Source organism: Mesoplodon bidens, assembly GCF_964165515.1.
Source record: "Mesoplodon bidens genome assembly, chromosome: 16".
In the NCBI taxonomy this organism is placed as follows: domain Eukaryota; kingdom Metazoa; phylum Chordata; class Mammalia; order Artiodactyla; family Ziphiidae; genus Mesoplodon; species Mesoplodon bidens.
This window is the reverse complement of record NC_138173.1, coordinates 17,918,963-17,986,882: the sequence shown is the minus strand read 5'-3', so window position 1 is coordinate 17,986,882 and position 67,920 is coordinate 17,918,963. Positions and strand designations below refer to the sequence as shown.

At 40.1% G+C, this 67,920-nt stretch overlaps 2 protein-coding genes across 3 annotated transcripts; one reads left to right on the top strand and one right to left on the bottom strand.

Annotated features, from left to right (window-relative positions):
• The first annotated feature begins 7,857 nt into the window (after positions 1–7,857).
• LOC308630074 (uncharacterized protein C8orf89) lies at positions 7,858–49,466 on the top strand. 2 transcript variants are annotated; one of them, XM_081258469.1, is made up of 5 exons: positions 7,858–8,020; positions 9,608–9,761; positions 13,221–13,275; positions 28,781–28,969; positions 48,999–49,466. In XM_081258469.1, exons 1-4 carry the CDS (start codon positions 7,894–7,896, stop codon positions 28,895–28,897), a joined length of 453 nt encoding a protein of 150 aa, XP_081114595.1. In that variant the 5' UTR covers positions 7,858–7,893; the 3' UTR covers positions 28,898–28,969; positions 48,999–49,466. The 2 variants fall into 2 exon arrangements, with proteins under 2 accessions (XP_081114595.1, XP_081114594.1); XM_081258468.1 differs by lacking the exons at positions 13,221–13,275; positions 28,781–28,969; positions 48,999–49,466 and adding an exon at positions 11,794–12,165.
• Positions 25,526–26,490, bottom strand: LOC308630073 (ras-related protein Rap-1b-like). The gene has a single exon (XM_081258467.1). It carries the CDS (start codon positions 26,348–26,350, stop codon positions 25,796–25,798), a length of 555 nt encoding a protein of 184 aa, XP_081114593.1. The 5' UTR covers positions 26,351–26,490; the 3' UTR covers positions 25,526–25,795.
• Positions 49,467–67,920: the final 18,454 nt, after the last annotated feature.

Genomic DNA, 67,920 nt, shown 5'->3' with positions numbered 1-67,920 from the left:
CTTGATTCTTCTCTTATATGACCCGGGTTTCAAATCAAGTTGATTCTTTAGTACCCTCCGAAGATGATGAGTGAGGTATTGTTTTTTTAAAGTATCATTATAAATATTTAATATATTTGTATACCTTCCAAGTATATTTCATATAACATACATATTTAATATATTTCAATTCATTACAGTTAATATCTTATTAATATTTATACTCTTAGCTTTGGTTAGTTGGATTCTCTTCAAGTTGGTGACTACTGTGATTGTAGTCATCTTAGATTCCTAGATTTCTGGAGTGAAAAGATGTACTAGGTTCATCTTGTACATTTCCTGTCACAGACCTGGAATTAAGTATTTCTTCAAGGGGCCCTAGCTGTTTTTAGTTTTGGATTTTTTTTTTAAAGTCAGGAATGGGCCCACAATCTAGTTATTAGGTTCAGTGGACAGAGCTAAGAAACACTTTTTTTTTTCCTTTTAAGATTAAAGTCTTACACTGATACTTCCAATTCATATTTAGGACTTTGGGGTTTTTAACTTATCATATTGATGTTAGATCTGTATCTTTTTGTTCCACATGATAATACTTGTTCCCATCAGCACTGATATGAATGTTTATTTATTCAAACAGCCATCTTGAACTCTGAAGGTAGGTACTGTATGTTCAGGGTGGTGGAACCATAAGATAAAAGGAGCCTGGGTCCCTGATACCTTGGCACCATCCCTGTGGGGGGAGAGGGGAGGGTCTGTCTAGGCTTTTATTTAAGGGAAAATCTTGTTTAGGCCACTTGTTTTGGATTTCCTGTCATTTGAAGCTAAATAATACAGGAGCTATAGAGGGGTGGGGTAGGGAGGGTGGGAGGGAGACGCAAGAGGGAGGGGATATGGGGATGTATGTATATGTAGAGCTGACTCACTTTGTTATACAGCAGAAAACACAACATGGTAAAGCAATTATACTCCAATAAAGATGTTAAAAAAATAAAATAAAATTGTGGTGATGGTTGTACACACCTGTGAATATACTAAAAACCATTGGATTGTACACTTTAAATGGGTGAATTGTATGGTATGTGATTTATATCTCAATGAAGCTGTTAAGAAAAATAATAATAATACAGGAGCTACCATGGATTTCCAATTTTTAAAGGATTCATGTATAGTAAATGCATTTAACACTAAAATATTACTGAACTTAGCCTTCTCATTGATAAAGACCTCTAAGAATCTTTCCTTCACTTTGCTATGAATATCAATAGTCATTATTGTACTGTAGAATTGTGAAGGTCCCAACTATAGCTATATTATCCTTCTTTTTTTTTCTTTAGAAATTGGTTTGGTAGGAGTGAATACATTCTTATTATGTCTTCTTGTTTCTTGTTTTTTTTTTTTGGCTGTGCCACATGGCTTGCAGGATCTTAGTTCCCCAGCCAGGGATTGAACTCGTGCCCTGACAGTGAAAGTGCTGCATCCTAACCACTGGACCACCAGGGAATTCCCTATGTCTGCTTGTTTAAGTAGCGTTTTTTTCTTAATTGTCTCCAACACATATTTTATATTGGCTGTGATGTGTTATGTGTTAAATTGTGCCCCTCTGTCCCCGCCCCCCAAATTCATATGTTGAAGCCCTAACCCCAGCCTTGGAATGTAACCTTATTTGGAGATAGGGTCTTTACAGAGGTAATCAAATTAATATGAGGTCATTAGAGTGGGCCCTAATATAGTATGACCAGTGTCCTTATAAATAGGGGAAATTTGGACACAGAAATACGTACAGAGAGAAGACAGTGTGAAGACACAGGGGGAAGGGAGTCATCTGCAAATGAAGGAGAGAGGCCTGGAACAGATCCTTCACTCACAGCCCTTAGAAGGAACCAACCCTGTCGATGCCTTGATTTTGAACTTCTAGCCTCCGGAAACATAAGACAATAAACTTCTGGTTTTTTAAGCCACCCTGTGGTACTTTGTTATTGTAGCCCTAACAAAGTAATATATATTTATTGTTTTCTTGGTTCTGTTTCCTTATTCTGTCTGCTATTGTTTAATGATGATATTTTATTTTTTATCTTGGATTTTAAAAAGCAGATGTTCTTGATCCTTACTCTTCCATCTCCCCCAGGAAAATGCTTAATCAATTATTTTCAACTTCTGTGTTTTCAGTGTCTCTCTTTTAATTGTCTTCACCCTCAAAATACTATACCCATGCTCAAGAGTCTCTCATGTTTAAATATAGCTCTTTAGACATTGTCATTCTCTAATGAAATTGTTCACTGCTTCCTTTTTCTTAAAACTCTCTTTGCCTTTGATTTTTATCGGCACCCCATCTTGGGTCTTCTGTCTCTTTAACCATTCCTTTTCCGTCTTCTTTGTGGTCAACCTATTCTTTGCCTGTCCCTAAAATGTTGGTGCCCTTGGACTTGCTCTTATTCTTAACTTTTCACTTATACCCTCCACTAGCCCTGGACAGCCTTATCTGTTCTCAGAACTTTAACTATGCTGATGACTACTAAATCTGTATCTCTTGGCTAAACCCACTCCCACCTCTGGACCACATGTACCTTGAGCTCATTTTATCCACAGCTGAATTTCTCTTCTCATTCAAGCTGGTTCCTCATCCCTAACTCTTAACATCGTGAATGGTGCCAGTCATATACAGTTCCCAGGTCCTCTAGATGCTACCACATTAAACTCTATCCAGCTTGTGTCTCAGTCTGCTTTTTCCTTGGTTTGGGCCCTCACTACCATTCACCTAAACAATTGTAATAGTTTCCTAATTGGCCTTCTCATTCCCATCTGTCTTCTAATATTGCCAAAGTTAAAGCAATATTTTAAAATCTTAGGTCTAGTCCTTCAACAGCTCCCACTGTTTATAGCTGTGGCCTCTAAAATAGGGTTCATGAACCTCAAGGTATGATCCATTGAAAAAGAAAGTAGAATTCCTGTAACATACATATTTTAAATTTCAGAAATTTCACCCAGCATAACACCTAGTAAGTACTCAGTAGATGCTTGTTGAATGAATTAGAGCCAGGGCTGGCAAACTTTAGTAAAATATGTACAGTATGTATTTTAGACTTTGTGGGCCATAGAGTCTCAGTTGCAACTATTCAACTCTGCTCTTGTAGGCCAAAGGAAGCTACAGAAAATATGTACAAATGGACATTTGTTTCTGTGTTCCAATGCAAATTTACTTACTAAAACAGGTAGCAGGCTGGATTTGGCCCAGGGACAGTTTGCTGACCCCTGAATTAGAGTATGGGAGAGGGGGAACTGTCTAGTGACAAGATTGCAAAGGTAGGTCGGGAACAGATCCTAGGGGATTCTGTTTGCAAAACCAAAGAGCTGGCAAAAGAGAGTTTGGAGTTTTATTCAAATACCAGTGTCAGAGGCAGACAATAAATAATGACATATAAATACATTATTATAAACTATGATAAGTGCTGTGAAGAGAATGACAGGATGCTATTAACATGTAGCCGAAAAGCCCAGAAGGCTGCTTGCCCACTCTATAGTGATGCTAACTGAGGCAAGAGCTGGCTGGAAGGTTTTAGCTCTTCTGTTCCCCCTTCTGTTCTCCAGGCGAATAGAGATACGTGAAGAGGTAAGAATCGTCTTTTTAAAAAGCAGCCTTCTGGGCTTTTCACCTACATGTTTATAGCATATTGCCCATATAAGTGTGGGCTCATTTCTGGCCTCTCTGTTCTGGTCCGTTGAGCTATATGTCTGTTTTTGTGCCAGTACCATACTGCTTTGATTACTGTAGCTTTGTAGTATAATCTGAAGTCAGAAAGCATGATACCTCCAGCTTTGTTCTTCTTTCTCAAGATTGTTTTGGCTATTTTGGACCTTCTGTGCTTCCATATACATTTTAGAATTATTGGTGGGCCAGGCTGGGGCCCACAGGATCCTGGGGCTGGTGCCTATACCCACTGGTGGGTGAGTCTGGGTCCTAGGCCTAGTCCTGCCCCACTGGTGGGCAGAACTGGGTCCTGGGGCCTCTGGCTATAGGGCTTTGTGTGTCCCAGGGTTGGTGTGTTGGCCCGCTGGTGGGTTGGACCAGGGCCCTGGGGTCCTGGGGCTGTTGCCTGCCCACTGGTGGGGGAGGCTGGTCCCAGGGCTAATGCTGGTATGCTGGTGTGTGTAGCTGGGTCCTGGGGCATCTGTGGGTTCAGGGGTTCTTAAGGCAGCCAGCCTGCTGATGGGTGAGGTTGTCTCCCTGCCTGGCCAGTTGCTTGGCCTGAGGCGTCCCAGTAGTGATGTCAAAAGGCTGATGGGCAGGGCTGGTTCCCAGTGCTAATGAACTAGAGGAAGGACTCCAAAAGGGCACTTGCCAACACCAGTGTCCTTGTGGTAGAACGAGCGTCCCTGAATGGCTCCCATCAGTTGTGTCCCCAGGGTGAGCTCCAGGGGACTCCTGCCTCTCTAGAAGGTTCTCCAAGATAAGCAGGTGTGTCTGACCCAGGCTCCTTTCAAACTACTGCTTCTGCCCTGGGTCCTGGATGTGTGAGATTTTGTGTAGATTTTTAAGAGTGGAGTCTCTATTTTTCACAGCCCTCTGGTTCTCCTGAACTTAAGCCCTACTGGCCTTCAAAGCCAAACATTCTGGGAGCTCATCTTCCTGGTGTAGGACCTCTACACTGGGGAGCCCAATGTGGGGCTCAGATTCCTCACTCCCTGGGGAGAACCTCTGCAAACTGTAATTATCCTCCTATTTGTGGATCACCCACCTGGGGTTATGGGGTCTCAACTGTACCACATCTCTGCCCCTCCTACCCGCCTTATGGTTCCTTCTTTATATCTTCAGTTGTAGATCTTTTTCTGCTAATCTGGTCTCTCTCATCAATAGTTGCTCTGTAAATAGTTGTGATTTTGGTGTGTCAGTGGGAGGGGCTGAGCTCAGGATCTTCTTACTCCACCATCTTGGCCACACCTTCTTTAATCCCCGTGTTTTCTTTTAGGAGTTTTACACTTTCAGGTCTTAGGTTTATGTCTTTAATTCATTTTGAGTTGATTTTTGTGTATGGTGTAAGATAAGGGTTCAACTTCATTCTTTTGCATGTGGATATCCAGTTTTTCCAACACCATTTGTTAAAGAGACTATCCTTCCCCTATTGTGTATTCTTGGCACTCTCATCAAAAATCTGTTTACTGTATATGTATGGATTTATTTCTGGAGTCTATTCTGTTCCATTGACCTATATGTCTGTCTTTATGCCAGTATTATATTGTTTTAATTACTTTAGCTTTGTGACATATTTTGAAATCAAAAAGTTTGATGCCTCCAACTTTCATCTTTTTTAAGATTATTTTGGTTATCTGGGGTCCTTTGGGATCCATATTAATTTTTATTTATTTATTTATTTAAATTGAGGTATAGTTGATTTACAATACTGCATTAGTTTCAGGTGTACAGCAGAGTGACTCAGTTATACATGTAAATATATATATCTGTATTATTTTTTTTCAATTCATTTCCATTATAGTTTATTACAAGATATTGAACATAGTTCCCTGTGCTATACAGTAAATCCTTGTTCTTTATCTATTTTATATATGGTAGTGGGCATCTGTTAATTCCATACTCCCAATTTATCCCTCCCCCCTCTTCCCCTTTGGTAACCATATGTTTGTTTTTTATGTCTGTGAGTCTGCTTCTGTTTTGTAAATAAGTTCATCTGTACTTTTTTTTAGATTCCACATATGTGATATGGTATAATATTTGTCTTTGTCTGACTTACTTCACTTAGTATGATAATCTCTAGGTCCATACATGTTGCTGCAAATGGCATAATTTCATTCTTTTTTATGGCTGAGTAATATTCCCTTGTATATATATTTACCACATTTTCTTTATCCATTCATCTGTTGATGGACATTTAGGTTGCTTCCATGTCTTGGCTATTGTATATAGTGCTGCTGTGAACATTGCAGTGCCTGTATCTTTTCTAATTAGAGTTTTCTCTGGATATATGCCCAGGAGTGGGATTGCTGGATCACATAGTACCTCTATTTTTAGGTTTTTAAGGAGCCTCCATACTGTTTTCCATAGTGACCGCACCAATTTACATTCCCACCAACAGTGTAGGAGTGTTCCCTTTTCTCCGTACCCTCTCCAGCATTTATTATTTGTAAACTTTTTTTACAATGGCCATTCTGACTGGTGTGAAGTGATACCTCATTGTAGTTTTGATTTGCATTTCTCTAATAATTAGGGATGTTGAGCATCTTTTCATGTGCCTGTTGGCCATCTGTATGTCTTCTTTGGATAAATGTCTATTTAGGTCTTCTGCCCAGTTTTTAATCAGATTGCTTGTTTTTTTGATGTTGAGCTGTATGAGCTGTTTGTGTATTTTGGAAATTAAGCCTTGTCGGTTGCATCATTTGCAAATATTTTCACCCAATCTGTAGGTTGTCTTTTTGTTTTGTTTATGGTTTCCCTTGCTGTGCAAAAGTTTATAAGTTTGATTAGGTCCCATTTGTTTACTTTTGCTTTTATTTCTATTGCCTTGGGAGACTGATCTAAGAAAACACTCCTACAATTTATGTCAAAGAATGTTTTGCCAATGTTCTCTTCTAGGAGTTTTATTGTGTCATGTCTTATATTGAAGTCTTTAAGCCATTTTGAGTTTATTTTTGTGTGTGGTGTGAGGGAATGTTCTAAATTCATTGATTTATATTCCATACGAATTTTAAAATGGTTTTTACTAAAACTTTTAATTCTTTTTTTTTTAACTTTTAATTCTTTTACATTGGCATTTTGATAAGGATTGCATTGAATCTCTAGATCATTTTGGGTAATGTGGATATTTTGCCAATATTAAGTTTTCCAATCCATGAGCATGGGATGTCTTTCCGTTTGTATGTGTCTTCTTTAATTTCTTTTATCAGTGTTTTATAGTTTTTCAGCATACAAATCTTTTACTCCCTTAGTTAAGCTTATTCCTAAGTAGTTTACTCTTTTTGATGCTATTATAAATTGGATTGTTTTCCTAATATCCTTTTCAGATAGTTTGTTGTTAGTATAGAAATGCAAGTGACATTTGTTTGTTAATTTTGTATCCCTCAGCTTTCCTGAATTCCTTTATTAGTTCTAACATTTTTTTGTGGAGTCTAGAGTTTTCAATATATATAAGATTATGCCATTTGAAAACAGAGACAGTTTTACTTTTTTCTTTCCAATCTAGATGCCTTTTCTTTCTAATTGCTCTGGCTAGGACTGCCAATACTATGTTGAATGGAAGTTGTGAGAGTGGGCATCCTTGCCTTGCTCCTGATCTTAGAGGAATGCTTTCAATTTTTACCTTTGATTATGTTAGCTATGGGCTTTTCATATATAGCCTTTTTTATGTTGAGATAATTTCTCTCAGTTTCTAGTTTGTTGAAAGTTTTTATTATGAAAGTATGTTGAATTTTATCAAAAGCTTTTTCTGCATCTATTGAGATGAGCATGTGATTTTTTAATCTTTCATCTGTAATGTGGTATATCATATTAACTAATTTTTGTATGTTGAACCATCCTTGCATCCCAGGGATAAATCTCACTTGGTCATGGTGCATAATGGTAATATTTTTGAGAGAATCCTAAGCATTACATTGTCATGTACATGATAATTTGCTGTGGAACTTTAGATTTTTTTATATTGCCAAATATCAAATTTGAAAGAATTCATTAAAACATAAAATATTTAAAAGGAAAAAGTCTTACAACTTATTTTAGCTATGTTCTTAAAGGCCTCTTGCTTTAAAATCCCAAGAATATGTATTTACATGTTATAAGTAAACTTTTCATTTAAATCTATATTAGTATTTAATTTGTATGATGGAAAACAATTTGTTTTTCTGTATTTTGTTTCCTGAATCTGGTGCAGCATCTTACTTTTATCAGCACTGTTGAAAAAAGAAGAAAAAATGCCAATGCTGCCTCCCGAACTCAAATTTGAACCTTCTAATGTCACCAGAAATTCCCTTGACAGTTGTTTTCTTTTTGAGAGAAGTTGGAGGAAAGCAGTTTTAGAAACACAAAAGATGAGGAAAGGTAACTTCATTTTATTCTTATTTTACTTACAAAAATATAGAAATAGTACCTTCAATTTACATATACTTTTTTAATCAGTCAAGAGACATTAAATAATTTTTGTAACATTAAGGTAAGAAAGATAATACCGTAGGCTTATGGAAAAGAAAAATGGAAGCAGATTAGGAATAATTTACTTAAGGTAATTCTATAACTCATGATAAAAAACAAATTATGAAGAACTACTCTTGATATCAGTGTAGTGCTACCTCTGTTGGATCATACTTCTTTTTGTAAGTCATGTTTGTTTTTAAATACCTCAAGTTGGTATTTATATTTTAAGAAACCCAAATCTTTAACAGCACCTTTTTGTATTAATAATTCTAACCCAAACTTTATTTTTTGAGTGAGCTATGTGGAAAGTATCATATCTTATAGTTGCTCAATAAAGACTAATTTCAGAACTTTTGACTTGTATACGAGTGTAATAACTTTCCCCCTTAATTTCAAATTATAATTGTATTTCTTGTTTATACTGAATTTTGCCTTTGGCTTTATTAATGGAGGTAGAATTCTTGAAAACAGCAAAATTCAAACTCCCCAGCCATTTCATCACTCCTGGTTTTGAGTGTGTTACTGTATTTTTTCGACGTTTTTACTAGATTCCTATTAAAGATACACCAGTTTATCTGTTCTCCTACCTCCAAATCTAATTACTGAAAAGAAACTCTACATGATTTTGATCAAAGAAACTATTTTTTCCAAAAAAGAATAATCAAAGGTTGAAAAATAGCATTTTGAGCATTTAATATTACTCTAGTCCCATTAAATACTATTTCTATTGCTATGCTAGATTTACTTAGTAGAGAAAGCTTAGAAAACAGTTCTCTATGTTTAAAAATCATCCAAACCTTTAATCTCTTAATCTTCTTTTTCCATTTACTGTCTTCATTTTGAAGTTTTTTTTTAAAAAAAGAATAATTTGAACAATGTCTTATACCAGTGATACCTGAGGTCAGTAGAAGAAGCCCTCCTGATGCTTTAGATGTTGCTGTTTATAGATTTGATGTGGGATTTTACAGAGTGAAAGTTAAAATCAATGCCTGAAATGGAATTCTTTTCTCTCTCACTGCTAGCTCCGATAATCATGTGTTTGTACCTCTTGATATCTACACAAAAGCAGGAAGGTGAAAGGATTTAAAGTAGCAGATATTACAAGATTCTTGAAAGTGCTTTCTTTGTTGGTTTTTGGGTTTTTTTTGAAAGTGCTTTTAATCTGTCTTTCAATGTGAATGTATCTAATGTTCTGGAAATTCTGATTAAATAAAATAATGAAGGACAGTGATGACTATGGGAGATCTGTGAAGCTGCTCTTCTTCCTTCTTCTAATAGTTCTTAGCCCCTTAATCAGCTCTTGCCTACAGTCCCTATCCTCGGAATTGAAAGGTATTCTCTTGGGAAAGATGCTAGCTCAATTACAGTAGCTTAATTTTATTTTCTTAATGACTGATTTGGTATATTTATTATACATTTTAGTATATAGTAAAAAAAATTATATACATTTAATTAAGAAGTAATACAGATGGTTATTATACTATTTTTAATTAGAATACACCACAGCATTTGGTCTAGAAGAATTCAAAGAATGTGTCAAAATGCCATATTTACCAGGATTGCAAAATTGCCAAAAAAGTGTAAGTTCCACTCCACTAGAGGTTCATAAAAGACTCCTGCATGCTGATACCGAGATGCCTCCTGTCAGGTAGGTCATTTCTTTTCGATTCTCTTTTGTTGAATATTTATTTATAGTAACACTGCTGAATGTAGAGGTTTTTCTGGCTAGTGAATCTAATTCTTTCTTGCCTACTATTTTTTGCATAAAGGATTTAATTTTTAAAAATCTCAATTAGCGATTTTATTCAGTTTGACCAGTAGGTACTTTTTTCTGTTTTCAAGTGACATTGCCAGAAGGAATTTAAGGACTTACTTAAAAAAATCTTTATTGCTTTAGTGTAGATTGCTCATGAGAATATTGGAATTTTTAGCAATATAAATAACTGAACTCTTTGCAATATTAACAGGTTTCTGTATCGTGAATAGAGAACCTTGTGTTTCATTTCTAGTTTGACTGAAGTGGTGTGAGGGGAGATCCTGAATGAGATGTCAGCCTAATGAAGACCTTGCATTGCTATCAGATGAAATGAGTTTGTCAGCCAGAAAAGTCCCACTGACTTTGAATACTGCCATTTAAACACATGATAAACACCTTTCCTACTATAAATCAGGTTGCCTGACATAGCATTAAAAGAAAACTTCTTTCTCCAAAGGGACCTGTAAGTTAGTAAGACAGTCTCATATCCTATTTGGTTTCTGCTTTGATTTATTTATTTATTCATCAAGTATTTATTGAATGGCTAGTACTAATTCATTTTGCCAGCCTAAAAAAAGATGAAGCATTTATAGCAGTCTGAGTTGTAACTCTCTTTAGGGGAGGATGTATATTTTCATATTATCTCCTGCCATAGTGTGCTTTGAAGTCATCTAGTTATACATAGCACACACATATTGGAATTTCAGAATATATTTCTTGAGTTTTCCACTAGTATTATTGGTCTTGTTAATTACTCTGGAAACAAATTTTGGTAATATAAATAAAGAATTAGAATATACTGAAAATGAAAAGTTGTGGATAGTTTATATCTAAATTACGAAAATAAATAAGAACTTTGTAGAAAATTTGGGGAAAAAATAAAAATAATTATTTGATAATTTATCCATCCTAACATGTTGGAGGTTCTCTTCTACCCTCCTTCATTTTGGGTTTTTATTGGAGTTGTGATTTTAGTGTACTTACAATTTTTTATTCTGTCCTTTTTTACTTACTATTACACGTATGCATTTTTTTCATGTTACGACATAATCTTCAAACAGTCTTTACTGGCCACATTATATTTCATTGTAGAGCCATAGTTTATTTAATTTTATTTAAGTTCCCTATTGTTGGACTTTCAAGTTGCTTTGACATTTTTTTGGTTTTGCAAATAACACCTTAATGAGCAATAACATACATAAAGCTTTTCCCATCATTTTTAATATCATTCGAGGACAGATTGTCAAGCTATAAAAATATAAAAAGCAAAATTACTCTTTCTGAAGTGAGGTTATGGTGAAATAAGGCAGAATCAGAGATGGTAGAAGAGAGATTGTGAGTTGCTAGTGGAGTAGATGGTAGCAGTTAAAGAGGAGGGATGACAGGAATGTAGAAAGAAGAGACACCATTGGAAACATGAATATGAAACCTACTTAAGGACAGTGAGTTTCCATTGTTACCGAGACACCTGTATCCCTGACCCTCAGCTCACTCTTGACCTCCAGGCAAACATACGTAGGGCTGCCTATGGCCATGGACTTGTCTCAGTACAGACCAGTCTTGCTACCCTTCTTTCAATGCATCTGATCATCTTAAAGAAACTGGAAACCCGGAAAGCACCAACAATTAACCCATTGGGCCTCTAGATTTTAAGTCTTCAATTTGCTTCCTTTTTCATCCGATTTCAGTTCATTATTTTTTTCATTTGCAATTTGGCTGTTTGTGAAATGATCCCTTAATATTTTATGTTGGCTTGAGTGTGAATTTACTTAATTTAATGAAGAATAATTTGACTATATTATATTTGTGTTATGACAAGGGTTCTTCAGACACAAAGTGGAAGAGTGGTGGCTGAGTGTCACACTGCTTATGAACTGCTTGGCGAATGTAAATGTTGGTTCTTTTCCCTGTGTCTTTATTTTAGCCATTCTACTGAGAACATGTCGGGTTGCCTACAAGTATTTTATTCTCCTCTGCATATTGAACAACGCCTTGTGAAAGAACAGTCTTGGCAAAGCAGGGAAGTACTAATTTTTGTCTGTCTTGTATATAACCCCATATCCTTTTTAAAAAAAAAACCCATATGTGGATATTTGATTTAAAAACTCTGATAAAAGTTTAATGTGTTTTTAAATTTCTTAAATGATAAAATTTTTCAGTGAATCTCAAGGCATACTTTGGTAATATAACTGAAAATAGTCTTAGTGGTGAAGTGCATTTAAAAATTACAGCTGACTATCCTGCGGTATGACAAACTGCCTCTAGCTGGCAGGCTAGCAGACCTGAAACGATGATTTGTGAGTTTAATTCCCTTAAATTAATATTATGAAACTGAAGCAATATGACCTCTCAGCTCACCAGTGTTATCTTTAAAAGTTCCATGCAGCCAATACACAAAGATATTTGTTCTGATATTGGACACTGTTTTAAAAAAATGGATGTTCTATGTTTTTTGAAGGACGTAAAGCCCTTCACGCTAAGGAGATGAATCATAGAATTTCAGCTATCAGTCAGTAGGTGGAAGAGAATCTGAGGAGTGTCCCTAGGGACCACTAAAACCTTATCACATAACAATCAGTAAGGCTGGTCTTGAGTCCCAAACCTCAGTGTGAGTACTAGGTCGGCTCATCTTGACTGTACCCATATTTGACAACTAGGAAGTGTGATGTTGCCATGGTAATAAGTTGCTATGATACCTCCAAGCAGCCGTGTAAGCTGACTTCATTAAACTGTATCACATGGATTAAGAACTAATATATGTTTTGATTGAATAGAGAACAGAAAAAAAAAAGTTATAGCTGACTTCTAAAGTTTAATGAAGTTACAAGAAATTTGGAATTCTTATGGGTTATCTCGCCCACAGCAGATTCAATCGTGACATATTTCCTCTAGTAACTACTCATTATCTAGATCTATTCCAATAGGAACAAAAGTTAATTATGACAAAATTCAGATTGTGGTAATTAATAGGTAAAAAGAGCACAAATAACTGATAATTGGTATCTGGCATATCTAGATACCCTGTTCATCTAATCTTGAGTCCCTTCCTCTAGCATTTCCTGAATCATGATTAGTGATAAGATAAAGGTGGGAAAAGTCAGACCTAACACTCATCCACTGGTAAAATTTATTAACAAAAATCGAGATACTGAGTTGGTTCATATCTGCTTCTGATTGGATTATTTGTGATAGAAGGAGTTTCCTTCCTTTAACGTTTATTTAATTTTCATATGATGTCCTTCAACAAGTGAATTTCACTGAAAGCAAGCTACTTATCTCTTACTGTATTTAAAAAAATTAATGTACCCTGGATTTATGTAAGAGTGAATTTATGATAATACATAATTTTAGGTTAAAGAAGGCTAAGCCAACATGTACTGTGGCACCACTTCAGGGAAATCAAAAGGTAGCCTGGCTCATCTTTTTCTCCTACCACATGTCTTATTAACTATTCCATACTTATCTTTTTTTAAACTTCCTTTCTTTCCATTGACTTAATTGTCTTTGTTTTGTTAATGTTTCTTTTAAGCTTTGTTTATAAACTTAGTGGATGTTGTGTTCAATATGTACATACCATTATTATCTCATGTTGGAGGATGGAGGGAACAAAAAGTGCCTACCGAACTGAGAAGGCATCTTGAGACCAAAAACCGAGGCAGGCAGTTCCATATAATCAATGGATCAGCTTATTATATTGATAACTTACTCACAGGATGGGATTGAGTGGACAACGATCTGGAAACATGTGTAGTCACACTCCACACTGCCAAGGGGCCATTGGGACAACTTTATAGTTAACCTAGGGCATGGGGAGTATGTGCTTGAAAACAGGAAGTGTATTCCTAAGTCAAGATTTATGAATGGGTAACTATTCTCATGGATGCCAGGAATATGTCAGGGAAGGTCTTCATCATTGTTTGGAGGCTAACAGAGCATAGAGGTCACCTGGTCCTAATGATTATTAAGCAATATCTATTAACTACAAAGCCCTTAACAACAGAGAAGTGATTCACTGCACAGTACAGTCCCGGGTAAGGTCAGTGGGAGGACAGGAGAAACTGTGTGGACCCAAGATGGCATCAGTTATGCTAACAGGCATACCTCTCAGGACCCTGGGATAGGCCCTCATCATCTCTCATGTGGACCGTTGCGTAACCTGCAAAATGATCTTGCTTTAGAGTTTCTGACCTTGGAAGTCCTTTAACACTACAACAAAAGTCTAAAACTTGGCCTCTAATCACATCACTCCCTTCTTCAAAAACAACTTGTTACCTACAGACTAAAGTATGAACTCCTTAGCTTGGCCTTGAACTCTTTACCGTCTTCCCCTAACTTTCCTTTCTAGCCTTATCTTCTAATTAATTTTGTCATGAACCTGTGTACCTATAACATCCAACCTCAAAAACCTATCTATATGCCAACAGTTTGGGTTCCATAAAACTACTCCATGGTGACTAAGAGACTTTACAGTACCAAGGAGCATTTCCACTATTTGGAGTATGAGTTTTTCCTTTGAAGCTTTAAAATCAGACATTCTCACTTCCACCTTTCTGATACATTTAATCAGAATTTTGTTTTTCAAAAACAGACACTGTTGAGTCAGTTAGTTACACTTTTAATGATGCCTACAAGATTTTGGAGAATTTCCTGGCAGCTCTGATATCTACACTTACTGCCTTATTCCTTGCTTCACGTGTTACAGATTCATGGGGCAACATACTAAAGGAACCATTTATGGCATATGACATAGTGCATATGTCTAGCATTTATGTTCTCCAATAAATTCTTAGCCATTTCCTGAAGTAATTTTACCCAGGGTCAATGGTGAAGATTCTTGAGCTGTACAATCAAACATTTTTCATTTTGTCATTATATTTTCTTGCCTTCTATTGATTTTTATCTAAATAGGATTTTTCAACAGTGACAGTATTAACATTTTGGACTGAATAATTCTTCTGTCGGGGTCTGTCCTGTGCATTGTAGGACGTTTAACAGCATCCATGACCTTTACTCACTAGATGCCACTAGCACCTCCCAAGGTGTGGTAACCAAAAATGTCTCCAGATGTTGCCCAATGTCTCTGGGGTGGCAAAATCACCCTCAATTGAGAACCACTGTTTTAAGCATTACATCTTTAACATTATATGTTATCTGTTACTTGTCCTTCAGACTATCAAGTGTTTCATCCTTTACCTGTGCACAACAGTTATTTCCTTACCAGCATAACATGTTTTAAACCTTACTTATTTTTCATTTTTGTCATAATCATAGTTGTCTTCTTATAGTGCATTCATCACTTCCATGATTTTGCACTTATGGAGTAATGGAGTTAATAGAGCACCTCCAAACAAACAACAAAAATGAAAATTACTAAGTAAGACTTATATTGAGATTGTCAGTGGCAGTCAGATTGATTTGTTAGCAGCTTTGTAAGTTTAGTCTGTGGAAGTTCATAAAGTCAAATGTTCATGAACTTCTTGGATATTTCCTTTATCTGAATTTCCATAAGCTATAAACAACTTCTGTAATCAACAGGTAACATGAAATAAAAATATAAATGTTAATTAGAACAAAAGACATTTGTTTTGCATCTTGGCCCAAATGAATATTTGCCTGCCTATTTTCCAGTAGGCCAACTTTATGGTTCTTTTGGGCTGGGTACTATGTCTTATTCACCTTTGTATCTCTGTAGTGCCTGTACCAATCCTACAACATATGGAGTCTTCAGTAAATATCAATACTTGTTGCTTTTCCTTCAGAGTCATATAAGAAGGCAGTTCATTCATTCATTCACCAAACATGAATTTAGCATCTACTCTGTGCCATTCATTGTTCTAGTTCTTAGGCTTAGAGTACATCTCTCAACAAAACAAAGATCCCTGCCCTTGTGGAGCTTACATTCTAGTGAGAGAATACAGCCAACAAACATTAAATATAATAAACAAATCCATCACACAGTATATTAAAATACATACTATTTTTTTAAACTTATTTTTAAATTTTTTATTTTATTTTATTTTTATTATTTCTGGTTGTGTTGGGTCTTCGTTGCTGTGCGCAGTCTTTCTCCACTTGCGATGAGTGGGGGCTACTCTTCGTTGCGGTGCGCGGGCTTCTCACTGCAGTGGCTTCTCTTGTTGCAGAGCACGGGCTCTAGGTGCATGGGCTTCAGTAGTTGCAGCATGCAGGCTCAGTAGTTGTGGCTCACGGACTCTAGAGCGCAGGCTCAGTAATTGTGGCACATGGGCTTAGTTGCTCCACGGCATGTGGGATCTTCCCGGACCAGGGATTGAACCTATGTCCCCTGCATTGGCAGGCGGATCCTTAAACACTGTGCCACCAGGGAAGGCCCAATACATAGTATTTTAAAAGGTGGAAGTGCAGTAGAAACAACAACAAAAAATAGAACAGGATAAGGTAGATCAGAAGATCTGGGGAGAGAAGGACGATTTACAATTTTAAATGGGTGGTTGGCAGTAATATTTGAGCAAAGATTTGAAAGAGGTGAAGGAGTTAAACTCTGGGAAAAAGTTATTCTTTTGGGACCAGCAAAGGTCCCAAGGTGGGATGGTACCTGACCTGTTGGAAAAGACATCAGGAGTCAAGTATGGCTAATCTCAGAAGGTGGAAGATGAGGTAAGAGAGGTAATGGAGTATCTGACCTTGTGGGGCCCTGAAAGGGACTTTTTATTTAACTTTGATTGAAATGAGGAGCCATTACATGATTTTAACAAAAGAATGATTTTAAATTTTGATTTCTGATTTAAATTTTGAAAGGATCATGTGGTCACACCTTCCAAAAAAATGGCCCAGAGAACTTCCATCTCTGATTATGATGGAATAACTTATATCAGACCAACTTTACTACCAAGAATTTGCATAAGAGCTAATCATAAAAAATAATTGAGAGCTTCCCTGGTGGCACAGTGGTTGAGAGTCCACCTGCTGATTCAGGGGACGCGGGTTCATGCCCTGGTCCGGGAGGATCCCACATGCCGCGGAGCGGCTGGGCCCGTGAGTCATGGCCGCTGAGCCTGCGCGTCCGGAGCCTGTGCTCCGCAATGGGAGAGGCCACAACAGTGAGAGGCCCGCGTACCGCAAATAAATAAATAAATAAATATATATATATATAAAAGTAATATATTACATATATATTAATATACAGTAAAAACATTTTTAAAAAAATATAAAATAATAAAAGTATTTAAAAAACAATGTTTTAAGGTGTCAAGAGCACTCATTTCCGACTCAAAAGGCTGAGATTCTGAAGGAATAACTGCAGAGAACTGAGCCCAAATATCTGTGAGCAAATTCCCCAACAGGTGTTTGCCTGTTTCTAAGTGACATGTATGCTGGGTAATATTTTAGGACATGAAGCAGAAAATAGCTTCTTGGAGGCTAAAGGACTGAGCAGAGATTTCAGTAACTTAGCATTTGCCGGGGAGACAGAGGTGGGAGTTGAGGGGAGTTTAAGGCTTGCCAAGATGGAAAGCCCTTGGCAAACACAAGCTTTCAGTTGAAACTGTTGAAGAGCTACACACTGTAATAACGGCATACAATAGACTAGCTTTTTAAAAAGCCTAAAACCCAATTTTTTTTGACATTTGGCATGCTATTTATTTCATCTTTAGCTCATCCTTTTACATTTTCTATTTATTGTGTTAAAACCCAGTTTTGACTGGATTAAAGTGATATGCCTACCAGAAGAAAATTAAATTTTCTTTGGAAAACTATAAGATAAACCAGAGCCTTACAGGTTTGTGTACACAGTCTCAAGCATTCAATCAAAACTTACCAGACATTAAAAAAAATACACCTTGGACTTCCCTGGTGGCGCAGTGGTTAAGAATCCATCTGCCAATGTGGGAGACACAGGTTCGAGCCCTGGTCTGGGAAGATCCCACATGCCGCAAAGCCACTAAGCCTGTGTACCACAAATATTGAGCCTGCATGCCACAATTACTGAAGCCTGCGCACCTAGAGCCTGTGCTCCACAACAAGAGAAGCCTACACACCGCAACGAAGAGTAGCCACCACTCGCCACAACTACAGAAAGCCCACATGCATCAATGAAGACCCAATGCAGCCATAAATAAGTAAATAAATAAGTAAATAAATAAATTTTTTTAAATGCAACTTATCAGGCATAAAAGAATGACAAACCAAGAGAAGAAACAGACAACATCAGCAGACCTACAAAAGATCCAAATAGGCATTATTTGACAGGGATTTAAAAAACTATATTTAATATATTCGAGATAATAGAGGAAATGATGAAAAATTATATCAGAATTAGAATCTATAAAAAATAAATAGAAATTATTGAGCTGAAAAATACAATAATAGATTAGATTTAACAGATGATAGGGCATAGGCAACAAAAGCAAAATAAACAAGTAGGATATATCAAACCTAAAGGCTTTTGCACAGCAAAAGGAAACAATTAACAAAATGAAAAGGCAGCATATGGAATTGGAGAAAATATTTGCAAACCCTATATTTTATAAGGGTTTAATATCCAAAATATATAAGGAACTCCTACAACTCAATAGCAAAAAACCAAATAACCCAATTTAAAAGTGGGCAAAGGACCTAAGTAGACATTTTTCCAAAGAAGACATACAAATGGTAGTAGATACAGGAAAAGATGCATAGCATCACTTGTCATCAGGGAAATGCAAATTAAAACCACAATGAGATATCACCTCACACCTGGTTGGATGGCTGTTATCCAAAAGACAAGAGATAACAAGTGTTGGTGAGGGTATGAAGGAAAGGGAACCCTTTTTGGTGGAAATGTAAGTTGGTGCAGCCATTATGGAAAACAGTATGAAGGTTCCTCAAAAAATTAAAAATAAAACTACCATATAATCCAGCAATCCCAGTATTGGAGATATATCCAAAAGAAATGAAATCCAGGGGCTTCCCATGTGGCACAGTGGTTAAGAACCTGCCTGTCAATGCAGGGGACACAGGTTTGATCCCTGGTCTGGGAAGATCCCATGTGCCACGGAGCAGTTAAACCTGTGCACAATTACTGAGCCTATGCCCTAGAGCCTGTGAGCCACAACTACTGAAGCCCGTGCACCTAGTGCCCATGCTACACAACAAGAGAAGTCGCTGCAATGAGAAGCCCGCACACCACAACGAAGAGTAGCCCCTGCTTGCTGCAACTAGAGAAAGCCTGCATGCAGCAACAAAGAGACAACACAGCCAAAAATAAACAAATTAATTTAAAAAAAATGAAATCCAAATCTCAAAGAGATATCTGAATTCCCATGTTCACTGCAGCATTATTCACAACAACCAAGATATGGAAGCAATCTAAGTGTCCATTGACAGATAAATGGATAAAGAAAATGTGATAGATATATATACCCAATGGAATATTATTTAGCCATAAAAAAGAAAATCCTGCCGTTTGTGACAACATGGATGAACCCAGAGGGCATTATGCTAAGTGAAGTAAGTTAGACAGAGAAACAATTACTGCATGGTATTGCTTATACATAGAATCTAAAAAAAATTCAAACAGAAACAGAGTAGAATGGTGGTTACTAGAACGTGGGGGCTGAGGCAAATGGGGGGGTGTTCTGGAGACATAATGTACAGCATGGTGACTAAAGTTAAAACTATACGCTTGGGACTTCCCTGGTGATCTAGTGGTTAAGACTCTGTGCTTCCACTGCAGGGGGCATGGGTTCGATCCCTGGTTGGGGAACTAAGATCCTGCGTCCCACATGCTGCACGGCACAGCCAAGATAATAGTAATAATAATACCTTATGGTATACTGAACTTTGCTGAGTAGATTTTAAGTGTTCTTCTCTCCCCTCCCCACAAAAGATAACTATGTGAGATCATTGATTTGTTAATTAACTGTGGTAATCATTTTACAATGTATATGTATATCAAGTCATCGGTGGTATACCTTAAACGTATACAATTTTTATTTGTCATATATGCCTCAATAAAGTTGGGGAAAAATGGAAAACAATAGATGATAGGATTAGTAAAATGAAAGATAAGTCATTAGAAAAATACCCAATTAAAGTGAAGAGAGAAAAAAGACAGGTAATACAGACAGAATGTGCAAAGACCATATGTGACAAGATAAAACTACTTCACACATGTGTAATTCTAATTTCAGAATAAGAGGAGCAAGAGAAGAGTGGGACACACAGTACTTACATACTGGCTGAGAATTTCCCAAACAGATTAAAAAATACCAAGCAATGAATACAAAAAGTTCGATGAAACTTCAGCAGGAGAGTGACAAAGAAAACCACAGCTAGGCACATCATAGTAAAAAGACTAAATATTAAAAAAACAGAAAAAAGGTATGTTCCCTTCAAGGGAGCAGTGGTAAGACATACAACAGACTTTCCAATTTAGACAATGGAAGCAAGAAGACAGTGGAATGGCATTTTCTAGTGCCGAAGGAAAGTAACTGGCAAACTCGATTTTTATGCTCAATGAAAATATCCTTAAAAGTAAAGGTGAAATAAAGACCTTATTCAAATGGAAGTTGAGAGAATTAATTGTCAGTAGAGGTGCACTAAAAGAAATATTAAAGAAATAATGATACAAGATGAAAACACAACTTGTAAAGGAAAGAGAAGCAGTAGCAGTAGTATTGTCTTATGAAGTTTAAAATATATGTAGAAATAAAATACAATAATACCACAGAGGTAAGATGGGGCATACATATAGTTAAAATGCTGTAAGATCCTTGCATTATCTGAAAAACAGTAAGATAACTAATTTAAAGTAGATTATAATATGTCAAAGAAACGTGATAATCTGTATGGTAATCACCAAAAGGAAAGAATACAAGTAACAAGCTTATAGGGGAAATAGTATAATAAAAAAAAAAAGAAAGCAAGAAAGGGGGACTTCCCTGGTGGCGCAGTGGTTAAGAATCCACCTGCCAGTGCAGAGGACATGGGTTCAATCCCTGGTCCGGGAAAATCCCACATGTGGAGCAACTAAGCCCGTGCACCACAACTACTGAGCCTGCACTCTAGAGCCTGCAAGCCACAACTACTGAAGCCCTCAAGCCTAGAGCCCGTGCTCTACAACAAGAGAAGCCACTGCAATGAGAAGCCCGTGCTCTGCAACAAGAGAAGCCACTGCAATGAGAAACCCGTGCACCGCAACAAAGAGTAGCGCCTGCTTGCTGCAAGTAGAGAAAGCCTGTGCGCAGCAACAGAGACCCAATGCAGCCAAAATTAAATAAATTAATTAATTAAAAAAAAACACAAAACAGGACAAATAGAAAACAACTTGCAATATTAAAGATTTAAAATTAAACATAATAAATACATTAGATATAAGTGGACTAAATATTGCAACTAAAAAACAAAGCCCATCAGAGTAATAAAAATAACTATTTGCTGCTTACAAGAAGCACACCTTAAAAATAAGGGCAAGAAGATCAAAAGTATGAGGATGGAAAAATATAAATCATCCAAACAGTAATCAAAAGAAAGCTTGTTGTAGCTACACTAACATCAAACAAAATAGACTTCAAAGCAGGAAGTGTTATGATCAATAGAGTGATTATTTCATAGTGACAAAGGGTTAATACAACAGAAAGATTTAACCATCCTAAATTTTTATGCTATATTAACATAAACTTAAAATACATAAAGATAAGTGTAATGGAATGAAAAGGGAAATAGGCAAATGCATAATCATGAGATATTTTTAAACAAATATCAAATAAGTGAAATCATACAGCACATATTTTCTGCAGTGGAATTAAACTAGAAATCAGTAATTAAAGATAATTATAAAATGCCACAGAGGTTTGGATATTAAGAAATGCACTTTTAAATAACTCACGAGTCAAAGAAGACATACAGTGGAAATTACATATTATTTTGAACTGAATGATGATGAAAATATGATATGTTGGGCTTCCCTGGTGGCGCAGTGGTTGACAGTCTGCCTGCCGATGCAGGGGACACGGGTTCGTGCCCTGGTCCGGGAAGATCCCACATGCCATGGAGCGGCTGAGCCCGTGAGCCATGGCCGCTGAGTCTGCACACCGGAGCCTGTGTTCTGCAACGGGAGAGGCCACAACAGTGAGAGGCCTGCGTACCACAAAAAAAAAAAAAAAAAAAAAAAAAAGATATGTCAAAATTTGTGGGATGCAGTAAAAACATAGCTTTTAGGGAAACTTACAGCATGAAGTACCTGTATTAGAAAAGATGAAAGGCTTAACATCAATGATTTGAAAATTCATCTCAAGAAGTTAACAAAAGAACAGCATACTAAATTCAAAGAAAATAAAAGGAAGAAATGATAAGGAGCAGAAATCAATGAAGTAGAAAACAAATAATCAGTAGAGAAAATCAACAGAGCCAAAAGTTAGTTTTTTGAAAATGTGAATAAAATGGATAAATGTGTAGCAAGGCTGATGAGAGAGAGAGAGAAAGAGAGAGACACAGAGAGAGAGGAATTACTGATATTATATTAAAAAAAGAGAAAACACAACTTAGAATTGACACAGAACTGACACTGGTGAATTCTTCCAACATTTAAAAAAAAAAAAAGCTATGTTACGTAAATTATTCCAGAAAATAGGAAAAGAGGGAACACTTAAAGACCCATTTTATGAGGTCTCTAACCTTGATTCTAAAACCTAGCTTTGACGTTATAAGAAAGTAAATTTATAGACCAATTTTTCCTATAAAATGGAAGTAAAAATTCTAAACAAGACATTACCAATTCAAATTCAGCAATATATAAGGATAACGCAACACAATCATATCAGATTTACCTAAAGCATGCGAGATTGATTTAACGTTAGAAAAACAATCGGTGTCATTCATCTTATTAATAGAATAAAGGAGAAATCTCATATGTTCACTTTAATAATTGCAAAAGATATTTTAATGAAATTCAATATTCATGATTAAAAATATTTTTAGCAAACTATGAGAAGGGAACTTTCCTAATTTGATACAGATTATCTTTTTAAAAAATCCTACAGTAAACAGTATACTCTTAAACAATTAATGGGTCAAAGAAGAAATCACAAGGGAATTTAGAAAATATCTGGGGACAAATGAAAACAGAAATGCAACATACCTATAGATTGAGCAAAAGCAGTGCTAAGGAGAGAAATTTATGGTAAACATAAAAAAAAGGAAAAAGATCTTGAATGAACAACATAAACTTATACCTCAAGGAGCCAGAAAAAGAAGAATAAACTAAGCCCAAACTTACAAGAAGGCAGGAAATAATAAGATTAGAGAAGAGATAAATGAAATAGAGAATGGAAAACAAATCAACAGAATGAAGATTTAGTTTTTAGAAAAGATCAGCAAAGTCGGCAAATCCTTGGTTAGACTAAGAAAAAAAGCAGAGAAGACTCAAATAGCTAAAATTGGGAATGAAAGAGGAGACATTATAACTGATCACAGAAATAAAAAGGATTATAAGAGGCTACTGTGAACAATTATATGTCAACAAATTGGGTAACCTAGAAAAAATGGATAAATGTATAGAAATATACAACCTACCAAGATTAAATCATGAACAAATAAAAAACTGAACAGACCTGTAACTAGTGAGGAGACTGAAGCAGTTATCAAAAACTTCCCAACAAAAACAAAAAAGCCCAGAAATCTATGGTAAGAGAATTATAATTTAAAGATGACCAGAAAGTTGCACATTTGCTCATATCTTATTGGTTCATACTTATTAACAAAGCTCTATTTAGCTCTGAAGCAAGCTGAGAAATGTAATCTCTACCTGGATGACCTTGTGCTCAGTAAAATTCTGTTTTGGAAGAAGGAGTAAAAAGTTTTGAAAAGATCATTAGTAGTCTGCCATAATTCTTTTATAATTAAAATTTCTAACATCTATTACAGATATTTGGAAATATAGTTAATTTTTGCAATTTGATCCACATTGCTAAAGTCCCTTATTATTTCTTGATATATATTATACATTTTATACTGTGTATACATACATATTATATATGATATATATAAATTTTTGAGTTCTCTATGTAGATTATCATAATCATATGTGAATAATGTCAGTGTTATTCTTTCTTTCCAAATCCTATGCCTTTATTTTTCTGATTTTTCTAAGCTGGCTAGAACCACCAATACAATAGTGAAGAGAAATGAAAAGTCGGCAACTTTGACTTGTTTCTGATTTTAAAGGAAATGCTTTTAATGTCTTCTCATAAAGAATGATGCTTGATGTATGTTTTGGGTAGATATCTTTTATCAAGGTAAAGAAGTTCCCTTTAACTTTAATTTGCTGAGAGTTTTTGTTTTTTTTTAAATATAAATGAAAGTTTAATTTTATCAAACATTTTTCTGAATGTGATTTTTTTTTAAGTTAAACCCATATTTATTTACTAGCACTGTTAAACGTTACACAAAACACATTCAAGTGGCAAGTAATTATAATGCAAGCCCTTGCATGGCAATCCAAATTTATTGAGCTACTGATGCTAAGTTATACAAAATTGCACCACTTTAATTAAGGCTTTTAGTTTACATTTGGCCACCTCAAAAGTAGTTGTAACATTAGGTTGGTCAATTTAAATACCGTGGCTCCCTGTTGGGTAGACACACAATCTTTACACCCAAACGTTAATGCATGCAAAGCAACAAGGCATTGTTAAATAAAACAGCAATAGTTACTGCAACTTAGGCCTTGTGACCAATTACACATGATTAAAATTACTTCCCACATTCACATCCACAGTACTCGTCCACCATTTAACATCTCAACCAAAACGTTACACATGTGAAACAATCACTAACAGGCAAAAATACTAAACCTGTATATTTGGTATTGCAAATACACTTATGCATGAGCAAGCAGGGGATTCACAGTGAGAATCTACAGCTGCAGAAGCCTGAAAATGATTTACAAAAATTGTTAAATCATTAAAAAATTGTTTGAAAATACACACTTCTTGTTGTAGACCCCCACTGTACACACAACTATAAACATTGTTCCCTATGTAAACAAAAAAGGAAACATATAATAAAAGATTTGAAAAGTCTGGACATTTCCTTCCCAACAGATATTAAAGGCAACGTCTTTAATCTAAGACATTATACTGAAAGGACTGTCATATTTTAAAGACAAGATCACTGTCTCCACAGGTTTTTAAAAATTAAAAAAACTATATAGCTGTGTTAATCAAAGCGCTTATTTGTACAATACAATGATAATGACCTTGAATTTCTTTAAAAAAATTACAATAAGCTACAAGTATCAAAGAAGCGAAGTTATCTGGAGTAGTCTATATAGGAGCTCTTTGGACTTTCTTTTATTATGCTAAAATAGTGGTGCTTTTAGGATTTACATTATTGTACTCTCCAATACAAAGTATAGGGCGTGTTAAAGTATACAGTACACCATTTTCATACATGTACAACATTGGTGGATGAAAAATGTCTCTTAGCGGGCTTCCCTGGTGGCGCAGTGGTTGAGAGTCCGCCTGCCGATGCAGGGGACGCGGGTTCGTGCCCCGGTCCGGGAAGATCCCACATGCCGCGGAGCGGCTGGGCCCATGAGCCATGGCTGCTGAGCCTGCGCATCCGGAGCCTGTGCTCCGCACCAGGAGAGGCCACAACAGTGAGAGGCCTGCGTACCACAAAAAAAAAAAAAAAAAAAATGTCTCTTAGCAGTAATACTGGATTGTAGCCTCTGGTTTTACCAGCTGCATACTCTAGGACTATTATATAAGTAAAAATCTCTCTTGTGATACTGGAAAGTGATTAGAATGTGCAAACTGATGTAGTAGCTTTCATCCGCCTCTTAAAGGGCACCACCACAGAAAGTCCATTTAAGATGTTGGTAGGTTTAACAAAGTTGGAATGCTGGCACTGTTGAATTGGGCAACAGTTCTTCAGACCTGGCTCAGAGCTACAATGCATTTAGTATATTAAAGCAGCTGACATGATGACTTTTTGCGGGCCTTCCCAGGCACTGGAGTTTGTCTGTTAATTTGCCGCACTAGGTCATAAAAGATCTCATTAACATTTATTTTTGATTTTGCAGAGGATTCTAAGAATGCACAGTTGTTCCATTGTCTTGCTAAATTTTGACCTTGTTCCTTTCCTACAACTCTTTCATCTTCCAAGTCACACTTATTACCAACCAGAATCATTGGAACATCATCAGTGTCTTTAACTCGAAGAATCTGTTCTCTCAGATCTTGTAAATCATTAAATGTGGACTGTGCTGTGATGGAATAAACTAATGCAAAGCCTTGTCCGTTTTTCATGTACAAATCCCTCATTGCTGTAAATTGTTCCGTTCCTGCAGTATCCAAAATTTCAAGCATACACTGTTGTGCATCTACTTCAACTTGCTTTCTATAAGAATCTTCTATCGTAGGATCATATTTTTCAACAAAAATTCCTTGAACAAATTGTACAGTCAGAGCAGATTTTCCAACTCCTCCGGAGCCAAGAACGACTAGCTTATACTCACGCATGGTGCAAACTTGTAAAATCTAGTACCTCTCACGCTGTCACCGGGTCCCCGCAGCCAGCGTCGCCTCGCACTCCCTCCGGGTCGCTGCTACCGGCGCCACGGCGGTCCTGCTGCTACCGCCGCCGCCGCCGCCGCTCCAGCTGGCTTCTGAATGTGATTTTCTGTTTAATTTTTTAAAATAAGTTTCTCATTTTAAAAAATATTTATTTATTTGGCTGTGCGGGGTCTTAGTTGCAGCATGCGGGATCTTCTGAGTTGCAGCATGCGAACTCTTAGCTGCAGCATGTGGGCGCTAGTTCCCTGACCAGGGATCGAATCCAGTCCCCCTGCATTGGGAGCATGGAGTCTTAGCCACTGGACCACCAGGAAAGTCCCCTGTTTAATTTTCTAATGTGAAAAATAACATTTGTAGATTTTGTAGTGTTAAGCCACTCTTACATTCCTTGGATACCCCCATTGAAGGCATGATGTATTATCTTTCTTGTGTACTGCCATATTTAATATGCTAATATTTTATTGGGTTTTAAAAGCTATGTTGATGAGTGAGCTTACTACTAATTTTCCTTTCTGTCCTCTCCTTGTCTGGATTCAGTGTCAAGACTGTAATGGCCTCATGGAATGAACTGGGGAGTATTCTGCTTTTTCTATTCTCTGAAGGATATGACCTAAAATTGGAATGATCTCTCCCTTGAAAGTCTGATAGAGTTAATTTGTAAAATCATTTGGATCACTTGTTTTCTTTGGAGGAATCTTTTAATATTAGTTCAGTTATTTTAATTTTAGGACTCTTAAGGCATTCTAATTCTCCTTCCATCAATTTTGGTAAGTTATATCTTCTAGAATGTTTTGCATTGTGTCTAAGTTTTCAAATTTATTGGCATAAAGTTTAGTCTTTGCTCTACCTATACTTCTCCTCATATTATTTATTTGGGCCTTCTGTCTTTTTTTAGTTAATCTAACTGGAAGTTTTCCTTTATTATTAGTCTTTTCGGTGAAGAACTCTTGTCTTCTTAAAAATCTTTCTAATTGTAAGTTTGTTTTCTACTTCATTGATTTCTCCTCTTTCCTGTATTGTCTTCCATGTTCTTTGGGTTATTCTTTTCCTAATGTATATCTTATACCTAGCTTACTAATTTTCAGTCTTCTTTTCTAACACAGGAATTTTAGGGTATAAACCCCACTATGTACAACTTTTGTTGCATCACACAAGTTTTGTAATATTTTCTTTATCATTTCATTTAGTTACAAGTATTTTTAATGTTTATTACAATTTCTTTTTTTGATGGATGAATAATTTAGAATGTGTGTATACATTTCTAAATATTTGAGGATTTTAACACTTATTATTAACAACTTCCAACTTAATTGTATTGGTCTGTATGATACCAGTTCTTTAAAGTTTTTTGAGGTTTGCTTAATGCTTAGAATCTAGTTATTTTGTAGCCAGAGAGTCTAAGTGTCAAGTCCATCTTACTGCTAAGAACTGGAATCCTGATCGATTCTTCCCTTCTACTCTCTGTCTGAAATTCCCACTCTCATTACACACCCAAATAAAACAAAACAAACAAAAATACCAACCACGTTGGAGAATTGAGGTCAATTTTTATTTTTGGCACGTGAAACTGAAGTTAAACAATAGTATTTTAAAGCAATATGGATCAGTGTATTATTTTCAAAGCCTTGTATGCTTCTAAATAGAAGTATTTATACATATTACATATTTAGGGCAATATTTGTGATTACATGGGAACTCCGAATTGATGCATCTGGGTTTAAATCCTGCCTCTATCAATGTCTAAACTCTTTTTTAAATCTGTAATCCAAGATAGTACTAGTTACCTACTTCATATTATTGGTGTATGGATGATATAGATGAAAAATACTTGAAATAGATCATTCAATAATTGTTATCTGTTATTATTGTTATTACTGTCCTTCAAAATAGAAGCTTGATTAATGCTGTTTCAGTTAGTGAGTGACTTATTTTACTTTATAATTTTACTCTTTTACCTCAACGTTTATGAGAAATTGTTTTGTTTGGAGACAGTAACTTGATAAGCGTGTAAGGTATGAAATGAGTTATTTATGGAGATCATGCCTTTTATTTTGGAATAAATTCCACAGCCATCCCTTGTTTTAAGAAGCACATGACAGACTCAGATTTAGTTTTATATCATTAAATATAAACATTAAGCATTTTTTAGTTAAATATTTTTTGAGATGAATTGCCATCCCAATCACTTTAGAAAGTTAAGTAGCTTTCATTTTTACTTCAAAGAATGTGTTATATGAAGAACTATATAACATATATAACTATATGGTGTTTAATGGTGATTTGAGGAACAGATATTTGGTGTATACTCTTTTAGAGAATATCATTCATGTGTGCTTAATTTAATTGTAATAACAGTTTTGGGGTTTTTTCTTTACAGGTTCTGGCTTCAGCGATCCTCTCACTGGAGCACCATCTCAGTACTTACAGAGACTTTCTAAAATGGCCATTTTGGAGTATGATACCATTCGTCAAGAAACAACCAGAAAATTTTAAAAGAGCAAGAAACAAGAGCCTTGAGACTGCTGATTATCCTTTGGTGTGATGCTTTCTTCACTGACTTCTAAGGTTTGTCTTTTTCCTTTTTTCTTTTCTTTTTTGATATATGATATGATCAATGATTTACATACAATAGAAATGTAAATAGGAAACATTTTCTGTTATATACAGCATATGTTGTATTTTGTTAATCTTACAGACATTTAAGTTATTATTTATACAGTTTATATATGGGGACATAAGCATAAGAAAAATTATATTCTATGAATTTTATGCATATTGGTTATATTTTTTATTCAATTTGATAAATGTTTTTTGAGTATCTGTACAATGACGTTTGCTAGGAGCTGCAGAAGATTCAAGAATGAGTCCTCATTGTTAGGGTTAGAAGGCTCCCAATGAGAACCCCTTCTTTTCCCTGCTTGAGCTTGAAAGCAGTTGTGAGATAGGTATTCAAGCAGATGAAAATGAAAATATTAGTTTTGTTTGCTGATAAAACCTGGAAGGGAAATCCTGGCTTAGATGTGTGGCAACAGTGGGTTTCCTAACACTGAACTTCAGAATTGGACAAATGTACACACTCAGGCATTGCTCATCTCAGGCTCACCTGCTGAATCGGGCCTTTACTACCAAGCAGGACAAGGCATCTCTACTGCGTAGACAGGCGGATCCCTGAGGGGAAAGTGGGTGGGAAGAGAGACTTGCTCAATCTCTAGGGGAGGAGGAGGAAGGTTTAGGTCAAGAGGAAAAACCCCTCCTCAAGAAAGCCTGAGGTGTTTGTCAATGCAAGTCCCTGAAAAACGGAGAAATCAAGGATACCAGTGGCCGATCCAGCAGAGAATGAGAAACGGGCCATAAGAGAACAACAGAGTGTTAACAGAGGAACGAAAATGAGGCAGTAATGTCCAACAGGGAGGTAGAGAAAGCCTCATGGAAGACGCAGTGTTAGAAATGGGCCTTAAAGACATGAAAGATGGAGGGAGAGGGCATTTCTAGAAAGACGGAAGAACATAGCAAGGACATACTATGCATTTGGGAACAATGTACTTGGCTGGAGCACTAGGTGGTATAGGGCAAACTTCATCAATTCACGTGCCTACAGACACCAAGCCAGTAGCACATTGAATGATACCAATCAGATGAAGGCTGTGGTGACCTGGGTCATGTTTCTCCATTCATAAACAGGCACTCACTGCCTAGTTTCAGCCCTCTTGTCGTGTGGGAATGTGGACCCAAAGTTGCCAGATACTCTAACTTTTCATGAGAAGCCAGAATCTGGATTTTTGTGAAATCTTCCAATGTGTAAATATTAGCAACTAATTCAAAATAAGCAACTTATAATTAAAAATTTATAAAGCCATTGTGTAAGCCAAAGAAAATTACATGGGCAAGCCAGATCTGGCTTTGTGGGGCTATTTATTTATTTAAATTTGTTTATTTATTTATTTATTTTGGGCTGTGTTGGGTCTTCACTGCACATGGGCTTTCTCTAGTTGCAGCAAGCGGGGGCTACTCTTCGTTGCGATGCGCGGGCTTTTCATTGTGGTGGCTTCTCTTATTGCAGAGCACGGGCTCTAGGTGCGTGGGCTTCAGTAGTTGCAGCACATAGGCTCAGTAGTTGTGGCACATGGGTTTAGTTGCTCCACGGCATGTGAAATATTCCCATACCAGGGCTTGGACCCGTGTCCCCTGCATTAGCAGGCAGATTCTTAACCACTGTGCCACTAGGGAAGTCCCTGTGGGGTCATTTATTTATGCATCCTCGGGATCAAAGGATTAGAGGGCGATAGGGCTCAAAGCATAACTTGATCACATCTGGTAGAGAACCTGCAGATGCCAAGCATGAGTCTATATTTCCTCTGTTTCACAATGGAAGATTTTGACAATGAAAGTAAATTATTGCTTTTGTGATTGAGGAAGATTCATCCAGGTTTAATTTGTAGCCTAGATTGTAGTGGGAGGAGACTGGAGATAGGGAAACCAGTCAGGAGGTTTTTATAAAAATTGAGGTAAGAATCTCTCAGTAGAAAGGTAGAAATAGGAATGGGAAGGACAGATTAAGATAATTAGGACATCAAGGCAAAGGACTTAAGATCCTTTGATTAGATATAGGCTATCAGGAGAGGAAGGATCAAAACCAGCTTATTTCTGGTCTTAGACATAAGATTCTCAGGAGATGCTAGTTTGGGGGAAAATGAGGATGAGTGCAACTTTGGGTATATTCAGTTTAATGTGCCATCAGGACATCCACAGAGAGATGCCAAGCAGGTAGTTGAAAGCAGATGTGTAGTTCCAGAAAAAGATACTGACTAGAGTTAAAACTTTGAGAAACATTTGCATAACCAAGGCTGTGTTTTCCCCAATAAAAGAGTAGAGAGAGAAAAGAACCCAAATTTATAAGGGGTGAGAGGAAATAGGTAGAAGACAAATGAAGGAGAAGGAGAAGGAAGAGAAGAAGAAGGAGAAGGAGAAGGAGAAGAAGAAAAATAAACTATCACAGATGTAGGAGAATGAACATATTCTATGTCCTTGCATGCTCTGTATTAATGTATAAAATACACTATTAATGTGTGTTTATATGCATTACATGATGCATTAGTTTCTAGGGAAATAACCGAGTAAACTTAAGTGGATGTGTTTTTGCCTACATCTGAATTTTGATTGAAAATGATTTAGATATTACCTGTACCTTTTCTATGTTCTGACCACCTCCTCCAAGTGTGGCCAATGATTTAAGAAATGAGAAGCAGGAGAAAAGGTTTTCTCAAACAAAAATTTGATGAACTTTTTAAAAAATTTATTTTAAAGTATAGTTGATTTACAGTGTTGTGTTAATTTCTACTGTACAGCAAAGTGATTCAGTTATGCATATATATACATTCTAAGAACATGGTATAATTTATGTCAGAAAATATTTTGTGGATAGGCACTTCTAAACACCTTTGATTATCAGATGGATTTCATTTATTGAGCTCCTACATGTACTCTAAACATTTAATATTTTTGTAAACGTTATGAAAACCCTAAAAAGTAGGTGATATTATTCCTATTTTATAAAATAAGTAGATCGAGGATTGTTTTATACTTGGTCTCCAGCTAGAAATAGGAGAACTAGAATTCTAACCTACTAGGATTTGAAGCCCATATACATAAAATCAGTAGAATAATAATTGTTTTAAAATTTAAACTTAGTTGATACAGCAAGGTTTAATTACTTGAAATTTAGAGCAAGATAGTAAATACTTGCACAGAAAAAAATATCTCCTAGTGTTGAGTTCCTGACTTATGACACTAACACATCTTGGAGCATTTATACCAGTAGAGTAGAAAGACCCCTCCCCCATCTCCCCTATGAAAGAGTTCAACTGAAACCAATTCAAGAAAGGAGTGGAATGTTTATTTCTTTTTAATAAGTGAGATATGCTAGCGACAATTAATCATCTTGGGATTGAATTTAACATGTTTTTCATTAAATCTTTAAAAAAACAACAACAACACAGGCTCTACTTCCTTACATTGCATTTACTCTTTTTGTTCCTCATAAACTTTTTAGAAAAACCAACATGTATTTGGTACTCAGAAGGCTCACATCATCCCCAGTTGAGCACACCCAAGATTTAGACATAAGGATAAGATGCCAACTTCTGATATTGTAGCTACTGTGGATGTTAATTTTATGCTTGGGATGAAGACAATGTTGCCAGCATGACCCTTTTGCATTTGTGATTTGGAAATTCCTCCAGTGTAAGCAATATCAGTCACAATTTGGGGAAACTAGACCTTACGATAAATATTTAGGTTGGGAGAATAGAGTTCTGATTTTAGGATGAGAAAACAGTTCTTTACAAAGAATGATTACTTCAGTGAAGGACAAATCATTAGTCAATGATAGTTCCGAAGACATTTCCTGAGAAGACATTGTTCATCAAGCAACATTTTAATATGTAATTTAGACTCCTGAGTACATATGGTCACCATGAAGCAGATGCCATGTCTTAGATTAAGGAATGGGTATGTTAATTAATATCTTGTGATTCTGATTCACAGTCTCTGTGAATTTGGTTGATGTGAATTGGTACACAGATCCTGATCATCCTGGGCAAATTAATGAAATGAGGGGGTTTTTTTACTAGAAAAATAACTTTAGTATTTTTGGGAAAATAGTATACATTTTTAGGAATGTCAGCAATGTAGAAAAGTACAAATAAGAAGTTTACAAAACACTTCAAATCTCACCCATTCATAAATAACATCAGGTAAACATATTTCTCTGCATATATGCAGATAGATACAGAAATACCTGTATTAAAATGGATCATTCTGTGCATCCTATGTTTAAATAAAGTTAAGTTTACTCTTGTAAAAGAAATAAGTGAAACTGAAGTCAATGCTAAAATCCAAATGTTATTAACTTTAAAATATTTTATAATATAGGTCTAGATATTCTTTCCTAAAAGAGATTTTTTTTTTCCTAAAATATTCCTCTTCAAGAAACTTCTGGTTCTGGTCGAAAACATTTGTCAACTTAGAAAAACCTACCTAGTCTTCTAAAGATGAGTTTAAAAAGTTTCCAGATACTGCCTTTGTTGCAAGGGAAACTTAAGCATAAGTATTACACAGAGACCTTGGGACTTGAACTGCATTCTCCACTAGGGTTGGTCTCTGTTTCACTTAGTCACTCACACTTATACAGGGTCTTCTATGGGACAATAAGTCACCACACCCAAAGATAATTAACCCCTTTGCAGAACCAGCAAATCTTTATAACATTAATAAAGTGAGCAAAATGTTGAGAGAGAGAGATTCTTCTGTAAGGTTTTTCAAAGTTAAGTGTGCATCCAGATCTGGAGAGCTTGTTAAAATACAGATTCTTACAGGTCTGGGGTGGGTTTGAGAATTTGCATTTCTAACAAGCTCCCGGGTGATGCTGATGCTCTGATCCACGGATCACACTTTGAGTAGCCTGCCTGAGAATCACCTGCACTTAGAGTTACCTGGTGCATTTTTGAGACACACCATAGTCCAGGCTGTACTCCCAGAGAATCTGATCTAGCTGGTTTGGGGTGGCCACTGAACATGGGTAAGTTTTAAAATCTCCCCAGGGATCCTAATGTGCAACTAGGTCTGAGGATTACCATTGAAATGTTAAGAGATTATGAAAAATATCAAGAAGTTGAAATAACCTTTTTCCTTCTATTCAGAGCTTTATGGACACTATTACATTGTCTCCCGGCATTAGTTGTTGCTGTGGAGAAATCTGATTCTTCACCATTTTTTAATCCCTTGTAGATTATTTGCCATTTCTGCCTGGATGTCTAAAGATTCTCTTGATTCTTGAAACTGAATCAGAGTATGACTCACTGTGTGTTGTCCTAGATCAAAATTTCCTGGAACGTAGTATGTTCTTTCAAAGCTGCATATTCCATTTTTTCTACATTTTGGGGAAATTTTTTCTTTCATTGTATCTTTGAATACTTACTCCTTCTGTCCCATATTTTTGACTTCTCTACTTCAGGAACAGCAAACATGCCTGAGATCATCTTTATCTATTTTCAGTATCTGGCGAGTTGGAAAATAAGATTTGTCAATATTTTTCTATTTTCTTTCTGATTAATCTGTGGAATTCTTTTTTCTCCCCTAGCTGTGTTGGCTGTTGATGATTTTAGTGTTTCTTCTAGGTCACCTATTCTCCACTGTGCCTGGCAAGGTGAAGGTATTATTTTCCCATTTTATAGACAAAGAAATTGTGATTTAATAACTTACCCAAGTTTCCACAGCTCACAGGTTCCAGAGCCCAGGTTTGAACCTGGGTTTACCTGAATCCCAGGTCCCTGCTTTCTCCATCACAGTACAACCCTCTTTAAAAATGTCATCTTGAATGTCCTTCCAATTCAAAAAGTGCTTGTGGGCAGGTCCCTGCCTGCCCTACTCAGACTCACCCATCGACAACATTTAATGGATGGGCCATTTGTGCTGGGTGCTAGATGAGGGCTGTGGGGACATTGTCGACTGTCGTTAATTCCTCCTTCCTCACGCCATGTAGGGCATGAAGCTTCAGAGTGACAGTCTAGCTTTCCCACCTCAGAAAATAAATAGAAATATTATAGAACCCTAAGGAATAGTTTAAAATTTAAATAATCACTGGCATCTATATAGTGATTTATGGATTACAAAGCCCTTACACTCACACAATTTCATTAGCACCTTGGAAGATGACGATACACAGGGATGTTACATATGGATGATTTCTTGGATGAGGATACCAGAGGGTTCCCTTGGTGCCACACGGTTACTGACAGGCAGCTCCACTGTACCTTGCCATCGGAAACACTTTCTAAATCTCCTTTAGGTCCATTGTAGACTCATATAATCAGCCATATAATTTCAAGTGCTTGACATTTATTTGTTTTTTCCATCTGGATTTTTCTCCTTTGAAAATAAGGGTGGACTGCCAATTGAAATTATGAACTGGCTCTTATTGGAATGGGTTTGGGGTGTTGAATAAATGACTGATGTCAGCAGACACCCCGAGTTAGAAGAAAGGTGAACTAAGACCTGCTTTAGAATAAATATTTGTGATTCCTCGAGCAGTTCTTCCCTCTTAATGTATGGCTTTTTCAGAATGCTTACGTTCTGTGTCCTGACTGATGCCTGTGTTTAAAGAAGTATAGAAATTGCCACCAGTGCCTGGTGATTCCATCAAACTATTCAGCTAAACATAGAAAATGTATGAGTTCACAGTTACAGTCATAATTTACCTTCCTCGGAATACAAGTTGCTACCTACATAAAATGGACATGTCAGGAGAAGAATGCTTTTGATTCATGGCGTGTTTTTCTTGTGTTAAATTTTTAATCTGAAACTAAAGAGATATCAGTCTGTCATTTTTCTACAACTCCACAAACCTGAGTATAAGCTGAGATAATGTGCTCATGAAGAGAAACCAAAATCCTATCTTCCAAAAAACTGAATCTGGTCAAATAAGGCCACCAGGGACCTTATCCTAAAATTGATAACTCTGAGGGTTATGACAGACTTAAAGTCCATGCTTATGGAGCCGTGTTTTGGCAACAACAAAAAGATGGAAGAAAAGACGGAAGAAAAGAGAAGACATCTCTGGCGCATGTCAGGTCAATTTCATTTAATGCAAATGTATTTTAGCAGATTAAATACATTCACAAATTGATTTACACTTTAGAAGATTTGGCACATACACTTGAGACAATTATGGACAGCTATCCATCCCCCCACTACAGGTCTTGTTTGGACAGTCTTTCTGTGTGTGTGGTAAAATACACATAACATAAAGTTTACTATCTTAGCCATTTTTTTTTAGCACACATCTCGTCTCAATTTTATTAAGTTTAATATACATTAAATTTTCAATCCCATTCATTAAAACCATGCAGATTCAATGTATGCATTTCTACAACTAAAATTCCCTTTCTAGTGGATGGCAGAAAGAGGAAACACCAACATACTGATGATTCAGTATTTTCGGAAGGTTTTTTCTCTTTTTTAATATCTTTTTTTTATTAGAGTATAGTTGATTTACAATGTTGCGTTAGTTTCTGCTGTACAGCAAAGTGTATCAGTTATACATATACATATTTTAAGTGTTCAATTCAGTGGCATTAATACCCTGTCATCGACAATCTTGCATTCTCTTGGTTTTTTGTTTAGGACTGACTTCCTTTCTTCTCTCCTACTTCACTTCTCTCGGCTTGACTCTGGCCATCCTAACCCATAGGCAAAAAATTCTGACACTTTGTACAAAAAGCAAAAAAAGAATGATCCACATGGCACCCCTGGCAGGATATCTAATCAAAACCTGACTTCAACAATGATGGAAATTGGTCTTAGAGAAAGAGTTGCAGGCTCTCAGGGCAATGCAGGCACTCTGATATGTGTACATAGACTGAATAGGGCTGAAAGCAGAGTCCTGGTTGTGCACTGCGGTGGGAACTCAACACACAGTGGCAAGATGTAGCCTCCGCTTTGGGAATGGAACCTTCCAAGAGAGGAATACAGGACACTCCTGTTACAATGTAGTTTGATCCCCTGAATTCCTGTGAAACCTGTTCAAGGAATCTTTTTTATAATTTGGTAAAATTAGAAGTCTACTCCTATACAACTTTAGCATAAGTTGTAGATGGCCTTGGGTGAGCATTTCCATCTAAGCATAGGGTTTCCGCTTATTAGAGATTATTTAAATCAACTCGACAACCGCCAAGCTGACCACGTGCAAAGCACAGCAGAGGACATTTAAAGAGAAGTAGGATACAGCCCTTGCCTTCAAGGATTTTACACGCTAATGCAGATGGGTGAGCGTGGATAGCTGTGTGATAGGATGGCATAAATGTTGTAAACGTAGGTAAATACACAGCACTGACTTTCTTTGTGACTTCACTTCTGGTATGGAGGGTATATGAAACCACTAAGTGAAATACAGTTATGAGGAAATCTTCAAGAAAAATGACTAATTAATCAACTTACGTCAATATGTATTGATCTCGCATGTATCAGGCCCTAAGTTAGTGACTGGAAATCCAAAGAAAAATGAGCACAGTCCCTGTCCTTGAGAGTCTGACACACAGGAAGGGGAAACTGACAGCCACTGACAACACAGTGTAAGGAGAAGCATCTGGTCCCCCTGGGTCTCTGCATCCCTTTCTTGGGTGGAACTTCTCAGGATCATTTGGACCCTGGAGCATCCTGATCACTGAAGTTGTTGTCCGGAGCAATGGGCCTAATCCTGCAGTGCTTGGGTCGGCAGGGGACAGAGGGGAAGGGAGCGGAGGGGGGAAAAGGGCAGTGCAGTGCAAGAAAGGGCAGAGGAAGGAAGATCCTCCGCCAGGAGTCCAGGTGTATCGCCACCTGCTGTCTCAGTGATGGCTCTGCTGTGGCTGAAACTGATAGCTGCCTCTTTAAGATGGACTAGTTAAAGCTTCAGCTGCCTGAGAACGTCTGTCAACCCTGCAGGTGAACTCATCTACCCCTTTCTACTTCTCGGCAAGCCAAACCCTAGGGTGTGGCTATGGCCTGAAATAACTTCTGGTCCCTCCTGAGATCCAGCCCAGGGTCAGGGAGAGGGCCTTGGGGGCCAGACTGAAGCCCCACAGGGCCGGCTGGTTGCTGGGTGCCACATGTGTTGCCGTCAGAGCACTTGGGGAATGTGCAGTATCCTGGACCTTAGACCTCCCAGCAACACGGTGAGTGAGCATCTTTGCCCAGCTGGATGGCGTTCTGAGAGTCACGTTAGAATATGGGTTAACCACGTGGCATCTGATGTCAGGCTGCCTGGGGTCAAATCCCCACTCTGAAACTTGCTAGCTGTTTAACTGTGGTCAGGCATCTTTGCCTCCCCAAGCGTCACCTGGAAAAGGGAGATGTGAAAAAAAAAAAAATCCAGAATAAAAACAATACCTACTTCTTGGGGGTATTGGGAGAGTTAAATAACGTATATAAAGCTCCGAACCCCATGTCTGCCACTTGGTGTTTAATTATGTTATTTTAATCCTCGGGGATGGTTGCCACCTTGGAGTGTCAGGGGTGGTGTGGAAACAGACGCCCTACGTGCACAGCACTGTAACCCGAGAAGGGCTGATCAGACGCCCTCCCCAATCTGGAAGGGGTTGAGTGGGATACAATTACCAATTCCTGATTTTCTTTTCAATCTTGGCAGAAAGGGTATAATTTTAATAAGATGAAAGGAGGCTTGCAGGTTCCTGACAACAAAGGAAATCACAGGCTACCGCTGTGTGTTCACACCTTCTCTGGATCATCTTAAGGAATCCACAGGGAAGGGAGACTCGGGTGCTCCCCACTAAGACGTGGCTTACCCTCTGGGGCACAGGCAGGGGAGAGGAGTCCAACTCGAGTCCTCTTTTGATAACTGCTGATGGGAAGATGGGGGTGGGGATACAGGTGTGTCGGGGGAGACTTTTCTGAGCATTCCTGAGCTCTCCGGCCAGGCTTGGGGCTCTGATTTCTTAAATGACCTGTTCACAGTTGTGAACTCAGGGGAAAGTGAGTATGTCCCTAGCTCCGTGTTTGAAAGATAATAAGTAAATGCTCATATCAGAGTTTAAATGTTGATACATATTCTCTTAAATGAACTTTTACACTGGCCCCTTCTTTTTGCCTTCACTTGCCAAGTAAAGAACAGCAATATCCAACTCTTGTTACTATTTTGGTTCAAGAAAACAGCAGAGAATCTAGGATTCCTTCCCACACACCCCTTCTGGCAGCCCTCTAGTGGCTTTCTCTCCTTACAGTGTTTTCGTTTGTTTGGTTTTTTTCCCTTTATTCACAGCCCTATTGCCCAGTGCTTAACCCTGATACAAGAAAGACACACATGACCAGTGCACTTGAAATTGCCAGTCACTGAGTGACTTACTATATTCTGCCTCTGTCTTGAAAACAACAACTTTTGCTGTCTCCTCCCTCACCCCCACTCCCCTAGTTGCCAAGGAAGTATTCCTAGAAGTCTGAGAACAGCAAACCATAAGAGTTGTTAGATTGCTAAGAAGAAGTGTGACGTCTCCTTGGAGACCTGTGAGCTGAGGATGGGTCCAAAGCAGGTGACGTTTAGAAGATGCGCAGATCAGTAACTACTGCTGTCGTCTGCCCTGTCGATGTCAGATGCTAAGTATTTAACCAACATTGTTTCATTTATTCCTCACAGCGGCCCAGTGAGCCAGGTATGATTGTTATTATTATTATCCCCATTTTTCAATGAGGCTCAGAGAGATTAGGTAACTTTCTTGAGGTCTCATAGCTGGTTAATGCTAGAACTAGTATTTGAACTCATGTCTGTCTTACACCAAAGCCCATGCTCTTAACCACTCCAGGATGCAGGACCCTTTGTGGGGTTACACTCTACTCAAGCAGCTTATAGTCTAGAATGATCTGGAATGCACATCATTGTGTCTTGGCTCTGTATCTTAACACATCATCACTATTTGTTTACCAAAGAGAACATATGTAGCATCTGATTTTGTCACATGAGGGAAGAGTTGCACTGGTAGACTCAGGTCCCAGTGTGATTGAGGCTCACTTTCCCCAAAGGCAGTCGCATGGAGACGTGAACATTTACCCCGTAAGCACAAATGACAGACTCAGCACGGTCCTACCAGATGAGGAAACAACCTGGGGACAGGGGTAGACTGGGCATGCACTTTTACTGCAGAGGGCCTGTGTTCTATTCCTGGTTGGGGAAATAAGATCCCGCAAGCCACGCGGTGCAGCCACACACACACACAAAAGATTTGATTTGTGAGCTGTTGCAGACAAATCCCAATATTTTTATCGAGTGAAGAGTACTGTTTTCTCCAGGGGTGGCCAAGTTGCAGGCCCATAGCGTGACGGAAGGGTGGGTTCCCCTAATTATTGCAGATTTACTTCCACGATTCAGCACTAGCTGTGTTATGGGTGGTAACAGGATAGGCGCTGTGACAGGAGTTAGGGATGCAGAGATGATTTGTCCCTTTGGCCCTTTGTGGAGGGAAAGCCAGACCCACAGGCAAACAATTCTAATCCTGAAGTCCAAGTGCAGAACTGGGAGTGTGTGTAAGGTTCTGTGTGAGCACAGAAGTTAGAAGGGCTAACTTTGCTTGTAAGACTTGGAGGAGAGTCTCAACTTTTGGGGGAGGCTTTGCGCATAGAAAAGAGAAGAGGTCATGTCAAGGGAACAGTATATTCAACGGCTTGGAGGTCTGACCATGTGGGTCATTACTGCGGGATAGTGAGTAATTTGTGACCAAGGCGTGGGATGTGTATGGGGAGGTGATGAAGTTGGGGGCCCCCCATAAAAAGGGTTTATGACAAAGATATGCAGCAAATCTCTTCGTGTTATAGTTTAAACACAACTTCATATCAGTAAAAGTAGGAAAGAAAGCACAGCAGTATAATGTTCATGACCACTCTTTTTAGAAAAAGGTTTATCTTTCCAAATATTCAAGAACATAATAGTTCCTTTGGGTCATGGTCAATTTCTGGACACTGAGCTCCCCATTCAAGCAGAACTCTAGAAAGTAGAGGGATCTTCTCTTTACAATTTCATAGAGGCAAGACTGGTGATCATTTATAAGAAGACTCTCTGGCAAATGGAGGTGGGACTCTTGAATATTTTCTTGATCTTGGGAGGAAAGAAATTTAAAAAAAACACTTCAAGATAAAATAGATAGGACAAAGAGTAAATCCACAGAAGTTTTTGTTTCTTTACTGTTATCATTCAAATAACTTACATGAATTAGTATGTTCATGCAAAGAATCCACTGGAAAATTATTTCTAGCTATTTACAAGGTTGCTCTATTTCATAATTGTAAGCTTTCAAATGGACATTAATAATGAACTCCAAATGCCAGATGAAAAACTTAATGCATGTCATAAGTCATAGGGCTTCCAGTCCATTCCAGTCTTTATATCTGCTACTCAGTGGTGACACTTAAGCAAATTAGAAACTACTGCAAAAAAAAGGAAACTTAATTTGAGAATGCGCTTTGGGATAATGCTAGAGTGGTTGAAAAAACGGTGGAGGTTCTGGAACCCCTAGGACATCTCCTCACAGAGTTTGAGTGATTTGGTGTGTCAATTTCAAGTTTGGTTCTCTGAGCCTCTCCCAGAGGATGAGTTCTGTCCAGTTCTGGCTCCTGACCCACTCAGAAAGGTCCTCAAAGAACGAACAAGTTTCTGGAATAAAAGAAAGATTGTTGGCAATTCATCCTTTCCTCTTTGGTGATCACAACGAGAGGTAGAACACATACTCATAACAGAATGGCTTAATTTAAATGACAAGAGGAGATAATGAAACATAAATACGAAAACATAATTCCAAGGAGAGATGAAAATTAGCATCAATTCCCCACTTGGGCCCCTTCTGTGTTAACAGAGTCTGTACTGCCCAAGGAATCACAGGGCTGGCCATTATCTTGGAAAAGGAATTTATTATGAGCATAATGATGTGTGTTCTCAACCATTTTGCGGATTTTAGTTTTCAATGCCCCTCTTTCATGTTTCTTGAGTTTTTCTGGGACAAGATCTCTCCCTCCCACAGGACTACACATGGCCAAATTCATTTTACATTGGATGACAAATTGCATTTGAATTTGTAGGGTTGAAAGGTCAAGGCTGTTCTCTGTTAGTCAGCCAGGCTCCCTCCTGGTGTTTCAGTCATGAGACTGTGTTTGAAGGTCCTCTGAGCCACTGCCTCCTCCAATCCTCATGAATACCTAATTCTGCCCTGACTTGTATTCCGAATTACTGACTCTACCCGCAGGAGGGGATCATGCCAGGGGATTGACAAAATAAACTGCAGCGGGCCCAGCTCCATATTATTCATCCTGGGGCAGTCAGTAGTCCACCATAACCCAGAATTTTGAAAAAGGTCTATTTTCTGAGCCCGTGTCTTGCCCCAAGCCGTCAACCAGAGAACTCTCCGTGAGAATCAACCTCTTTGCCAGAGCTCTATACGTCCAAAACATTAATTAGCAGGGAATTCCCTGATGGTCCAGTGGTTAGGACTCTGTGCTTTCACCATTCAATCCCTGGTCGGGGAACTAAGATGGTGCAACTGTAAAATGCATGAAGGGTGTCTCTAATCTGAGTAGCCCATGGGCCCACCAGCCTTTAGCACATACCTTTACCTAGTGGAGAAGGTTTTGTTGTGATAAATTGACATTAATTGGATTAAAAGTGACTGACCCCAAGGTGCGTGGATCTCCCATGAGGACTCTGGCATGTCTCCGCGTGTGCTATGTATAAACATCACTCTGCGTACATAGAAACGCACATGAAAACACACATCACTCAGACCGTGCTCATTTGAAATGTTGTGCCATTCACACAGATACGAGTTAGAATTTAATTTTGTACTCTCTGCAATAAAATGAGTTTTCATAGACCCTTAGTAGTATAACAGAGATTATAAGTAAAATACTCAGGAAAAATTTTTTTCCAAGTACTTATAAGCTCTAGCAGAAAGACAAACAACTGAAGTGCTAATTCAAGTCATTTTTACATGGTCATTTAAGGAGATCCTTTCAAGATGTTTACTAGGTTATGTTAAGAGTTGTTTCGGGACTTCCCGGGCGGTCTGGTGGTTAAGACTCTGCACTTCCACTGCAAGGGGCACAGGTTTGATCCCTGGTTGGGGAACTAAGAGCCTGTGTGCAGCGCAGTGCAGTGCCTGCCCCCACAAAAAAAAGAATAAATAAAGTGTCAAGAGGAAAAAACACGAACCTAGAATTCTATACCCCATGAAATTATTCTTCAAAAGTGAAGGGGAGATAAAGACCTTCTTAGACAAACAATGAGGGAAATTGTTGCCAGTAGATTTGCCTTGTAAGAAATATTAAAAGAAGTTCTTGAGAGAGAAGGAGAACAGTATAGATCAGATACTTGGATCTACATAAAGAAAGGAAGAGCATCAGAGAAAGAATACGTGAAAGTAAAATAAGAAAAAAAAAAACCTGTTTCTTCAACTAGTTATTCACCCCTTCTTTAGCCTATGGCACAGAGTACGCTAAATTAAACAGGTTTTCAGAAATATCTGTTGATAATTCTGTCTAACATTATGATAGTCATCATGTGTAGTTTAGTTAATAAATGTATATTAAAGTAATAAATATATAATAAAAAATTCCACAAACTTTTCCCTTCAATAAGTACTTAATAATAGCTATCATTTATTAAGCCCATATTTTATTAGGATGCTAAATGCTTTATATCCATTATCTTTTAAAATTTTTCACCAGCCCTGTGATGTAAGTATAGATATGATATTGCAGATGAAATTCAGAGAAGTTAAGTAACTCGCCTCAGCTCACACAGCAAGTGAGTGGCAGAGCTGGGATTCAAACATGAGTCCTCCTGATTCCAAACCCAGGACTTTTAAGCACTATGATGTACCACATTCACGGTATGCTTAAACTTGTCCCCCATGTGTCTGAATGGGTAGAATTTTTACTGACGGTATCTATGCCCCACAAGGCCTGGCCTCCATTCAGTCCTTTAGCAAACACTTGCCCTGCCCTCGTGGACACTTTAGAATGAATGAAGAGCCAAGGTTAAAGTCAAAACAAAAGGTAATATCTGCCATAGGAAAGACTTGGTAGCAAATTTATGAATCAGATTTTGATAATCAAGTGTGAAACAAACCCCCAGATCCTGCTTGCTTTTGTTGGAATATGAAAATATTGACTAAAAGACTTAGCAGTTATTGTTCATACTTTTGTAGAAGGCAGAAGACTTTAATTAAAGTGATAATGTGGAAAGTAGAAGTGCAAGCATCTTATTTATTCATTTTTTAAAGCGCACACTTTAGTTTTGTCAGAGTGAAAGAACCTAAACCTTTCCTTAAAAGGTTTCAGATTACAGATCCTAATAAATTCTTTTTAATTGATCTGAATCCGTCCTTTAGTCTTTAGATACATTCCATTTATAAAAATGTGAGAAATTCACTTCAATTCTTCACATATTTCTCGACCATCTACCTATACCTTTCTCTGAGATGGATGTTGGAGATACTTTTCTTTAGGGACCCATAGCTAGCAAGTCGGGCAAATGTACATGCAATGAGTCTGGAATTGAAGTTTTTTTTTTAAATATAAATAAATTTATTTATTTTTGACTGCACTGGGTCTTCGTTGCTGCGTGCTGGCTTTCTCTATTTGCAGCAAGCAGGGGCTTCTCTTCGTTGCGGTGCGCGGGCTTCTCATTGCGGTGGCTTCTCTTTGTTGAGGAGCATGGGCTCTAGGCGCATGGGCTTCAGTAGTTGTGACATGCGAGCTCAGTAGTTGTGACTCACGGGCTCTAGAGCGCAGGCTCAGTAGTTGTGGTGCACGGGCTTATTTGCTCCATGGCATGTGGGATCTTTCCGGGCCAGGGCTCGAGCCCATGTCCCATGCATTGGCAGGCGGATTCTTAACCACTGTGCCACCAGGAAAGTCCCTGGAATTGAAGTTTTTAAATGATGTTTATGAACATTATGACTCACGTAAAAACATTGGCCTGAGCACCGTCACACCAATATTTGGCTTCAGCAATAAGAGAATAATAATAAAATCATGAAGCACTTTCTTTCCTTCTGCTTGCTTGAGTTTGACTTACTTTTCTTTCTCTAGTTTCTTACGTAGTTGAAACTTACATTATTGACTTGAGATCTTTTTATTTTCTAATATAAGCATTTCGTGTTATAAATTTCCCTCTAAGAACTGCTTTAGTTGCGTCCCTCTAATTTTGGTATGTTATGGTTTCTTTTTCACCTTATTGAAAATATTTTCTAATATCTCTTGTGAATTCTTCTTTTAACCAAGGATTATTTAGGAGGATGTTGTTTAATAGGAAGTATTGAGTGATTTTTCTAGCTGTGCTTGTGTTATTGATTTCTAGTTTTAACCTACTGTGGTCAGAGAACAGACTTTTTGCGTGATTTTAATTTTTAAAAATCATGGGGGCTTTTTTTATGACTCAGAATGTGGTCTATCCTGGCGAATGTTTCATAAGCATGTCAAGTGAATGTGTATTCAGCAGCTGTTGGATAAAGTGTTTCCTAAATGTCAATTAGGTCAACTTGTTTAATAGCGTTGGTTACTGTAGCTTATTGATTTCCCGTCTACTTGTCTATCAACTATTGAGAGAGAAGTACCAACAGTTCCAATTATAATGGTATATTTATCTATTTTTTTTGTTCAGTCAGTTTATGCCTTCACATATTTCGAAGCTCTGTTAGGTGCATGCACATGGAGGATCATTACAACTCTCTGATGAATTGACAGCTTCATCATTATGCAATGTCCCCCTTTATCATTGGTCATATTCCTTTTTCTCTGAAATCCACATTGTCTGATACTAACGTACCCACTTATGCTTTATTTTGAGTAGTAATTTCATGGCATATCTTTTCTCTATCTTTTCACTTTCAACCAGTTTTGTCTTTCCCTATTTTTAAGTGGGGTTCTGATGGACAACATTATACTTGGGTCTTGTTGTTTTTTTTTTTTAATTAATTAATTTTTTATTTATTTATTTTTGGCTGCGTTGGGTCTTCATTGCTGCCCATGGGCTTTCTCTAGTTGCGGCGAGCAGGGGCTACTCTTCATTGTGGTGCGCGGGCTTCTCATCGCGGTGGCTTCTCTTGTGGAGCACAGGCTCTAGGCGTGCGAGCTGCAGTAGTTGTGGCTCACAGGCTCAGTGGTTGTGGCTCGTGGGCTCTAGAGAGCAGGCTCAGTAGTTGTGACCCACAGGCTTCGTTGCTCTGAGGCATGTGGGACCTTCCTGGACCAGGGCTCGAACCCGTGTCCCCTGCCTTGGCAGGTGGATTGTTAACCACTGTGCCACCAAGGAAGTCCACTGGGTCTTGTTTTTTTAATCAAGTCTGAGAGTCTTAGCCTTTTACTTGGGCTTTAGCTACACCTGTACCACTAAGAGGGTCTCCCTCTGGTCTCTTGCTCTTTCTCCAATCTTTCTCATCAGCACTGGCTACAGGCCAGTGGTAAAGAGCTTGCAAGTGCAGAGTTCTCTTGCATCTGGTGATCCTACCTATTCCAAACTGATCAGCTAGCCCACACTGCCTTTTAAGAATATGTCAAAATGTTAGATAATTTCTTTCTACCCACTTATATGGCAACCGCCTCTTCCTTCCTTGCCCAAAACAATATTTGTATCCTTACAGTTGCCTTGTGACCTCAACTCCTTGATGTGTTCAAGAAAATTATAATTTTATAGGTTATCTGCCATTTTCTCATTGCTGGGGAAGCTATGTTCTCTTGCACCCTAAGCGGAAGCAGAAGCTTCCTGGAGGGTTTTAAGCAGCCAAGTGATATTATTTGATATACATTTTTTTTTCTTTTCTTTGCGGAACGCGGGCCTCTCACTGCTGTGGCCTCTCCCATTGCAGAGCACAGGCTCCGGATGCGCAGGCTCAGCGGCCGTGGCTCACGGGCCCAGCCGCTCCGCGGCATGTGGGATCTTCCCGGACCGGGGCACGAACCCGTGTCCCCTGCATTGGCAGGCGGACTCTCAACCACTGCGCCACCAGGGAAGCCCTGATTTACATTTTAAAAAGCTCTCTCTGGCTGCTTTGTGGAGAATGCATTTTAGGATGGGTAGGAGTGGAAGTGGGGAGACCATTGAGTAGCTAACAGAGCAGTTTAATCACGAGAGAATGGTGGCCTGGACGAGGCTGGTGCCGGAGGGGAAAGAGGGGTTTGGGACATATTTTAGAAGTAAACCAAGAGGATTTGATGATGGACTGAATGAGGAGGGGGAAGACTCAAGGATGCCTCTTAGGCTTAGTTTGAGCAAAGGAATGAATGTTGGTTGGGGCCACTTACTGATAGGAAAACAGACCTGGGGGCAAATCGAGTTCTGTGTTGGAGACGTGAAGTCCTCGATCAAGTAGAGGTATCAAGTCAGAAGTTGGATCCTCAAGTCCAGAGCTCAGAGGAGAGTTCTGGGCTGACAACTTACCTGTGAGAGTTAACAGTGTGGAAATGATCTTTAAAGTCCTGGGACTGGACGAGGTTACCCAGGGAAAGGAGATGATAGAAAAGGTCACCCGTTTGACATAGGATGGAGGAGGGAGCATAACGGAGACAGAGGAGCAGTGGCCAAGGACACAGAGGAGAGACTTTAATAATCCCTTGAAGGAAGATTTTAATCTAGACTTGGTAGGAATCCATAAGTCACAAAACACTGTATTTCATTCAAGAAAAACTTGAGATAGTACAACTCTATTTTAACTCTTTTGATTATTAGGTAAATAAGACTGCCAATTGCTTCTGGAATCTTGTGCCTAAGATCTTTCATTGATCCCAGGCAGGAGTCTGCCACTGCTGGGAGGGATGGGGACGCTCAATAACAAGGTTTATTGTAGTTCCACGCGTGGGTAGCTTAGCGAAACTTTATTAAGCTTGGCAGATATGTGCACATATCAGAGGCTTGATCGTCCTCTTTAAATTTTTCCCTCTCCTTTTTCTCCCTCTGAGGCAGATGCTCCTGGCCTGTTGGGTCCTGGCTGCATCACACAGATTCCTTTCTTGGTCTTTGCATGTGTTATTGTGAAATTTAATGCTTCTTCAGAGGAGACATGCTCTATTAAGTAAGAGAAATGTGGCTAAAGGAACATAATAATGAGGCTGATTAGATGTTTTTATTAGTGGTGACCTTTCTACTTAACCCTGAGAATGTGTTGTTTTGGGTTTTAAAATACATCATAGGGACTTCCCTGGTGGTGCAGTGGTTAAGAATCCGCCTGCCAATGCAGGGGACATGGATTCGAGCCCTGGTCCGGACAGATCCCACATGCCGTGGAGCAACTAAGCCCGTGCACCACAACTACTGAGCCTGTGCTCTAGAGCCCACGCGCCACAACTACTGAGCCCGCATGCCTAGAGCCCGTGCTCCGCAACAAGAGAAGCCACCACAGTGAGAAGCCTGTGCACTGCAATGAAGACTAGCCCCTGCTCACCGCAGCTAGAGAAAGCATGAGCGTAGCAACGAAGACCCAACGCAGCCAAAAATAAAGAAATAAACAAACAAATAAACAAATACATAAATACATTTATTTTTAAAAAATCATAAATCTCACATTTCCTTCATTTGCCCCCTGAGTCACATACAGACTTGCACTATGTAACAGGGTTTAGAAGGAAAAAAATTAGTGTGAGTATGGGTTTTTTTTCAGGCAGTTGAGAATAATATTATGCCCCTCGCAAACCTTCTGATTGAGAGAATGATGAGAAAAGCTGGATGGAGGAGGGTGAGTTTTTGTCTGAGAGCACCAAACACCATCAATTCTACTTCTGTTTCCCAGCAACTATAAAAGACCACCGTTTCAATACACACCTAGTATACTGCAGTCTAATCCAGGCACCTGTCAATAAACACTTTAGAAATGAATTCTGTTGGACTACAGGGATAGTCCAAGTGATCATTTTTTCCTCCCTGAAGACATAGAAATTTGAAATTCACCTTGATCTTTATCCCTCCCCTAGGTGCTTAGAATGTAATGTTTTTCAGTTATTTTTGGTTGGTTTGAGTATCTTTGTCATCTTGTGCCACCTTAAGGACCTTGGTTCTCTCTGCTAATTCCAGGGAATGGACAACCACGCCAGCCTGATGATGGGCGGCATCCACACCAGCAGTTAATTTCCCAAGATGGCTCTTCTTCTCCCTGCTCTGTCCTTCCATTCCTGCCCAGGAAGGGGAACCAGTGATGCACCCCGTGGGAATGTAGCACAGGCTGTGGAACCACACTGGGAGGCATTTTCCATTTTCTACAGACTCAAGATGCTTCACTTATTCTTTTGTGTATTGCCTCTCTTAGTATTTTATTTTATTTGTTTTGGTTTATTTGGTGTTTTTCTTTTTTTCTTAATCTCGGAGAGAAGTATGAATAATTAAAGCAAACTCTGATCACTAGCAAAGTTTTATCATTTGGCTCTGCTTCTAGGAGTGTTGGCTGAAATCGGAATTTACAAGAAAAAATGTTTTGGTTTTTATGGAACTCGGATGTCCCTGTTGGTGGGGACGGGGAAGGGTGGGGAGGGCAATTCCCTGCTCCATCTCTTAGAAGCTCCTTGATTTTGGCTTGAACGTTGTGGAAATCTATTGCTCTCCCCAACGGTGTGCAAATTCCCGGGGAGGTGGAAGAAAGGGAATCTTCTGGCTCCCCATTCCTGCTTCTCCTGACCTGGTTCAAGTTGAGGGTCGTCTTGCCATCTGCAAGTGTTACTTTTGTTCTGTGCTGTGACAAGCCAGACATGGAACTTAGCCCCTTTCTTTGGTTCACACACATGCACACACACAAAACCACTTGAACGAGACGTGTGGGTGAGTTGCAGGCTGAATGTGTTTGATTGGCGTGGAGATAGACTTCAGGGCAGCACAACTTCACATTTAATGTTAGACATCCTGTTTGAATTAGTCAGGATTCTCTAGAAAAACAGAACCAATAGAATGTGTGTGTGCGTGGGTGTATGTGTGAGTGTGGAGAGAGAGATAAATATAGAGATTGATCTGTATATCTATAATCTATATAATCTATCTATCTAGAGATTGATTTTAAGGAATTGACTTGTGATTATGGAGACTGGTAAGTCCTAAGTCTGCAGTTTGAGTCTGACGGCTGACAGACGGGAGACCAAAGAAAGAGCAATTCAAGTCCAAAGGCCACCTGCTGGCAGAATTTCCCCTTGTTGGGGTGTGTCGGGGGAGGATGTGTCAGTCTTTTGTTCTAGTCAGATCTTCAACTGATTGAATGAGACCCACCCACATTATGGTGGGCAATCTGCCTTCCTTAAAGTCCACTGATTTAAATGTTACTCTATCCAAAACACCATCACAGAGACATCCAGAATAATGTTTGACCACATATTTGGGAACCTCATAGCTCAGCCAAGTTGATACACAAAATTAACGGCCACCCTAGTTTTCAAAACTCTTTTTCCACTGCAAAAAGCTGCTTAATAACCCAGTCTCTCTGCCCACCCCAAATGCCTGCTAATTTATAACCCTGTGAAGTTTGGCCACTTCTCTTACTTCATTGAATCTCAGGGTCTCATTTTCCATGCCCAAATGGCTTCTCAACGTGTTTAGAGTACTGGGGCCAGATGTTAAGATGACCATTTCCCCCACTCTGTTACATCTATAAAACTGCTGTTGATGTAATGGCAATTTAAAAATCTTTCAGGATGTCCTGTTTTAAAGAAACTGAACAATCACTTGCATTTTAAAAACCTATAATAACTTATAGTATAAAAGGACTTACTGTAAAGAGTCTATTAAAAAGGAGAATTACCTTATGCATTTAAAACATGATTGTGTATAAAGTTTGATTTCACTGCAATCTCTCAGGACACACTGATAACGAAAAACCAGGCACAACTGGGACTTCCCTGGTGGCGCGGTGGTTAAGAATCCGCCTGCCAATGCAGGGGACATGGGTTTGAGCCCTGGTCTGGGAAGATCCCACGTGCCGCGGAGCAACTAAGCCTGTGTGCCACAACTACTGAGCCTGCGCTCTAGAGCCTGCGAGCCACAACTACTGAGCCTGCTCTCTAGAGCCTGTGAGCCACAACTATCGAAGCCTGCGCACCTGGAGTCCATGCTCTGCAACAGGAGAAGCCACCACAACGAGAAGCCTGTGCACCGCAACGAAGAGTAGCCCCGGCTCGCTGCAACTAGAGAAAGCCCGCACGCAGCAACGAAGACCCAACGCAGCCAAGATAAATAAATTTAGTAAAAAACCCCACAAAAAGCAGGCACAACTAAAGTTTGCCTTTTATCAAGCAAGAGTTCATGGTGTGTGGCCAGAAAGCTGGAGTCTCCTCTTGTACTTTGCGTTTGCACTGGGTCAGTTCTGTCTCATGCCCACAGCTAAAAATACCTCACTCCTGGCCAACCCCAGAGTGGCTGGGGACACTAACTACTTAGAGGCAGAGATGTTTTTTCCTATGATTTTATTTTTAATCATTAGTACTCACATGTACTTATTAAAATGATAACAGCTAATATTTTTGGATACCTGCAGTGGGCCAGGGCCATGCATTAAGCACAGTATATGCTTTATCTCACTCAATTTTTACAAGTCACTCTTTTTAAAAAATTTTACTTTATTGAAGTATGGTTTATTTACAATGTTGTGTTAATTGCTACTGTACAACAAAGTGACTCAGCAAAGTGTGTGTGTGTGTGTGTGATATATATATATATATATATATATATATATATATATATATATATCCTTTTTCATATTCTTTTCCATTATGGTTTAGTACAGGATATTGAATATAGTTCCCTGTGCTATACAGTAGGACCTGTTGTTTATCCATCCTGTATATAATAGTTTGCATCTGCTCATCCCAAACTCCCAATCCTTCCCTCCCCCACCTCCCCTTCCCCTTGGCAACCACAGGCCTGTTCTCTATGTCTGTGAGTCTGTTTCTGTTTCGTAGATAAGTTCATTTGTGTCACATTTTAGATTCCACATACAAGTGATATCATGTAATATTTGTCTTTGTCTGGCTTACTTCAGTTAGTATGATAATCTCTAGGTCCATTCATGTTGCTGCAAATGGCATTATTTCATTCTTTTTTATGAGTAATGTTCCACTGTCCATGTGTACTTTATGTTCTTCATCCATTCGTCTGCCAGTGGACATTTAGTTTGTTTCCATGTCTTGGCTATTGTGAATAGTGCTGCTCTGAACATTGGGGTGCATGTATGTTTTTGAATTAGAGTTTTGTCTGGATATATGCCCATGAGTAGGATTGCTGGATCGTATGGCAACTCTATTTTTAGTTTTTTGAGGAACCTCTATACTGTTCTCCGTAGTGGCTGTACCAGTTTACATTCCCACCAGCACTGTAAGAGGGTTCCCTTTTCTCCACACCCTCTCCAGCATTAGTTATTTGGATTTTTACAAATCACTCTTATTAGGTACTTTTATCAGCTTCATTTTACAGATGAGGAAATGGAGATTTGACTACTTTTACCAAGGTCACACGGCTGTTTGATCCTGAAGCTGGGACTTGCATCCAAAAGGATCTGACTCCAAACTTAGCCAACATGCCAGGCCCTCTCTTAGCCAGTGTGGCAATACTCCCCAAGCTCGCACTGACCATGTGCTGAGTATTCTGCTGGATGTCTCCTCTAGCAAACCTGCTGGTTTTGCAAAACTTTAGAGATTCCATCAGAGTACCTACTAAACCGCTTCATAGTATTTTACAATAAAATTAAGAACTCCTGGGCTTCCCTGGTGGCGCAGTGGTTGAGAGTCCGCCTGCCGATGCAGGGGACACGGGTTCGTGCCCCGGTCTGGGAAGATCCCACATGCCGCAGAGCGGCTGGGCCCGTGAGCCATGGCCGCTGAGCCTGCACGTCCGGAGCCTGTGCTCCGCAACAGGAGAGGCCACAACAGTGAGAGGCCCACGTACCACAAAAAAAAAAAAAAAAAAGCACTGGAACCAAAACCCTCCAAATTGGTATTGGCAGCTTGAGAAAACTTGGAAGAAAATCTGAGTGGATTTCTTTCTTTCTTTTTTTAAATAATTTTTAAAATTTTTAAAAATTATTTTATTTTATTATTATTTTTAATTTTATTTATTTTTGTCTGTGTTGGGTTTTCATTGCTGCGCGCGGGCTTTCTCCAGTCGCGGCGAGTGCGGATTACTCTTTGTTGTGGTGCAGGGGCTTCTCATCGTGGTGGCTCTTGTTGTGGAGCACAGGCTCTAGGCGTGCAGGCTTCAGTAGTTGTGGCATACGGGCTTCAGTAGTTGTGACTTGCGGGCTCTAGAGCACAGGCTCAGTAGTTGTGCAGCACGGGCTCAGCTGCTCTGCGGCATGTGGGATCTTCCCCGACCAGGGCTCGAACCCATGTCCCTTGCACTGGCAGGCAGATTCTTAACCACTGCATCACAAGGGAAGTCCCCTGAGTGGATTTCTTAGTAGAACACATTTCTTTCTCATAACATTCTTTTGAAGATTTTTAAACTTACAGAAAAGCTTAAAAAATTATTTGACAAATACCTAGATATCCTTCACCTAGATTTTCTTAATGATATCATTTAGAGACATTTGCGTTTCCTCTCTCTGTTTTTTGGGGTGTTTTTGTTTGTTTATTTATTTGTTTGCTGGATCATTTTGAAAATGATGTGCAAATATCATGACACTTCACTCCTTAATACTTCAGCACGTATCTTTTAGGAACAATGACATTCTTTTCGATAACTGCAGATTATTATCACACTCAAGAAATTTAACATTGATATCTTAATATTATCTGATATACAGCCCATATTCAAATTTCTAGTGGAAAGAATATGTGTATCAGTTTTATTCTCTTTTAAGAAGTGCTGCGTCACCAACATTGTTGAAAGTAGAGGATGACTGTAGGAAAAAACAGAAACATCAAAGGCTCTGAATCTAAAAGTGATTCAGAGGATTAGACACCAGATATGAAAAAGCTTTAGGAAGCCATTTTAGCCATTTTATTTCCCTTCCATTTTTCCTTTTATGTATGCACAAGGCTTGATGTATTAATGAAATCTGTATCTCAATAAGTCACAAATCCTCTAAGTGATTAAATGCCGAAGTGATAGGAAAGCATTGTCTTATAGTGTAATTGGCAGAATTGTTTTTATTTTGTGGTACGTAAAATGATGGTGCATCTAACATATGATGAAAAACTTTGGGCAGCTGGAGGTTCAGAGCCAAGAAGAAAACATGGCGGTACCTGGTCTTCGTTGATCGTCCTGAGTGTGACTGTTTGCACACCTGATCCCCAGCGGTCAGGGCAGGACGGCATCCACTCCTGCATCCATCGGCTGGAGACAGGCTGACCCACTCTCTCTCCTCCTCCCCTCTCAGGACTCTGAGTGGGGGAGTGGCCTCTCCAGCTGTGTCTGTGGTCACATTCTCTCTTCAAAAATTAAGTTGTTCTTTTACACCACATGGACCAGCTCTTCCCAGCTCACCTCTGTCTGAGCTACTCTCCTGGCGCATCTTTCAACTTGCTCAGCTGGCTGATCGCACTCATTTGGAATGTATTCTTCCCTGTTCTGCTCTCTCAGAGTGGTTGGATTTCTGCTTTCTGGGCTCACCTTCCCTGCAACCCAGTGCATCACTGCCAAGTTGCCCTGGATTCTACTCTGTGTGCCATGAGTATGGTTGAAGTTAGCGGGTCCCACTCCAGCTTTTCCCAACACAGAGGTGCAGGGAAGCCCTGAACCAGTGACATTTGACCTTCTCTTCGGGGAAAATTTCCAAACAGTGAATTTGCCTTTGGCACCTTCTCACCTGCCACCCACAAGTGTCTCCTTCCTCCCTTCTCCAGAAACCCCCAAAGTGCCTTTCATTGCCTTCCTGTCTCCTGCCAAACTTCATACCCCAACAAAAGTTTTCTGATAAATTAACCCATGCACAGGTGTGAATAACTCCCTTCTATTGATGGTTTGGGAGCAGATTCTGCAGAGAAAGGACAGGAAGAAAGTTTTTGTTTTCTGGAGATACTCAAGCCCTAGCAACCTGGGCCAGAACGGTGGGAGCATCTCCTTGCTTGATAGATCCAGGGGATTCTTTAATGGGACCTACGGAACTACTTGACCAAATTCCACCATTTGAGTGCAGAAATGCTTGCTTTCACCTGGCAAAATAGTATTTAGTAAAGTCATCTAACTACAATGAATTTTAATAAATTGTAGTGGGTTGTCTAGCGATGGTTTTTGGTTTTCTAGCAAATTTTCTTCCATCTCCCTCCTTTTGGTAGCAGACACCCTCCCCACTGCCCCCTACGCCACTCCACCCCAGCCATAAATGTGTGGGTACACAGCCTGGGCTGAGCCAGTTGGAGAATTCAAGGCTTCTGGATCCTGACCCAACTGGGGCTATTCAAAATCCTCCTGCAGGAATCAGCCATGTTCTCAAAGTGGTGGAAGAGAGAAGCTCTCCTTTCAAAGGGGTTTTGCTCTACTTGGATTATGTAAATCTAGAGATGCCAGCATCGTTTTCCTTTCCCCAGAGACAGAGGTCTTTCTTCAGAATAAAGGCAAGACGAAAGAGAGGGAAACAGGCCGTGACGAGAAACAGAAAAAGAGGAGTCTGGTGGTGCTAGGCCCTCTGTCCCTGGAGGTCCTCGGTCCCTGAAGACTGGTTCCTACAGAAATGCCTCCTTTGATACTATGAGGTAGATCCCCTCCCTCTTTTTAAAATCTAGTTTTAGTTAGGTTTCTGCCACTTGCATCCAAAAGCATCCCAACTATACAGCCATTGTATCCATTCACCAAGTTCTATAATGGCCCCCAAGCACTATGTCAGGGGCACTTGGCTGTACCTTTTATTTGATTACAACACTGTACTTTCCCTCTGTTTCCAACAGTTTTTGCCCACTAAATATGTTTGCTTTTAAACAACTGAAAAGACAAAGAGGAACTCTGCTGCTATCCAGTATTCTTCCTATTTTACCACTGCTATGATTGGTCCTTCATTTACACACACACAAGCCACACACACATACTCACAACCCATATCGGGTCTAGATCACGGATTACAAACTCATTTCATTACAGAGGTGAAGCAGGTAATGTCAAATGAATGAGGAGAGGCAGATAGATATTCTGGTAATACAAGGGGTAGTAGAAAGGCTGCAGCAAACTGAAAGGAGGATGCTCGGCCTGAAGGCAGCCAAATTCAACTGAAAACAACAGCCGCAACACCGTGTGGGCCACAGTTAAACACGTCTGTGATTCGCCCTGCAGGCCGCCATTTTGCAACTCCCAGCCTAGACTGTGTCTACTTGCCTCCCTCCCTCTCTCAGTCAAGAGGAGATTCTGGTTGTGAAGAACAGAGCTCCACTCGAGATACCTCGTGTAAAGGACCATTGCTTAGAAGAGTATAACAGATAATTTCTTGGACATAAGATCCAACGTATCATCCAGCCTCATGGGAACAGGGATATGGGCACTGTTCAGAGCCAGGTGTATTCTCTGTTCTGAGTACTGTCTCTATATTGTACTTCGGAGTCTCGAGGGAGTGTTGACTAGCTGCTGGCCAGTGGACCAGACATCCGTTCCTTGTCTGACAGGCATATGCTGGAGATGGGGTCATGGACAACCGTGCCCAACTAAGCTTCTGTCTTCAGCAGAAGCTCTGGATTGGGGATAGGGCTAGGGCTGGGCTGTTGCAGACAGTTAAAGTTGCTTCACACTGTGGCTTTGCCACTCCAAACATCATCAACGCCACAATTAGTTCGGATTCGGCGCATTTGTTAACTTTGCATATTTCCTTTAAAATTTTTTCCCAATCTGAAAGAGGATGTGGGGCTTTGAATAGGACGTATGTGTGTATGTATGTGTACCTACCATTAGTCATCAGTGAACATTCTTCTGAACTTAAACTGGGTCAGCTCTTACAGCATCTTTTCTCTGTCCCCTTGGTGATCATACGTCTCTCTTTCCACTGTTGTTACTCCCACGACAGTCCTGTCTCATATTCTGCACAGATTAGTATAAAATGTCTAGTTTCTTCTACCTTGGGATAACCCTGAATATCATCTCTTAATTAATCTTTTCAAAGTGCCGTTGCAATTATATTGCTCTTCTCCTGGGAACGTACTATGGTTCTCCACAGGGTTTTGGTCCTAGAAAAGGTAACCAACGTCTCTGGATCTTGTACTTTATTATAAAATGGTACAATATTACCAGTCTCATAGAGCTGTGATCAGGGCTAGAGATAATGTCCCGAATGCCTGGGCCAGTGCCTGGCAGAGTATAGGTGCTCAATCAATGTTCATTTGTACTTCACATTTTCACACCATTTCCTGAGTCTACATCATTTCCACAAAGAGACCTCAAGCTCCTTTAGAACATTCTCTTGCTTTCTTCCCCTTTATTATCTACAGCCTTGGAACTTCTATATCGTTGGAACAGCCTGGCGCTGCATACACATCCAGCGAGGCATGGGCAATGAAGCTAAAAATGGTGAGAGCAGCATCTGTAGAAGAAGTGGGAGGGGGTGGGGCCCCTGTGGCCAGGAAACAGGTCACTGCCATTGTGCTTCATTCATCCCAACCCCAGGCGAGGCCCAAGGGTAGAGCCCATTGTTTCCCAGCACCTACAGGTTGATTCCTAGGCGGCTAATGGGTTCCAAGCTTTCCTGACCCTGCTCAGGGTGCTTCTGTGACACCTTCCACAGCCCTGTCACCCCATGATGAGGACTATGGACACCTATACTTCTCTTCCCAAGACAGGACTAGGAAACCGCACGATAGGAGGTGAAACAACAGTCAGTATGCTGCCGACAAATCTGAGTTTGCATCCACAAATCTCCACCGGGGTTTGGCTCCTTGGATACCTGTGTGTGTTCCTCGTCCTTCTTGGGTTACCAGGAACAGAAGTGCACTCACTTGACCTCAAGGGCATTGTTGTCAGGACACCATAGAAATAAGGCCAAAGGAACCTCTGCCACAGGGCCCAGCCTCCTGAGCACCATGAAGAGCTGGGGCTCACCCAGGATGGATGTGGTTTGGGAACGGAAAGGTCTGTGTTTTCCTGGTGCCCCATCAGCGGCATGAGTACCCCTTACCATGTCCAGATCGTCCTGTCTTTGTTTTTTCAAATAGGTTTTTCAAGTTCTGCTCCTTCCACTACTGTTCAAGCCTCTTTTTTGTCTCCTGTTCCAACTCCTCAGATAATAGGATTCGAGTAATTGACAAGGTCATTGTCATGCCTGATGGGCAGTTTTGCCCCAAGCCACACCCTAGGTCCTGAATGGCTTGCCTCAGGCCTGGTGCCCACCCTAGTCCAACAAACTGTTGCCAGGGTGGAGGGGTCCCAGGCAGCAGGAAGGCACCTACAGGAACCACGGAGGGGGTGTGGGTCTCAAGAGGGTTTGTGGCTCAGGACTCCTTACTTTTACCCTTGTCCCATAAAAAATGTCAAATAATAGTCAATGTTTATGGATAATATATTGTTTAGGGAAACAAGCTATTTCTTTTTTGAAACCATCTTGAATTTTACTGCTTTCCCCTTTCAATTCAACCTCCACACTACTGCTAAAGTTCTCTTTGTAAATGTGTATTAAATCACATCAAGAAAAAAAATCTTGCTTTGGTTTTCCATTACCTTCAGGCTGAAATTTTAACTCCTTGGCGTGATTTTCAAGACCCTTATGATCTGGTTGCAACCTGTTTCACTGGTCTCATCTACTCTTCCACTACACACACCTCTCTCCCCCCACAGTACACACACATGTGCGCACACACACACACACACACATACATGCCCTGTGCATATAGACACCCTTTGCTCTAACCGTGTCCAAATTTTGCAGTCCCCTGAATTTATCATATTCTCCCATGTCTGGAGGCCTTTCTGGAATATCTTTCCCTCTCTCTCCTGTTTAGCTTCTATTCACCCTTTGGGATTCCAGTTTCTTAACACAGTCTTCCCTTATTGTCCAGAGCTGACTTGGATGCCTTCTGTCACGTACGCGTAGCATACGACCCCACCTGGAGCAACTCACCACACTTCTTTGTAACTGTTGATGTACTTTTTTATTTTCTCTGCTGAATGACAGACTCACTGGGGGGCAGGAACTATATTTTATTCACCATGATATCTTCCCATTTTGTGGGAGCTCAAAATTTTTTTGAATGAATGAATGAATGAATTTCCTCCAAAACAGGTTCCTGTTGCAAAAGCAATGAAATGAAGTTAAGAACATGTGCTTTGGAACCTTGAATCCCAACTCTGCCATACACTAGCTGAGGGACCTTGACCTCTCCAGGACCTGCATTGTTTGTTGGGTAGAGTGAAGGCTTGGGGGTTGGGGTGTGTGGACTGAGGTCCTACTCTCTGGGTTCTAGACGCTCAAGGACATGTGTCCACATAGGGCCACCCAGCAGAGCCTAAACGGACCTTCCCTGCTCAGGACAGCTAGTCACCAGGGATGGGACAAGACTTTGCTCCCTTCTCTCAACTTCTGCAGCATGAACGACATCGTTCAGTAGCTGCTTCTCTTTGGCATTTTTAAGAAATGGTGCCTTGACTCAGTTTATTTTCTCTAACTGGCCTTTAAAAAGAACAAGCTGTAGGACTTCCCTGGTGGCGCAGTGGTTAAGAATCCACCTGCCAATGCAGGGGACACGGTTTCGAGCCCTGGTCTGGGAAGATCCCACATGCCACGGAGCAACTAAGCCCGTGCGCCACAACTACTGAGCCTGCACTCTAGAGCCCTCGAGCCACAACTACTGAGCCTGCGTGCCACAACTACTGAAGCCTGCGCACCTAGAGCCCGTGCTGTACAACGGGAAGCCACCGCGATGAGAAGCCCATGCACCGCAACAAAGAGTAGCCCCAGCTTCTCAACTAGAGAAAGCCCACTCACAGCAACAAAGACCCAGTGCAGCCAAAAATAAATAAATTAATTAAAATAATAATAAAAAAAAGAACAAGCTTTAAACCTGGGGACTAGCCAAAAAGGGGAAAAACGGGACTCTGCCTACAAGTCCAGACTTTGTCCTTGTGCTATATGTCTCACTACATACTCCCTTTTCTTTGAAACTTTTGTTTTGAAATATTTTTAGATTTTTCCTACTTAAATCCTCTCCTTGATTTGGAATTTTTCTGGGATAAATAGTGTCCCAGAGACTTTCTTCTTTCTCATGATAGTATTAAAATTTTGAAGGACCATGAAATAAATGGAACAACCAAAGTACCTGCATTCTGGACAAGGCACAGCCAAACCCACCTGTTGCCATGTCTGTTGCCAGAATGTGTTGAACTGAGGCCCAAGCAAGTGATTTCAGTTAGTTGTTGATATCAAACCCATTGCCTTTCAAGTTTAATATTGGTCCGTCTGGTCATGGTGGCCAAGAACTCTGAATAGAAAATAAAGAAGAGGTGGATTATTGGCCTCCAAGTGCCCCTCAAAGGCAAACCTTGCCTTTAATTGGGTTTTTATGTGGATATTCTCTCCCATTATGGTGTTCAATACCCCTTGCCCTGCATGCCAGAGCTGAGTTATTGGTGGGGGCATGTTTACTAGCCTTCTGGGGATAAGCTTTTAATCACCTGCAGAAAGCAGTTGGCCGCCTCTAAAAACACTTCAATAAATTGGGATTCAGGCCTTAGTTGGCTCAGCCCCAGGCTGCCTTGTGCCAAGATGCATTGAAGCCAGAAATGAAGGTCAAAAAGTTAGTAAGCATTGGCATGTCTTGCTTTCTGGCTTGTTTGGTAGATCCTTATTAAAACATAGGTGAATGTTGGCTGGCTTCTTTCTCGCTGTTATAAATACCGTACTGTCCATTTTCATTCCTTTCTTCTCTGCCCACTTCTGCAAAGACGGTTGTGACGGGGGATGGACAGGCTGAATGCATTGGTAGAGCTGTCACCTTAGAAGAGGGATTCCGGACGTCCCACATGATTAGTGCTGATGGCGCACATCAAGGGAGTGGTGTTATGAGATCACCTGGAAGCTGGCCAGACGGACCAGAACAGTTATGGCTAAACCCTTCCCTGGAATCCAGCTCTTCTGGGAGGGCTTCAAAACAGCGGCTAAACTCTGAGTCCACTAGATGGCACAGTGACACTGACACACACATCGTGGTGAGCTTCTGGGTGTCCTGCACTCACTGTTCTGGGCTTGATCCCTCTTGAACAAAAGTTGGAGGCTAGTTAAGAAAGGGAGCTGGGGATAAACTCCTTGAAGTTCTATATCTTGGCTCTATTTCTCTAAATCTTCATATTGATTATGTAGCAGAAATGCCATAGAAAGAGGATCTAACCACCTCTGATACTTTGAAAATGCGTCCTAACATTTTGGGGAAAATATATGGCTTAACTAGCTCTTGTGTTATCCCAAGTAGTAAGTACTTTATCTGCAGTCATTCCATTAATCCTTATAGTAACTTATGAGGTAGGTGCTATTTTTTTTTCTTTTTTACAGATTTATTTATTTATTTATGGCTGCGTTCGGTCTTTGTTGCTGCTCTAGTTGCGGCGAGCAGGGGGCTACTCTTTGTTGTGGTGCGCGGGCTTCTCATTGCCGGGGCTTCTCTTTGTTGCAGAGCACAGGCTCTAGGTACGCGGGCTTCAGTAGTTGTGGCTCACGGGCTCTAGAGCGCAGGCTCTGTAGTTGTGGCTCACAGGCTTAGTTGCTCCGCAGCCATGTGGGATCTTCCCGGACCAGGGCTCGAACCCGTGTCCCCTGCATTGGCAGGCGGATTCTTAACCACCGCGCCACCAGGGAAGTCCCGAGGTAGGTGCTATTAACATACTAATTTTACAGACAGGAAAATCGAGGCATGGAGAGTTTAAGTTACTCACCTAAAGTCACAGAGCTAATAAGTGCTGGAGCTGAGACTCAAACCTTGAGAGTTTGGGCTCCAAAGTTCATGCTCTTAGGGACGATACTCCTCACAAAAGAGAAGTCTGGGGAGCCCTGCCAAATAAGATTTTATGCTTTCTCATGACAAAGGAACAAGCTTAGGTTCTAAACACCTTGCTCCCTGATATGTCCCCTTTAACGGTACTGCCCTGGGACATCAATGCTGTGGGCCAGCGTATCTGTATTCTCAGCGTATTTGTTATGTTGTGATCCTATAACAAATGCCATCGTCCTTCTAGAAATCATGCTGCAATAGCATACTTTTTTGTCCTTCTATTCAGAACATTGCTTAAAAAAAGCAAAAGCCCTGACTTGTTGATGCTCATTCTGACTTTCAGTTTCAGATAGGAAAATTAATATGCTAAGTCATTTATCCGCATAAGGACACTCAGGCTATGACTAGAGAATTTACTCTTACATTCACTCCTCCATTTATTCTGTGATGTTGACAGAATGTATGCAGCGTGCCTGGCCCTGAGTTTAGAGCGATGACCCAGGCAAGTGTGCCACCTTCACGTCACTCACAGCTCGATACGAGAGGCAGACGTGTGAACACAACACGAGAAGCAATCCCGTTGTGACTGTAGCAGAGCTTCGGACAGTTGGGGGAGGAGGGGCGCTGCCCAAGTCTTTGAGGGGTGGGAGCAGGAGGACAGCCTTTGCAGAGGACAGGATTCTTGGGCGGAGGCATAAACGATAAGCAGGGATCCTCCAGGTAAACACAGCGTCCCCAGGAAGAAAGAACGCAGCGTGTTCCCCATGCTCAGAGCTTGGACACTGTAAGAAGTGAGCCTGGAAAATACCCAGAGGCCAGTCGCAAAGTTCTCCATGAGCCAGTCAAAGGTGGAGCTTTATCCTCTAGGCGATGGAAAGCCACCGTGAGCTTTCCAGGAAGGGAATGGTACCATTCGATTTGTGTTTTAGGAAGAGGACTCTGGTCTGAAGGATAGACTACAGGTCAGGGGGGCAGCAGCCAGCCAGATTGGAGGCAGAGACCAGTGAGGAGATTTTTGCAGATGAGATGAACTGAGACAATTAGCGTGAGGGACCCAGAGTGATATGGGGTTCAGAACGAGCCTCCCCCAAATGTATCACTCTTGCATGGGGATGATTTTGAACTAAAGGCAATCGAGACCCTGTGGGTTCAAGAGAAACTACTGCCCCTCCCCTAACTACCTACAAGAAGTTAAACTGGGGGGCTTCCCTGGTGGCGCAGTGGTTGAGAGTCCGCCTGCCAATGCAGGGGACACGGGTTCGTGCCCCGGTCCGGGAGGATCCCACATGCCGTGGAGCGGCTGGGCCCGTGAGCCATGGCCGCTGAGCTTGCGCGTCCGGAGCCTGTGCTCCGCAACGGGAGAGGCCACAGCAGTGAGAGGCCCGTGTACCGCAAAAAAAAAAAAAGAATTTAAATTGGGGACTTTTCCCAGCCAAGAGTTATTACCGGAGACAAATGTTATCCAAGTGGTCCCATCTGTATGGCACGGCAAATATCTAGGTACCAAGTATCTGCACTTCCTCTTTTTTTTTTTTTTTTTGTGGTACGTGGGCCTCTCACTGTTGTGGCCTCTCCCGCTGCAGAGCACAGGCTCCGGACGCGCAGGCTCAGCGGCCATGGCTCACGGGCCCAGCCGCTCCGCGGCATGTGGGATCTTCCCGGACCGGGGCACGAACCCGTGTCCCCGGCATCGGCAGGCGGACTCTCAACTACTGCGCCACCAGGGAAGCCCTGCTCTTCCTCTTATCGTCCTGTGAGGGACCTTCTTTCCTTAGAAGCCCCAGGCTCCTATACCATTCCTCACTCAGGACGGCATATAGACCTCATTTTACCTTTCTGTCTCTGGCCCGCTCACATGTGTGGGTTTTCTGTATGTGCAAAATTAAATCTAATTTTCTCCTGTTACTCTGTCTTATGTCTATTTAAGCCTTATACCAACCAGAAGAACCTAGAAGGGTAGAGGAAAGTTTTCTTCCTCCTTAACAGTAGGATAGAGGAAAGGAGTTTTAGGACATTTCAGAGATAATGTAAGTAGGGCCTTTATTTGTATATGGAGGTATGAATTATTTATAGCCAGCTTTCTCCCACAAAGGATTTGGGGAGTAGAACCGTAGGACTTGATAATGAGATGAATTCAGGGGCTGAGGGAGAGAAAAGCATCCAACAAGATCCCCAGTTTCTGGCTTGGACAAGTAGGTGGATGGGGTACCATCAGTCAACATGGAAACTGAAGAGAAAGAAGCCCATGCTCAAGGGGATGCCCAAGGTTTCATTTCAAACTTATTGCATTTGAAGTATTGTGGATAGCCAAGTGGCTCTAAGGATCTGCACCCTGTGGGAAAAGTCGAGGTTGGAAAAGTAGAGTTTGAAATTATCAGCACATTGGTGGAGGCTGAGACCGGGAAGGTGGATGTCATTACAGGGTCTGATAAAAATACGAACCATTTTGTTTAGTTTCCAAATGTCTAGCTATTATTTTCTTATAGCTCTGTCTGCATTTTTTTCACCTCTCTTCAAGATAGGTAGCTCCAGGGAGTAATAAGAGAACTGAGGAGAGTACGATGTCTCCAGGATTTCTTTAGGTCTGCCTTTCCTTCTGTGCAAAGTCTGTGTACATTTTATATTCCAAGTTCTTCCCAAGATAACTCAAAGACTGCTGCAGAGAGAGAAGACCCTGAGCTTTCAATCACATCACTTGCAGACAACACTCCACCTCCAGCCCCTGAGTACCACTCTGGCTTTTTGAAGAACTGGAGAGAACATGCTTCACTGGCAGGTGAAGACAGGGAGGGGGCTGGAGCCGGCTTCAGTCTTGTATTTATTTTAAAACTGTGTAAATGTTTAAAATATGATATGTAAACTTGCTTTCAGGCCACTTTTCATGGTAGGCGGCCTTGACAGTTAACCATTACATTTCTCTGGGACAGTGGAAACTTGTGTTCTTTTGGAGAGGACAGCAGAAAGACTGCTTGCTTGATGGTATGGGGGGCAAGGCAGGTGGGTTTGCCATCTGCTCTCAGCTTTGGCAAGATGGAGGAATTGAAGGCAGCTGTGACAACAGTCGGGAGAAATTAAACAGGAGATACTTTATTCCCCCAACCTCAGGGCTTTTGTCTTGGTACCAACTCCCAGACTCGGTGGCTTACAAACATTGACTTCTCCATCGTGCTGTGGAATGGCCACAGCTCTGCACTAGGCTGTGGGCTGACTATAGGGTGGCCTCTAGCATCTTCCTGTTCTGGGACTCGGGCTGCAGGAGCAACCCCTACCTGCAACCCACAGCCCTGTGACAGAGAACAGAAGCACAAAAGGCTGAGCCAAGCCGTGCACTCCCCCTTCAGTCCACTGCTCGGAAATGGCACGCATCATGCCCACTTGAATTTTGTTGGACAAAGCAAGTCACATGGCCAATCCCAAAGGGTTGTGCTCTAAGGAAGGAGGAATTGAATACTTGAGCATAATGATGTTATCTGCCAGAGTTAGTCATTCTTTCGCTAAATACTTACTGAGTGCCAGCATTGTGCTGGAACTTGATCTATGGAAATAGATCTGTTCCCTGCCCTCATGGAGCTTACAATCCCACTTGGGACATAAATGATGAGACCAGAAATTACAATAAAGGCTGAGCCCAGTCCCAGATTTCAGCGCCCTCACAAGGATAGTGGAGGCTGCAGACAGCATAGGATGACTGCCATAGGATGAATTACTCCAGGATGTTACCATAGCAAGACCTAAACAATATTTTTCCCTGGATGGGGTGGGGAGTGGCGGAGAGATTCTGTTCTTCAAAACTCTACTCAGGTCACCAGCCTTCTGAGACTCTCTATGGCCTTCTTTGCCGAGAGAGTGTCAGGCCTGGCAGGTTACCTGCCTTGACACCCTTTGTCCCACCTGCCACCTGTAAACCCAGCCCCACCTCCCTTCCCAGTCCAGGTCCTGAATCAGCAAGGACTTAAACAGATCCAGCTCCGTATTCGGGTGCTGGGATCAAGTTATCCTTGGCTATTTGTCTCTCCATGACCAGCTGTCCCAATTTAAAAAACTGGATTCCTGCCACGTTCCTAAGCTTTTTCTATAACCTTCCAAACCCTTCCATACCATCACACCCATTCTGCTCTGACCTAACATCCCAAGATTCCAACCCAGTGATTCCCTTCATACCCGTTAGACCCCCAGTCCCAGGGCTCATAAACACCACCATTCCCTCAACATCTTCACAGAGGCTGTCTCTCAGAAGACTCTTTCCTGTGGGTGCCACTTCTGCAGCCCTCTTGAACTCAGGACCGGGAGACCAGAGAATGTTCTCCTTACTCCCCACTGTGGCTTCCTATACCCTGGTGTGACACCGTATGCTGCACCGGGTCTTATTTGTGGCACACGGGATCTTCGCTGCGGCATGCTGGACCTTACGTTGTGGCATGTGAAATTTTTAGTTACTGCATGTGGGCCCTTAGTTGCGGCATACAGGATCTAGTTCCCTGACCAAGGATTGAACCCAGGCCCCCTGCATTGGGAGCGCAGAGCTGGACCACCAGGGAAGCCCCGAAAGGAGAGATTCTTGATTACATATATGTAGATGGCTCCATCGGGGTCCAGGGAAGACCCTGGCAGAGGCTGACTGCTGCTGTTCTTCATATTCACTGCTTGGTGCAGCCAAAATATTGTGCAGGTATCAAGAAGTGGGTCCAGGCACACAGTATGCAGATGATGCCCCAGGTAGGGGATGGCTTTGAAGTCTGGCAAACCAAGAGTTTCCATCAATGACTGGTTCAAATTTACCTTTCATATGAGTTCTTGGCACCAACAGCAATACCCTAGATGTTGGGGTCCAACGTCACAGGTGAATATAAATATATCCAGAGGTTCTATAGAAGTTTACACAGGGCTAGTTAAGCTGAAAGTAAGCCAGCCAAGTGGGGAAATAGCTCAAGAACCCTGTCTGCAGAGCTTTACTAAGATTTATTTGGAAAGTTATGGTCTCTCCCAAAATGAATCCACAGATTGCTTTGCTCTGATTACAAGAACGTTGAGGTCTTTATTAACAGTCATCATTGGATTCCTTCCCTCCTTAAGGAGATTAATTAGGTAAATTTCATTACAGTAACATCAACTTTCTTGGAAAGAAACCATCCAACTTCAGAATGACTGTGAGTTTATATCTGGAAACTAAGCAATGTTAATGTTTACAGTTGAGAATGTGAAACATTAGGTTTTAATAGATGTTGATGTCATTCTTGGCATCCTGCAATGATAAAAACTACCCTGTGAAGAGGTAACACGTTGTTAAATGGAACCAAAATGCAAAGAAAGAAGTTGGAATGTACACACACAGGGTTCATCCCTACCTCCCACTTACCCATCCTCCATCTGCCATCTGAGCTGAACCAGAAAATTGTGGTTGGCATGCCCCATCTATCGCAAACATCCAGGTAGAGAGATGAAGGAATTTCTCCCATTCTCTCTAGTGGTTTGCTGCTCTACTATTTTCAAAGAGGGCCAAAATGACCAAGGAAAGAGAGGTCAATTTTAGTCCTGTTTCTGCCACTAATTGTTGCATGATCCTGGACCAGTCACTCCCTCTGGGTTGTTTCCCCATGCAAAGAGTGAGAAGTCTAGACTCACTGACCTCCAATGACAAGCATAAAACTCTGTTTAAAAGATATTTTTCCTGCCTTTTGGGTAGACTGTCTAATATGCAGCCATTTGACAACCCCCTGGGAACTTAGGGGCTGAATCTTTTTTTTTTAAACCCCTCTCTTTTTCCCTGTTATTTGTTTATTTTTAAATTAACTCTGAGTTTATTTTTATTTATTTTAAAATATTTATTTATTTATTTAATATTTATTTATTTATTTGGCTGTGTCAGATCTTAGTTGCAGCACAGGGGATCTTCATTGCAGCATGTGGGATTTTTGTTGCACTGCACAGGCTCTAGTTGCAGCGCACAGGCTTAGTTGCCCTGAAGCATATGGAATCGTTTTTTTGGGTTTTTTTTTTTTGCGGTATGTGGGCCTCTCACTGTTGTGGCCTCTCCCGTTGCGGAGCACAGGCTCCGGACGCGCAGGCTCAGCGGCCATGGCTCACGGGCCCAGCCGCTCTGCGGCATGTGGGATCTTCCCGGACCGGGGCACGAACCC

Coding starts and splice junctions, on each gene's coding strand:
- LOC308630074 (XM_081258468.1), top strand. CDS start 7,894: ATGCCAATGCTGCCTCCCGAACTCAAATTTGAACCTTCTAATGTCACC. Junction 8,021..9,607: donor AACACAAAAGATGAGGAAAG/GTAACTTCATTT, acceptor ATTTTTAATTAG/AATACACCACAGCATTTGGT. Junction 9,762..11,793: donor ACCGAGATGCCTCCTGTCAG/GTAGGTCATTTC, acceptor TCTTTATTTTAG/CCATTCTACTGAGAACATGT.
- LOC308630073 (XM_081258467.1), bottom strand. CDS start 26,350: ATGCGTGAGTATAAGCTAGTCGTTCTTGGCTCCGGAGGAGTTGGAAAA.